General features: G+C 32.8%; 1 protein-coding gene, 3 non-coding genes and 1 pseudogene across 4 annotated transcripts; 3 read left to right on the top strand and 2 right to left on the bottom strand.

Annotated features, from left to right (window-relative positions):
* Nucleotides 1–22,422: 22,422 nt before the first annotated feature.
* LOC110651557 (proline-rich receptor-like protein kinase PERK2) lies at nt 22,423–49,195 on the top strand. The gene is made up of 15 exons (XM_058149568.1): nt 22,423–22,580; nt 22,742–23,257; nt 23,492–23,575; nt 23,863–23,927; nt 24,180–24,262; nt 24,445–24,580; nt 24,847–25,008; nt 42,091–42,163; nt 42,468–42,821; nt 42,987–43,073; nt 43,163–43,233; nt 43,675–43,751; nt 43,871–44,027; nt 48,465–48,623; nt 48,758–49,195. The coding sequence occupies exons 1-15, from the start codon at nt 22,523–22,525 to the stop codon at nt 48,854–48,856; spliced, it is 2,181 nt and encodes a 726-aa protein (XP_058005551.1). The 5' UTR covers nt 22,423–22,522; the 3' UTR covers nt 48,857–49,195.
* Nucleotides 38,552–38,658, top strand: LOC131169550 (small nucleolar RNA R71). Its single transcript, XR_009140483.1, has one exon. It is a non-coding gene; the product is annotated as a small nucleolar RNA R71 (small nucleolar RNA).
* A 920-nt stretch (nt 49,196–50,115) lies between the features above and the next one.
* On the bottom strand, nt 50,116–58,563 carry LOC131183812 (uncharacterized; annotated as a pseudogene).
* Nucleotides 58,564–59,428: 865 nt separating this feature from the next.
* On the top strand, nt 59,429–59,535 carry LOC131170189 (small nucleolar RNA R71). Its single transcript, XR_009141131.1, has one exon. It is a non-coding gene; the product is annotated as a small nucleolar RNA R71 (small nucleolar RNA).
* A 2,882-nt stretch (nt 59,536–62,417) lies between these two features.
* On the bottom strand, nt 62,418–62,524 carry LOC131169773 (small nucleolar RNA R71). The gene has a single exon (XR_009140680.1). It is a non-coding gene; the product is annotated as a small nucleolar RNA R71 (small nucleolar RNA).
* Between the last annotated feature and the right edge of the window lie 9,565 nt (nt 62,525–72,089).

The following is a 72,089-nucleotide window of genomic DNA, read 5'->3' as shown; positions in this document are numbered from 1 at the left end:
ACGGAATTGTGCATAACCTATGCGCCAAGTCATGCAGTTTCGCATAAGTGAACCAGAAACAGCCGAAAACTGCATAAGGGACTGCATAACTTATGCAGTCCACTTATGCAGTCCCACAAAGGTTTCATTAATGAGCTAGCAAAAGATTCCCTCAGAAAATTCCTCCTAGAACACACCATTTTAGGGCTCCATGTTAGAAAATGCTATAAATAGTCCCATTTCCCATTTTAGAAAAGGGAAGGAAGAAGGAGGAAGACAAGGAAGAGGTGTAGGCAGCAGCTGAAGAGTCACTTTCACCTTCCACACCATTTTCAACCAAGATTTGCAGATTTCTTTCTTTCCTTACATTTTTCCTACACTTCTAGTGTTTAGTTTCTTGTTCCTTAGCTTAGATTAAAGCTTTATTTTTATTTAAACTCAATATATCTTGTAAGCATTATGGATAGTGAGTAGTTTTACTTAGATTCTGGAGTAAGGGTTGTAATATTTGAGATATTTTGTGGATTTTGATTGGGTAATCCATATTTTGTGGTCTTAATGAGTTTTATTCATTTCTTGTGTGCTTAATGACATGCTTAGTGTAGGATCCCATTAAGTGATGTTCTTAATCCATGGTTGAGGCACCGAAAGGAGAAGGCCTTGTGATAGATAATCAAGAAATTGGACTTAATTAACTTAGATCTAGAAATAGACTAAGGATTAAGAGGATTCACAGATTAATTAAAGAATCTAATGGGTCTTAATTAACTCTAACTCCACGAAAGTAGGATTAGATTGATTAAGGCACTCTTTGTCTCACTCGAAAGGGTATTCAAAGGATTTAAGAATTAATCTCCTTAAAACCCGTAAGTTTCGCAAGATTGGATAACCAATTTAAAATCCCAAAATAGCTCGAATATGAAATCCCGAACTCCGGAATCGTCTTTTCATAATTGTTAATTTTTAATTGAATTTAATTGCTTGCCATTTTAATTTTGCCATATTTCAACTTGCTTATTTCAAATTGATGCAATTTTAGTTAAATCATTACATAATTGAATAGATTATTAATTTTGCACATATAGATTTTATACTCAAATACCCATCAATTTATTACTTTAATTTCAAGAATAGTTCAATTTAGTCAACTTTTTATATCAAAAATTCAATCATTAACACAACTCCTCGTGGGAACGATATCTTTTCTATATTACTTGTACGACCCGTGCACTTGCGGTTGGGCCACATCAACATCATAAACTAGTAATTACATCATGACTAAATATAATGAACCAAAATACTAGTCTATACATGGGCCCTACCAAAATACAACTATAGAGGTGACTAGTAAACACTGGCAGATCTGATCGGTCTTTGTGTGAGCACTACTACTGCTACTGCTGCGGCTGCTGGGACTGATCTCCAGTACCTACGCGATGGAAAGCCAACGAACTAAGCATAACGCTTAGCGGTGCATAATTTATAATAACAATAATTTAACAATTGAAATAATATCCGCAAATTATAATTTCTGGGTCTTTTACATTTTTATTGCTCTTTGGAAGCAATTAACATTATCGGGATCTTTTATGATTACTTATTGTATTTTAAGTCTTAATTAATTTTTATCAGTGCCCAAGAAACCTATAACAAATTATAAAAGCTGGATGCATGGGTGTATACTGGTTAGACAGCCATATGTCTATCCAGTATACGTCTGTCAGGCACGAGGCCAGCTGTCGGGCACGAGACCCGCTGTCAGGCTTGTAAAGCCAGAAATAAAGTAGGCACAATGGCCAGTAAGTAGGCATATAGCCTGTAGAATAATCATACCAGACATATTTTATCAGTTTATGAAATTTCCTAGTGGGAGTTATGGCCAAATGAACACACGGGCATCAAATGGCATTCTGGGTTCAACTTAACATTTTTCAGATTTCAATTCTTAATTTTGGCTAATATTTTCCCTAGGATGCAATAGTTTCTAGAGCTTGGTCAAAACATAAAAATTGTTGTGCTATATCTTATAAAACTTTTGGCACTAGTTTCACTCAATTTGCAGCTTTGGAGACCAAGTTATGACATTTTTGCCAAAGCTGATCAAGCATACCAAAGGAACAGTATTTTGAACAATTTCTAGGTTGGCAGTTTTAGTGACTCAACTTGTATTAACAATTTGATTTGGTTAAAAGCAAAACTGGGTCAATTGGTCTTCATGAAAAGTGTAGCCCTATATCTAAGCTTTCCATTGATGAAATTTTAGGTCATTTGGACCAGTATAGAGAGAGTTATGACCAAATGAACACGTACTGTTTATTTGGTAATTTTCTAGGTTGGCAGTTTTAGTAACTCAAATTTTGCTAACAATTTGAATTGGTTAAAGGCAAAACTGGGTCAAGCGGTCTTCATGAAAAGTGTAGCCCTATATCTAAGCTTTCCATTGATGAAATTTTAGGTCATTTGGACCAGTATAAAGAGAGTTATGACCAAATGAACACGGACTGTTCATTTGGTCATTTTCTGGGTTGGCAGTGTTTGGTCATCTGAGTTTGGGCAAAGAATTAGTCATGATTTTGGAAAAATTTGGGCATGGTGTCTACATGAAAAATGGGCTATTTTGAGTCTATTTTCACCTCCAATTGGCCTCATACCAATTGGAGTTATACATTTTCAGTTATGAGTCAATAAACCCACTGGACTCATTGAGTCCAAACCTGCAAAAAATTGAACACTCCCAATATCTCAATTCCTTCAACTTCCTTACTTCAATTTGATGCAATACACTTCTATAAGCAACAATCTCAACTCAATAGGTCAATTTCCATATTTACACCAAGTCCTCAAGCATTTACACAAACCTTAGTTTTCAAAGTTTTAACTTTTCACAAACACTACACAATCAAACACTCAAACATTTCAACTCATCACACATTCTCATGGAACCATTTTTCATCACTTAAAAGCAATAAACATCAAGTTCCATGGCTGCCAAAAATTTAAGGGTTCTTTACTCAAGATTTTCTTTTTGTTTTAATGATATTTATGCTTGGCTAAACATGCTTTTCATATTTAATAAAGAGAAGAAGAGGGATTAGTGCACTAACCTTACTTGAGCTTCCCAAACCTCAACTTTCTTGCTTCTTATGAGTATCTATGGCTTCCTTATGGAGTGGGCTAAATTTTTTGTGAAGTGAGCTATGGGTTTTGATGGGTAAATGAGAGAGGAATCAAGCTCCAAGCTTGAGCAAAAATGATGGAAAAGAACAACATGGCAGCCAACTCAAAAAGAGAAAGAGAAGAGGAAGAAGAAGACTTGGTTGGTGGGATTTGTCTTCTGGTGTCTATTTATGTACATATTTTTATTATACCTTATTTTTATTTTATGTCATAAGCCTTTTTAATTTTTTTTTTCTTTTCTTCTTCTTTTCTTTTCCTAATTCAAATTCATAAACTTATAATTTTAATTTATTTTAATTATTTTAATTCTCTCAATTTTTAATTTGATATTTAGGTCAAAATTCACCTCTACGGGTGAAATGACCAAAATACCCTTCATGGTTGTAACGCCCTCACCATAGGTAGTCCGTACAATTTACTGTTCCGACGACTCATATCTGTTCGGACAGTCAAAATGTCTGGAACTACTCCTAAACTATAGTGAGGAGGCATAAATTAATGAAATAAATATTAAAAAAAAATATAGGAAAAATTTTGAGAAATAAAATAAAATTTAAAGAATTTATTAATTGGTATAAAAAAAAATAAAATAAAAATAATCCGATGTGCACCATGAAAGGCATTTTGGTCATTTCACCCCTAGAGGTGAATTTTGACTTAAATGTCAAATTAAAATTTGAAATAGAATAATTAACATAAATTAATTTTATGAATTTGAATTTGAAAAATGAGAAGAGAAAGAAGAAGAAAAGAAAAGAAAAGGAAAGAAAAGAAAAGGAAAGAAAAGAAAAGAAAGGAAATAGATTTATGAAATTAAAAAAAAAAATAAAGTACACATAAATGTATATAAATAGACACAAGAAGACAAAACCCCACCAACCATTCTTCTTCCTCTTCTCTCTTTCTCCTTGCCGTTCCCTTGCTCTCTCCCTCTCTACCATTGTTATCAAGCTTAAAGCTTGATTTCCCAAGCTTTCACTCACCAAAACCCATAGACCCCTTCACAAAAAATTTAGCCCACACCATAAGGAAGCTTTAGATACCCATAAGAAGAAGAAAGATTAAAGTTTGAAGTGGGTCACAAGAGGTTAGTGCACTAATCCCTCTTCTTCTCTTTATTAAACATGAAAAGCATGTTTAGCTAAGCATAAATACCATTAAAACAAAAAGAAAATCTAGAGGAAAGAACCCTTGAATTTTTGGCAGCCATGGAACTTGAAATTTATTGCTTTTAAGTGATGGAAAATGGTTCTATGAGAATGTGTAATTAGTTGAAATGTTTGGGTGTTTGATTGTGTAGTGTTTGTGTAAATTTGAAACTTTGAAAACTAGGGTTTGTGTAAATGTTGAGGACTTTGTGTAAAATGTTGAAATTGATCTATTGGGATGAGATTGTTGCTTATAGAAGTGTATTGCATGCAAATTGAAGTAAGGAAGTTGGAGGAGGTTGAGTTTTGGAAGTGTCAATTTTCTGCAGGTTGTGTTTGTTGAGGGCAGTGTACATTTTAGGCCATAAATAAAATTGTGTGACCCCAATTGGTATGAGGCCAATTGGAGGTGAAACTAGACCCAAAATAGCCCATTTTCCATGAAGAAACCATGCCCAAATTCTGTCCAAAACTTGACCTAAATACTGCCCAAATTCGGATTTCCCTGCAACCCAACCCAGAAAATGACCAAATGAACAGTACGTGTTCATTTGGTCATAACACTCTCTATAGTGGTCCAAATGACCTAAAATTTTAACCATGGAAAGTTTAGACATAGGGCTACACTTTTCATGAAGACCACTTAACCCAGTTTTGCCTTTAACCAATTCAAATTGTTAGCACAATTTGGGTCACTGAAACTGCCAACCCAGAAAATGACCAAATGAACAGTACGTGTTCATTTGGTCATAACTCTCTCTATACTGGTCCAAATGACCTAAAATTTTAACCATGGAAAGTTTAGACATAGGGCTACATTTTTCATGAAGACCACTTAACCCAGTTTTGCCTTTAACCAATTCAAATTGTCAGCACAAGTTGGGTCACTGAAACTGCCAACCCAGAAAATGTCCCAAAATACTATTCCTTTGGTATTTTGACCATAACTTGAGTTCTATAACCCCAAACTCAGTGATTCAAAAACTGAAATTCAAGTTTAAACATAGAGGAGCGATTGTTATGAAGGAATTGTGACTAAATAGACATCCCAACCTAGTCAAATTCCTAGATAAGGATAACACATCAACATGAACCTAAAGAAAGGTTCATGGGAAAAATGCTATTTAGGATAATTAAAATACTCATAAGGAAAATTTAATATTAAAAATGATATGAATATGTAAATTAGGACTAATGTCCTATTAATATGAAATTTATGGTACCAATGAACAGTACTAGATAATAGTAATAGTGAATAGTGCTAAATTAATTAAAAATATTTAATTGCCCATAGTATACCTAGACTTATTTATTTAGTTGGATAAATTGGTATACCAATTAGGGACTACAGATAGCAAGATCGCCACCGAGAAAATCATGAACCGACAATATATGTCCGTATAATTGTTCTACAGGCTATATGCCTACTTTATTTCTCGCTTTACAAGCTCCGACAATGGCCTTGTGCCCGATACCGCCTCGTGCGATGTGACGTATAATCTTTGATAGACATATGGTCGTCTAACCAAAGATACACCGCACATCCAGCTTTTATAATTTGTTATAGGTTTTCTTGGGCAATCAAAAAAAATAATTAAGACTTAAAATACAATAAGTAATCGTAAAAGATCCCAATAATGTTAATTATTTCCAAAGAGCAATAAAAATGTAAAATACCCAGAAATTATGAGTTGCATATATTATTTCAAATTATTAAATTATTGTTATTATAAATTATGCACCACTAAGCGTTATGCTTAGCGCGTTGGTTTTCCATCGCGAGGTACCGAGATCAACATGCAGCGAAGCCGCAAAGAAGAAGACTGAAGAGTACACTGACAGAGCTTTGATCAGATCTGCCATTGTCCAGAGTCACCTCACCGGTCTGTTGTATTTTGGTAGGGCCCATGTATAGACTAGTATTTTGGTTCATTATGTTTAGTCTTGATGTAATTACTAGTTTATGATGTATTTCATTTTGGACTTGTAATTAAACTTTGAGATTGAAATGAAAACTTGTAATTTATTATCTATGAATTTCTATATGAATGCAATAGATAATACTTCATTTTGAGATCTCATAAATAATTGTAAATGATATGATACATGAGAATATGATATGGAAATGTGTAAAATGAATATGAACATGTTAACAGGTGATTAGTGGAATCCGCCAGATGCTAATAAAATAAGGGAGGCTCTGTCCGGGTCTCCACAGAAATAAGATATATATAAAAAAAAAAAAAAATTTCTACTCATAGAATACATGTTTTAAATGACATCAAAAGTTTACAATAGATATGATAAAACAAGATAGGGTGCTCCGGCACCGAATGTGGCACTTCTTGCTCGGCTATGCGGTAGACGGGTAAGGGGCGTCACATTTAGTGGTATCAGAGCAGAGGTTTAGGCGGTCCTAGACCTAAATAGATAGAAAGAAATAGTTGCATCACTTGCATGGGCCTTTAAATAGAGTCGAGGTGACACTAATGCAGATCTGTTCTTTGTCTGTTTTATAGGATCGATGGCATCTGATCCTTCAGAGCACGGACCTCCGAGACCGGTAGAGGAGGAAGTAGAGAGTCGCGCACCTGCTCCTAGTCGGGGGAGAAGTGGTAGTAGAGCAGAGTCATCTCGAGGTACTGTGAGTAGGGCACAACAGGCCTTCTATGAACAGATGACACAGCTGTTTCGTCAGTTCGCCGGAGCCATTCCCCAGCCACAGCCACCTCCACCTCCACAGCCACAGCCACCTCCACCTCCACAGCCACAGCCACAGCCACCTCCACCTCCACAGCCACAGCCACAGCCACCACCACCACCACCACCTGTACAGCCACCTCCACCCCCACAGCCGCAACCTATACACAGATCTCCACTAGAGAGACTGCGAAAGTATGGGGCAATTGATTTCAGAGGTAAGAGGGATGATGATCCAGCCGCAGCAGAGTATTGGCTGGAGAGGACAGAGAGGGTATTGCAGCAGTTGCACTGCACCCCAGAGCAGCGGTTGGAGTGTGCTCTGTCACTACTACAGGAGGATGCATATAGATGGTGGGTGACAGTATCTAGAGTAGTACAGCCTGTACAGATCACCTGGGAGTTCTTTCTGGCTGAATTTAAAAAGAAATACATCAGTCATGTGTACTTGGAGGCCAGAAGAAGAGAATTCCTGGCACTAAGACAGAGGCAGCTGACAGTCTCCGAATATGAGCGAGAATTCGTGAGACTTAGCGAATATGCATTGGAGTTGATGCCGACAGAGGTTCATAAATGCAGAAGATTTGAGGACGGACTGAATGACAACATCAGGTTAATAGTGACATCCCACCACTTCACAGATTTCTCTCTGTTGATAGCATCAGCCCTTGATGTGGAGAGAGTCAGAAATGAAGAGCAGTCCAGAAAGGATAGGCAACGCAAGAGGGGTTCTGGGTCTGGTCAGTCCGGTTCAGCAGACACGGGTAGTAAGAGATCCAAGGAGTCTCAGGGTCAGACTCAAGGTCGGGGCAAGAAACAGAAGTCTCGGTTTGCTCCAAGGAGAGGAGGAGGACAATCTGGTGCATCAGTGGGTAGTTCACCAGGTGCAGCTACACGGGGATCAGCCCCGCCACCTGCTTGTGTACATTGTGGTAGACCCCACAGAGGAGAGTGCAGATTGTTGACAGGTGGATGTTTCAGATGTGGGTCTACGGATCACTTCCTGAAGGATTGTCCACAGAGGAACACTAGTGCTCCCACTGCTCCACCTCAGATGGAGAGGTCTGCCCCAGCAGCACAGAGGGGTAGGAGACCTGTGAGGCCTGATATAGCTGGCACATCACAGAGGCCTACTGCAGAGACAGTCCAGAGGCAGGAGATTAGGGTAGCACCTCGTGCTTATGCCATGAGAGCTCGAGATGAGCCAGAGCCAGCTGATGTCATTAGAGGTACATTTTCTTTTTATGACCTGCTAGTATGTGCATTGATTGATCCGGGTTCCACACATTCATATGTGTGCATCACACCACCAATTGATAGAGGGGTACAAGTAGAGGAGCTAGAGGAGGACATACAAGTCACAAACCCTTTAGGCCATAGTGTCATGGTGAAAAAGGTCTACAAGGGTTGTCCTCTGAAAACACAAGGGTATGAGTTTTTAGCTGACTTGATTGAGCTACCGTTCCATGAGTTCGATGTGATATTAGGTATGGACTGGTTATCACGTCATCAGGCGATGGTAGATTGTCGGCTAAAGAGGATGTCACTACAGACAGTAGATGGGGATGTGATTACAGTTGTGGGTGAAGGAACGGGTTGTCTTTCCACCATCATATCAGCCACAACAGCCAGAAGATTGATAAGAAAGGGCTGTGCGGCTTTCTTAGCACATGTGGTTGATTCCAGGATGACTAGCCCAAGCATGGAGGAGATCTCCATCAGATGTGATTTTCCAGATGTGTTTCCGGAAGAGTTGCCGGGTTTGCCACCCAATAGAGAAGTGGAGTTTGCTATAGAGGTTATGCCGGGTACTGCACCAATGTCCATTGCTCCATATAGGATGGCACCTACTGAACTGAGAGAGTTGAAAGTTCAGTTACAGGAGCTACTAGACAAGGGCTTCATACGCCCTAGTGTGTCACCCTGGGGAGCACCAGTGCTATTTGTGAAGAAGAAGGATGGTACCCTTCGGCTATGTATAGACTACCGGCAATTTGAATAAGGTGACTGAAAAACAAATACCCTTTACCTAGGTAGATGACCTATTTGATCAATTGAGGAGCTGAGTATTCTCCAAGATAGATCTCGGATCGGCTATCACCAGCTGAGAGTGAAGGAGACAGATGTTCCTAAATCGCTTTCAGACCGGTATGGACACTATGAGTTCCTAGTGATGCCATTTGGGCTAACAAATGCACCAAAGAAATTTCATGGACCTAATGAACCGCATCTTTCATCCCTACTTGGATCGGTTTGTTGTGGTCTTTATAGATGATATCTTGGTGTATTCTAAGAACCGGAAGAGCATGATGAACACCTAAGAGTAGTACTACAGACATTGCGGGAAAAACAGTTGTATGCCAAGTTATCCAAGTGTGACTTCGGTTGGATGAGATATCCTTTCTTGGACACATTGTGTCGCAGATGGAATCGTGGTAGATCCAAGGAAGATTGAAGCAATAGTTGAATGGAAGCCTCCCAAAAATGTAAGTCGTAAGCTTTTTGGGGTTAATGGATACTACAGAGATTTGTGAAGGATTTTCCTTATAGCATTCATCGACTAAGTTACTGCATAAGAATGCAAAGTTTGACTGGAATGAAAAATGTCAAACTAGTTTTGAGAAGCTGAAGGCTATGCTTACAGAAGCTCCAGTGTTGACACAGCCAGAGTCAGAGAAAGACTATGTGATCTATAGTGATGCCTCTCACAATGGGCTTGGGTGTGTTCTAATGCAGGAAGGGAAAGTAGTTGCCTATGCTTCTAGACAGCTAAGGCCACATGAAAAGAACTACCCAACTCATGATCTAGAATTAGCGGCAATAATATTTGCATTGAAGATATGGAGGCATTACCTATATGGTGAGAAGTGTTACATCTACACTGATCACAAGAGTCTAAAGTACTTGCCAACTCAGAAGGAACTCAATCTGAGACAGAGGAGATGGATTGAATTCCTTAAAGACTATGACTGTGTGATCGACTACCATCCTGGGAAAGCAAATATAGTGGCTGACGCCCTAAGCAGGAAGTCCATGATGGCTTTGAGAGCATTGAATGCTCGACTGTCTTTAGCACAGGATGGGGTACTTTTGGCTGAGTTGTGTGTAAAGCCAAGTTTGTTACAGCAAATACAAGAGGCACAGTTAAGGGATGAAAAGTTGCTAACTGTTATGGGCAGAACTCAAGAGGGGAAGGAGACTGATTATGAGTTGAAAGGAGATGGGCGCCTATACTATAAAGGCAGAATATGTGTACCAAGAGATGAGGAACTGAAGAAGAATATCTTAAAAGAGGCACACAGTAGCTTCCATGCTATGCACCCAGGAAGTACCAAGATGTACCAAGACCTGAAAACACATTATTGGTGGCCTAGAATGAAGAAAGAGATTGGTGATTTTGTGACTAGATGTTTGACATGCCAACAGGTTAAGGCTGAGCATCAGGTTCCATCAGGGTTGTTGCAACCTATATCCATACCAGAATGGAAATGGGACCGCATTACCATGGATTTTGTGACTGGGCTACCATTGACACAGAGGAAGCATGATACTATATGGGTGATTGTGGATAGATTGACCAAGTCACTCATTTCCTACCGCTAGAACCAAATACTCATTAGAGAGATTTGCGTAAATTTACATAGATGAGATAGTTCGACTACATGGAGTGCCAACATCGATCATATCTGATCGAGACCTGAGATTTACTTCGAGGTTTTGGAAGAGGCTACAGGAGTCTTTAGGCACTCGACTACACTTCAGTACGGCTTTTCATCCACAGACGGATGGACAGTCAGAACGGGTGATTCAGGTAACCCTTAGAACCTAGTAAATTATTATAAATGATAAAAGACTACTAAAAATGACATGAATCACATAATAGGTATTGGAGGATATGTTGAGAAGCTGCATCATTGATTTTGAAGGAAGTTGGGAGAAGTATCTTCCTTTGGTAGAGTTTGCTTACAACAACAGCTACCAAGCCAGTATAAAAATGGCTCCATATGAAGCATTGTATGGGAGGAGATGTAGAACTCCCTTATGCTGGACAGAAATGGGTGAGGAGAAAATAGTGGGCCCAGATTTAGTGAGACAGACAGAGGAAAAAGTAAAACTCATCAGAGACAATTTGAAGGTCGCCTTGGACAGACAGAAGTCATATGCCGACCTGAGGAGAAAGGATATAGAGTATGAGGTTGGCAAGAAGGTGTTTCTAAAGGTATCACCTTGGAAAAAAGTGCTAAGATTTGGTAAAAAGGGTAAGTTGAGCCCTAGGTTTATTGGTCCATACGATGTCATTGAGCGTGTGGGTCCAAAGAGCCTACTGTGCTAGCTTTACCACCGAAATGGACAAGATCCACAGAGTATTCCATGTGTCGATGCTCAGGAGATACAGATCAGATCCTTCACATGTCATTTCAGCAGAGGAGATAATTGTGCAACCTGATTTGACATATGAAGAAGAACCAGTTAGAATCTTGGCACGGGAAGTGAAAGAACTCAGAAATAAGAGGATCCCACTAGTGAAAGTCTTGTGGAGACACCACAACACGGAAGAAGCGACATGGGAGAGCGAGGAGACGATGAGGCAGCAGTTCCCTCAGCTCTTCACATTAGGTAAATTTCGAGGACGAAATTTCTATTAGAGGGGAAGAATTGTAACGCCCTCACCATAGGTAGTCCAGATACCCCATCGTTCGACGACTCATATCTGTTCGGACAGTCAAAATGTCTAGAACTACACCTAAACTATAGTGAGGAGGCATAAATTAAAGAAATAAATATAAAAAAAAAATATAGGAAAAATTTTGAGAAATAAAATAAAATTTAAAGAATTTATTAATTGGTATAAAAAAAATAAAATAAAAATAATCCGATGTGCACCATGAAAGGCATTTTGGTCATTTCACCCCTAGAGGTGAATTTTGACTTAAATGTCAAATTAAAATTTGGAAATAGAATAATTAACATAAATTAATTTTATGAATTTGAATTTGAAAAATGAGAAGAGAAAGAAGAAGAAAAGAAAAGAAAAGGAAAGAAAAGAAAAGGAAAGAAAAGAAAAGAAAGGAAATAGATTTATGAAATTAAAAAAAAATAAAGTACACATAAATGTATATAAATAGACACAAGAAGACAAAACCCCACCAACCATTCTTCTTCCTCTTCTCTCTTTCTCCTTGCCGTTCCCTTGCTCTCTCCCTCTCTACCATTGTTATCAAGCTTAAAGCTTGATTTCCCAAGCTTTCACTCACCAAAACCCATAGACCCCTTCACAAAAAATTTAGCCCACACCATAAGGAAGCTTTAGATACCCATAAGAAGAAGAAAGATTAAAGTTTGAAGTGGGTCACAAGAGGTTAGTGCACTAATCCCTCTTCTTCTCTTTATTAAACATGAAAAGCATGTTTAGCTAAGCATAAATACCATTAAAACAAAAAGAAAATCTAGAGGAAAGAACCCTTGAATTTTTGGCAGCCATGGAACTTGAAATTTATTGCTTTTAAGTGATGGAAAATGGTTCTATGAGAATGTGTAATTAGTTGAAATGTTTGGGTGTTTGATTGTGTAGTGTTTGTGTAAATTTGAAACTTTGAAAACTAGGGTTTGTGTAAATGTTGAGGACTTTGTGTAAAATGTTGAAATTGATCTATTGGGATGAGATTGTTGCTTATAGAAGTGTATTGCATGCAAATTGAAGTAAGGAAGTTGGAGGAGGTTGAGTTTTGGAAGTGTCAATTTTCTGCAGGTTGTGTTTGTTGAGGGCAGTGTACATTTTAGGCCATAAATAAAATTGTGTGACCCCAATTGGTATGAGGCCAATTGGAGGTGAAACTAGACCCAAAATAGCCCATTTTCCATGAAGAAACCATGCCCAAATTCTGTCCAAAACTTGACCTAAATACTGCCCAAATTCGGATTTCCTGCAACCCAACCCAGAAAATGACCAAATGAACAGTACGTGTTCATTTGGTCATAACTCTCTCTATACTGGTCCAAATGACCTAAAATTTTAACCATGGAAAGTTTAGACATAGGGCTACACTTTTCATGAAGACCACTTAACCCAGTTTTGCCTTTAACCAATTCAAATTGTTAGCACAATTTGGGTCACTGAAACTGCCAACCCAGAAAATGACCAAATGAACAGTACGTGTTCATTTGGTCATAACACTCTATACTGGTCCAAATGACCTAAAATTTTAACCATGGAAAGTTTAGACATAGGGCTACACTTTTCATGAAGACCACTTAACCCAGTTTTGCCTTTAACCAATTCAAATTGTTAGCACAAGTTGGGTCACTGAAACTGCCAACCCAGAAAATGTCCCAAAATACTATTCCTTTGGTATTTTGACCATAACTTGAGTTCTATAACCCCAAACTCAGTGATTCAAAAACTGAAATTCAAGTTTAAACATAGAGGAGCGATTGTTATGAAGGAATTGTGACTAAATAGACATCCCAACCTAGTCAAATTCCTAGATAAGGATAACACATCAACATGAACCTAAAGAAAGGTTCATGGGAAAAATGCTATTTAGGATAATTAAAATACTCATAAGGAAAATTTAATATTAAAAATGATATGAATATGTAAATTAGGACTAATGTCCTATTAATATGAAATTTATGGTACCAATGAACAGTACTAGATAATAGTAATAGTGAATAGTGCTAAATTAATTAAAAATATTTAATTGCCCATAGTATACCTAGACTTATTTATTTAGTTGGATAAATTGGTATACCAATTAGGGACTACAGATAGCAGTACTGCCTACCGAGAAAATCATGAACTGACAATATATGTCTGGTATGATTGTTCTACAGGCTATATGCCTACTTTATTTCTGGCTTTACAAGCCCGACAATGGGCCTTGTGCCCGACAACCGCCTCGTGCCCGATGTGACGATATCTTTGGATAGACATATGGCTGTCTAACCAGTATACACCCGTACATCCAGCTTTTATAATTTGTTATAGGTTTTCTTGGGCACTGAAAAAAAAAATAATTAAGACTTAAAATACAATAAGTAATCGTAAAAGATCCCAATAATGTTAATTATTTCCAAAGAGCAATAAAAATGTAAAATACCCAGAAATTATGAGTTGCATATATTATTTCAAATTATTAAATTATTGTTATTATAAATTATGCACCACTAAGCGTTATGCTTAGCGCGTTGGTTTTCCATCGCGTAGGTACTGGAGATCAACCGCAAAGACGCAGCAAAGAAGAAGACTGAAGAGTACACTGACAGAGCTTTGATCAGATCTGCCATTGTCCAGAGTCACCTCACCGGTCTGTTGTATTTTGGTAGGGCCCATGTATAGACTAGTATTTTGGTTCATTATGTTTAGTCTTGATGTAATTACTAGTTTATGATGTATTTCATTTTGGACTTGTAATTAAACTTTGAGATTGAAATGAAAACTTGTAATTTATTATCTATGAATTTCTATATGAATGCAATAGATAATACTTCATTTTGAGATCTCATAAATAATTGTAAATGATATGATACATGAGAATATGATATGGAAATGTGTAAAATGAATATGAACATGTTAACAGGTGATTAGTGGAATCCGCCAGATGCTAATAAAATAAGGGAGGCTCTGTCCGGGTCTCCACAGAAATAAGATATATATATATATATAAAAAAAAAATTTCTACTCATAGAATACATGTTTTAAATGACATCAAAAGTTTACAATAGATATGATAAAACAAGATAGGGTGCTCCGGCACCGAATGTAGCACTTCTTGCTCGGCTATGCGGTAGACGGGTAAGGGGCGTCACAATGGTGCTCATCGGGTTATTTTTATTATTTTATATCAATTAATAAGTTCTCTAAATTTTATTTTATTTTCTCAAAATTTTTTCTACATTTTTTTAATATTTATTTTATTAATTTATGTCTCCTCACTATAGTTTAAGTGTAGTTCCAGACACCCTGATTGTCCGAACAGACATTAGTCGTCAAAACAGTAAAATGTACGGACTACCTTTGGTGAGGGCGTTACATATATATATATATATAATTTTTCTTATATATTATATTTTAAATAAATAATCTTTTATTTTAAAAAAATAAATTTTTAAAATATGAGTTATTAATAAAAAAAATACTCTCTGTCCCATTTCAAATACTTTTTAAGGTTTTTATTTAAAAATTAAAAAAATAATTGAATAGTCTTATTTTTATTAAAAATAATAATACTAATATCTAATTAAAATACCATTATAGTACCTTTAAAATATAAAAATTTGATAAAGAAGAGATAAATGCATGGAGAATAAGAATATATAAAGGTAAAATGAGAAAAAAAAAATATTTTCTTAATATTTTAAAATAATAAAAATGAAACAAAAGAATTTTTAAAGCAACACTTAAAATGGAACCTAGGAAATTTATATTTTGTATAGATTATTAATTAAAATTTATAAAGTTAAGCAAATTTTAATTTACACATTGAGATTATATGATTTACACATTCAAATTTTGTAGTTTTTTTGCTAATTAATTGAAAGTGTCAAATATCGAAATTAATGACAATGTTTTAAACTACCAATATAATTACCCATTCTATAATAAAGAAAATTTTTTCAATTAGCGCATTTAATAAATATCTCTTATTAGTGATAATTTTTTAATTTTTTAATTAAAATTTAAAATTATTACTTTTTCATGCAATTAGAATTTTCTTTTAATTATTTATATTTACCTATTTAGTGGTAATAAAATTATTATATTAATGCCCAAGAAAATTTATTATATTAATAAAATTTCTTTAAAATGTCTTTCGATTGTTTTTAATATCCAATTTTATGTTCATTAATTAATTAATTGAATTTTAACATTTTATATATATCATTTCATTTCAATTATATTCATATTTAACATAAAATTATATTACCAAATATGATAAAATACACATTAACAACATATATATATATATAAAATAAAATATAAAACAGTGAGAATATTTTCTCTTTTATATATTATTTTATAAAAAAGTGAATTAGCTCCTTAGATTTTAATTAATAATCAAGTAATCAAGATGATAATTTTAAAAAATTATTTTTTAATAAAGAAAACATAAAAAAGATATTAAGAAAATTGAATAAAATTATTTGAATAATTTAAAAAAGTAAAAAATTTATATTTAATTTTCACATAGCAAATTTTTTATTTTTATCCATAAATATTTTTTTATGTTTTTAAAATACAAGAACTAACTAATTAATTTTAATAAAATAGAATGACTGAGGGCCTGTTTAGTTTAATTATTGAATACAGCTGATAACTGTTAGCTGATAGCTGGTAACTGATGATAGCTAATTTATGTTAAGTGTTTGGTAAAACTATATTTAGCTGTTGATATGTGAAATGACTAATAAGGGTATGTATATTATATAATTTATTTTATTATTGAAACAAATATAAAATTATAAATTTATTATATTATATTATTTATTTTATTATTAAATTAAATATATAATTATTAAATTAATATATTATATCATTTATTATATTATTAAACTAAATATAAATTATTAATCTATTATATTATATCATTTATTTTATTATTGAAATAAAAAATAATTAATTTTTTAAAAAAATAATTAAATAACTTTAAAAATATAGATAAAATAATAAAGTAATTATTATTATTGATAAATAAAAAACTTATAATTAATTTTAAGTTTTTAGATATAAATAAATATTTTATATTTTATGTTATTAATAAAAAATAACTCTGCCTAAGTAGTTTGCGCTTAGTCGGTCCCAAGCCCGGATAAATGAAGAGGGTTGCAGTAGGTGACAACCAGCGTAAAAATTTCGTCACATCTTATGATATGGATTCAAATGATATAAACGTTGGGGCGTCCTCTACTTACAACGCACTACATTGAAGCCCAGGTGTAGTAAGAAATATGCAAGGGTGTAGGGCGTTTACCTAAAGTGAGACGCCATGCCGGCGCCCGAGTGTGGTGTTAAATGAGCAAGGGTTCCCATATCATGGGCGGGTGTGGGTAAAGAAGTTAGTCCATAGGACATATAGTAGAATAGAACACCAGATAGGCATAGAGAACAATAGAAGATATCATAGAAGGAGATCAATTACGAAGGAACACGATAGGAGGAGAATCAGGGTTGGTACTCAGAATATTGGATCACTTACAGGAAAATTAATAGAACTTATGGATGCCTTGGAAAGGAGAAGGGTGAATATTGTTTGCATTCAAAAGACTAAATAGGTAGGAAAGAAAAGTAAAGAAGTGGGTAATTCAGGGTACAAACTGTGATTTACTAGATAGGAGAGAAATAAGAGCGGTGTGGGCATAATCATAGACAGGACATTGAAAGATGTTGTAATAGCTGTGAAAAGAGTAGGAGATAGAATTATACTAGTAAAGCTAGTACTAGAAGGAGAAATAATAAATGTAGTTAGTGCTTATACCCCACAAATAGGACTAGATAGTGAGAGTAAACAAAGGTTTTGGGAAGATATGGATGATCTAATACAAAGCATACCGAATGAAGAGAATGTTTTCATCAGTAGAGATTTGAATGAACATGTAGGAAGTGATAGGCAAGGCTATGAGAATGTTCATGGAGGTTTTGGATTTGACAACCGAAACGAGGAGAGAAAAAGCATTCTAGATTTTGCTATGGCATATGACCTAATACTAGCAAATACCTACTTTATAAAATGAGAGTCACATTTAGTGACTTTCAAAAGTAGGCAACATAGAAGCCAAATTGATTTTCTCTTGACCAGGAAGATAAATAGAGCTCTATGCAAGGATTTTAAGGTCATTCTGGGAGAGGCTTTAACAAGTCAACATCGATTAGTGGTCTTAGATGTCAAGTTTAGGAATAATTCTAGTAAGGTTAGAAGAAATAGTGTAGCTCGAACAAAGTGGTGGGAGTTCAAATGAGTAAAGCAAGTGAAGTTCAAAAATGAGCTTCTCGAGTCCGAAGCATAGAAGCTGGATATGGAGGCCAATGATATGTGGATACAAATAGTATCAAAGATTAGAGAAGTAGCTAGAAAAGTACTTGGAGAGTCTAGAGGACATCGACCACCCTCAAAAAAGAGATGGTGGTGGAATGAGGAAGTACAAAAGGCAGTGAAGAGAAAGAGAGAATGGTATAAGAAATTACTTAAGTGTGATAATAATGAGGCATATGAACAGTACAAGATAGCAAAGAAAGAAGCAAAAAAGGCAGTTAGTCAATTAAGAGCGCAGGCCTTTGAAAAGTTATATGAGAAACTTGGAACTAAAGAAGGGCAGAAAGATATTTATAGATTAGTAAGGAGGAAAGAAAAGAAATGTCAAGATCTCAATCAAGTTAGGTGCATTAAGGATAAAGATGGAAAAGTGTTAGTGAAAGATGAGGACATTAAAAAAAGATAGAGAAATTATTTTGATGATCTCTTTAATAATAGTCAAAATGGTAATAGTGTGAATATAAACTACAGAGTAATAGAAAAGAATGTTAATTATACTATAAGGATTAGATTTTTAGAAATAAAGAAAGCACTTAATTAAGAGAATGAAAATGGGTAAAGCCTGTGGACCTGATGGAATGCCAATTAAAGTGTAGAAGTGTTTGGGAGATATAAGAGTGGCATGGTTAACTAAATTGTTTAATAAGATTCTAAATTCAAAGAAAATGCCTGATGAATGGAGGAGGAGTATTTTAGTACCTGTTTTTAAAAATAAGGGAGACATACAGAGTTGCTCAAACTATAAGGGAATTAAACTCATGAGCCATACTATGAAGTTGTGGGAGAGAGTTGTGGAATATCGACTACATCATGATACTTCTATCTCTCCTAATCAATTTGGCTTCATGCCTGGTCGTTCAACTATGGAAGTTATCTTTCTCATTAGAACCTTGATGGAGAAATATAGAGATGCAAGGAAAGATTTACACATAGTTTTTATCGATTTGGAGAAGGCTTATGATAGTGTTCCAAGAGATGTCTTATGGAGAGTGTTAGAACAAAAAGGGGTATCTATTAGGTATATACAAGTGTTGAAAGACATGTATGAAGGAGCAACTACTATTGTGCCTACAGTGGGAGGGGACACAAGAGATTTTCCTATCTCAGTTGGATTATACTAAGGTTCAGCTGTAAGCCCTTACCTTTTTTACATTAGTTTTAGATGAATTAACAAAACATATACAAGAGAGTATCCCTTGGTGCATGATGTTTGCAGATGATATAGTTCTGATAGATCAGACGCCTATATCATCCGCAAGAAGGAGTTAATAGAAAGCTAGAGCTTTGGAGAAGTACTATAGAGTCAAATGGCTTTAAGTTAAGTAGAACGAAGACAGAATACATGCATTGCAAGTTCAGTGAAGGCCGAACTGATGATAGGGAAGGAGTTAGTTTGGATGGAGTGATACTGTCCCAAAGTAATCACTTTAAATATCTTGGCTCAGTCCTTCAAGTAGATGGGGGATATGAAAAGGATGCTAGTCATAGGATTAAAGCCGGATGGTTGAAGTGGAGATGTGCCACGGGAGTTTTATGTGATCGCAAGATTCTCAATAAGTTGAAAGGAAAATTTTACCGTACAGCCATACGACCGGCCATGTTATATGGTAGTGAGTGTTGGACACTAAAAGAGTCGTATATGTCTAAAATAAGAGTTGCGGAGATGAGAATGTTAAGGTAGATGAGTGGCCATACTAGACTAGATAAAGTCCGTAATGAGAGTATTAGAGAAAAGGTAGGAGTGGTACCAATTGATGATAAGTTGAGAGAATAGAGATTGAGGTGGTTTGGTCATGTGAAGCGTAGACATACGGAGGCTCCAATTAGACAAGTAGAGCACATTAGGGTAGAGGATAGAAAGAAAAGAAGGGGTAGACCTAAACTGACTTGGAGAAGAGTAGTACAACATGACCTAGAAGTATTACACATTTCTGAGGATTTAACCCAAAATCGTTGAGAGTTGAGAAAGAGAATCCATATAGCTGACCCAAAATTTTTGAGATAAAGGTTTAGTTAAGTTGAGTTGTTATTAATAAAAAATATTTTAACAAAGTTGAAATAAGTTAATTAAAATGTTAAAATTATAAATGAAAAATATAAAAGTATTAATAATATTAATTTTTCGAGCTAAATAAAAAAGGATAATATGGATAAAATAAAAAATAAAATCAAATCAGCTATCAGCTGATGAGAAACAGCTCTAAAAATAGAGCTGATACAAACTGCAGCTGATGGGTACAATATCAGCTACCCATCAGCTATCAACTTTATTTTTTTTTAAACTTATCAAACACTCTAGTTCACCTATTTGGAGTGTCTATCAGCTATCAGCTGCACCCAATAGGTGAATCAAATACCCCCTAAATAATAGTGTTTTTTTAAATATATAGATTAATTAATTAGTTTTAATAAAATAAATTAATTAAATAATAATTTAAGTGGTATTAAAATGATTGATTAACAAAAAATTTTATGGACATACTAAAGAATTTAACGAAAATAAAATAAAAAATTAAATTATAAAATTTTTAAAAGTATAAATTAAATAATTAATTTTATTAAAATAAAAAAATAAAATAATAATAATTTTTCCAATAAGATTCGATTCTTACGAGGTACATCTTTTGATTTATTTTTTTGTTGAAATATCTCTTGATAATATGTATATATAATAATATTAACAAAATAAAATATTTATGAATTATTTTCATGTTCATCTGGTCTGTATAATTTCCAACCTTGCTTGCTTTGTTTATGTTATCCAGTGGTTGAATAGCCATCGGGGCTATGATTATGACTTCATATTTTAATTGGATCGCAATAAAAAAAATAATTTTCTTAATTAATTACGTTGCAATAAAAGATATAATCATTCTTAAAAAAAAATCCTCCATTTACTCTAATGTAAATTGCATCAATTGTTTCTAAATTTAAGGATCGTTTCATTTTTATTTCAAAATTTTAATTTATTACAATAAAATCTTTCAATTTTAATTATATTTTAAAAAAGTCCTCCTAATCTACAACGACATATTAACGAGCAAAAAAAAAATCACTTTACCAAGCTCTTAGGAAATTATTATTTTACCCTCTTTCTCTCTTATTTTTATGTTTAAATTAATTAAAAACTAATTATCATTAAAATTATTTTATTTTTAATAAAATTAATATTTATTAAATTTATTAATAAAGTTATTCATTAATTTATATTTTATTTATTATTTTTATTATTAATTTAAATTTTATTAAACTTTAATTAAGTTTATCAATAAACAATTATATTTACCTCTTAAATTTTAGAATGCTATCTTCTAGATTTTGTTTCAACTACATAATTTAATTCAGGTGTCAATCAATTTACTTGTTCTCTTTAATTTTGAAAAATAATTTTTTAAAATATAATTTGAATTAAACAATTAAATTTAAGTCTCAATATATTGAGTTCATTAATAATTAAATAATTACAACCAATTAAATAATTTTAGAAATCAAACAGTAATTTTGCATTATTAAAAATGCAAAATTACTGAATACTCTCCCCAGTTCTTTTCCTTTCCCCCCCGCCCTCTCTCTTACGTGATCCCTCCCCTTGATGTTGGTTGTCAAAGCTTCTTCCTCTCCCCACCCTCATCGACAATGTGGACACCACCAAGACCTGCCAACCAGCTCTTTCCACCTCCCAGCAAACACAATGACGCCGACAATGTGTGATTTGGCAACCAAACATAGGAGATCCAAGAGACCCATTTTCGCAACCTGAATTCCAATCTAGAGAGGGCACAGACGAAAGAGTATCAAGCGAAACAAGATTCTAGGCTTTCCAAGCTGAGGGTAGAAGAACTAGAACAAGAGATTGATGATAACGCTAGTGTTGCAGCAAAGACAAAAGTTAAGGTTGTAAAGCGAGGCATGCAACCATAGTTTCAAAACTCAAATTTGTTAATGATCAATTGGAGAACACTAAAAGAGCCATTGGACACTTGCCATCCACTGGAGTGAGATGCTCGCCAAAAACTAAGATGACAAGAAGAGGGCATGAATAGAGAACAGGAGTGTGGTTCTGTCCAAAATTAGGGAGAATTGGTCATGTAATTGAATGGGAAAGGGTCTAGATTATTCTTCTCTCTTTTCTTTTTTTTTTTTTTAATATTATTATAATAATATTTAAAATAATTCTATATATTTTATTTGATAATAATAATAATAATTAATAAAAAATAATAAGGGTTAATGAATTATATATATAATAATTGAAATAAATATATATATATATAACTAATAATTGTACTAATTAATAAAATAAAATAATTTTATTAATAATTAACTATTAATTTATTTAATTATATAAATGAGAGGACTCTCTCTCCCCCCACTCCCTCTCTCCTTCTTGATTAAAATACGTGAAGAAACCTCTCTAGCCACCACACTGTTACCGACCTTTGTTGTAGTGGACATGGTAGCAAAACTGTAGCGACTCTGCAACTTTTGATGGGTTCCTGCTTCAGCAAGCCCATTACCGAGGCAGATCGCCGCACTAACACTACAGGTTTTTTATTTTTTTGGGGGTATCTGGGTTTCATGAAGGAATCATTTCATTTTTTGTTAGAAGGTGTTTTGATGTTTGTTGGATAGGAACAAATCAGCACTGTACTCTTTCTCAATTTTTTTTCTCCTCTTTCTAATTGTGCCGCGTTATAATTTGGTCAGATGATAGATCTGAGTTGCCTGCACCGGTGCTACCTCACCAGTCAACGGGTATAAATCCGATTAAATCTAGCTCATCTTCTGATAAGGAGAATCAAATTCATGCACCTGCACAGCTATCTCACCAGTCACCGGTTATAGATCCAATTGAATCTAGCTCATCTTCGGATGAGGAGGAGAATCAAAGTCATGCATCAGCCTCTGAGAATGCTCAAAGATATGAGATGAAGCAATATGGTTTTAGACAACTAGCAGAGGCAACTGACTTTTTCTCCAATAACTGCCTCCTTGGCGAGGGTGGTTTTGGTCAAGTCTTTCAGGCAACCATAGATGGTGAAGTGGTTGCTATCAAGAAACTTAAAAAAATAAAGCTGGAAGATAAATTGGAGGAGAGTGAGTACCTAAGCTGTGTGAGTCACCCAAATATTGTTAAGATGATTGGTTACTGCAGTAATGGAGCTGATAAATTGCTTATTTTAGAGTTTGTTCCCAATAATACCTTGACACATCATTTACATGGTGAGTGCTTTTTCAGATATTCATATCTAGGCAGCTTTAAATATACATATAGATCTTACAAATTAGGTTTCTTTGTAAATATACATATATACGTATACATGACTCGTTAGTCTTATACAACTCACACACAACATGTCCCTATCCTTACACATATAGGCACACAAAAATCCAGAACCAAGAAATTTATAATATAAATTTTTAATCTTAATTGAGTTCGGTTTATATTTTTAATAGAAGAAAACAATATTTTGGGGTGGTCAACGAGAATGAAAATTGCCATACACTCTGCAAAAGGGTTGCAATATCTACATGAACGCTGTAAGTCATTCCATTGCTTTCTAGACTATAATTAGCTATTGAGACTCTAATTTCCAAGGGGCTTTGGCTCTTAAGGTTCTTGTGTTCCTTTTCTAGCTTAGGTGTTGTTTTTATCTTTGTACAGGTTGTTTTCTCAGCTCTGTATTTCCCTTTTCCAGGTTTTCCTAGTTTTTCTAATTAATAATCTTTCCTGCTTGTATATATGTATAATGAGGCTTAATGTATTTTTCTTTTTTTAAAATTTATTTACTGTTAGAGTTTTTACTTTCTACGTATATATTGTTCAGGTAAAATTATACATCGGGACATCAAAGCAGATAATATTCTTCTTGATAATAATTTTGAACCAAAGGTAATACAATTTTAGCATTTAAACACTAAGTTAAATACCAAAATTTTCTTGTAAGATATTGAAAAAATTGTGTGATTTCATTAATTTGATATTTGGATGTAAGTTAATTTTATTATTTTAGGTTGTTTTTATATTAAATAAATTTGTTATATTAGGTTGCACAAACTCGAAAAAAATTTATTATATTAGGTTATTTTTGTATTAAATTATATGGAAGAAAAATCCACTAATTTACATGAATTATTCTTTCAGGTTGCCGATTTTTCTCTATCCAATTTTTTGCCAAATACTGGTAATGTTAGCCACATTACCAGTACATTGAGAGGAACTAATGTGTAAGTTTTTTTTAATATTATTAATTAAGTTGTTGAGCATAATTACATGACTGTTAGAATCTACTTTTAAATAGTTAAATATAGAAAATAAAGAGGAAAAAACAAACTATTTTGAGGGCTTATATCTAGTGAAGATTTTCAACTTTTAGGAAAAAAAATTTTAATTTAGCTTTTAATTGCAGTTATGTAGATCCAGAGTTCGGTGATATTCAAAGAGTATCGGAAAAGTCAGATGTTTATTCTTTTGGCGTCGTACTTTTAGAATTAATTACGGGAAAAAAACCTTCTGATAAACAAGGCAATACCATTATTAATTGGGTATGACACTAATTCATATGTGTATGTGTGAAATAGACGCTAATTCGTATATAAACAAATACATTTGTGAGATAAAGATGACACTAACTCATATAATATGCAATTTTAATATATAATTTTTTTTATTATATTAAGGAAATCATATATTGCTTTTACATTAAACTATCATTTGCAGGAAAAAAAAAATAATTGTAATGATAATAAAAGAGTAAAGTTTTGTTTTGATAAAAAAAATTAATAAATACTCTTCACTTATCAACATTCAGGCTAAGGAGCGAATTGGACAAGTATTGGACAATCATAAGTATTCCGATCTCGTGGATTCCAGATTGCAAGGAGCGTACAACAAGGAGGAGATGGGAAGAATGATTTGTTGCGCTGCAGCTTCAATATATAAACCTTCCCGCTCTCGACCAATAATCAAACAGGTAAAATAATTATATGCTTATGAATTTGATAAAATTTCATTTTATATTTAGTTTTTATTTTGTTTATAATAATAAAGAAATTTTTATTCAATTGTATTTAAAATCGCAAATTTACAATTTTAAATTTCAATGAATATTTAATAATAATAACAATAATAATTCATATATACACACTTGAAGAAAGACAATCAAAATTATCAAAAGAAATTAATTATTATACACTTTTATATGTGCATATGTCAAATTAATTTATTTTTCAACATATTTAATTTAATTTCAATTATTTATAATTATAACATTAAAATTGCACTATATTTTAGTTAGTCTTATTAAATTTCTAATTTTATTATAGGATTTCTATAATCTTAAACTTTTAATTATATTATTAATCATTTTCTAAACAATTGCAAACACACCTTTTAATTTAATTGTTCTTGCTTACCTAATTTAAAAATAATACCTTAATCGAATCACCTGAAAAATTTATATATGTATTGGCTTTATTATTTTTTCTTCATTATTTAATTTTATCAAACTAGTGTGTGTATATATGAGGAGATAATGAAATTTTGTCTTAAAATTAAATAGTGAGAAAAGTGTGGATTCAAATTTTACCCTTTTCAAATTAAAAGTATTTAAATCACATATATATATATATATATATAAGGTGAAGCTTCAAAATTAATTTACAAGAGTATACCACATAAACTACTAAAATTGCTTTAAAAATTACCACGTGGCACAGTCTTTTTATTATTTTTATTTTTTTATATAAAAAATTAGCTTACTATATTAAATATCAATTTTTTAGACTTTTTCAAATTTCAACTGCTAAAAAAAATTATATAAATTTCTTTTTTACAATATCTTTTAAAAATTTGGAAATTTTTAAGTTTATAATTTCAAGCATTAAAAAATTTATTATCACTAATAATTAAATTATTGATGATGATAATAGGATAGACTCTAATAAGCAAATTAATAAATCTTTCCTTTAGTGAAGATATGTTTTTAAATATATTGGAAAAAAATATTAGTTTTTATTATTAACTAAATAAGGAGATATTAGTTTTTAACTAAATATTAGTTTTTATGGACATGATTTTTTCAATAATTTTTTTTTAAAGAAACCATAAAAAGTCTAATTAGTTAAAAAAAAAACCTTTTTTTTTCTGTAACTTGAAATTAAAATATGCATGTATGATCCATAAAATTGTTATGGAAGCTTTTTTTTAAGAAATTTTTTTATTTAATAAATTGCATTTTTTATTTATTAATTTCTTATTTTAGATAATTACTTTTTATAAAATTTTATATTTAATTGAAGTTAAATATAATAGGACTAAAAATTTTAAATTCATATAAGCTCTAAAATTAAAAATTTTAAATTTATATAAACATTAAAATTAATTTAAATAATAAAAATATTATTGTAATTAATTCGAAGAATGAATAGCATTTTTTGCAAAGTTAATGTCCCTCTTTCCACATTTATATGTAATATAGGATTTAATTTATTTTAATTCTTTGGCTTCCTAAATATTTTCAAAAATTTTTAATGAGTATAATAAATTTTGATTTTTTATTTGTCTCTTTAAATATTTATAGAAATATTAAATAAGTATAGTAAAATTTTATTTTTCATTATTGACTCTTAATAATTTATAATTTATATATTCTGATTTAAATTAAAACATTAAAATTACTTGATTATCATTAAATAAATACAAAATTTCAATTAAAAATTAATTATTCAAACTTTTAAATTTATAAATTAAAATTTGATTGATAGTTATTATTTGAAAAATTATATTCAAGCAAATTTAATAATTTCCTATCACTCACACACACATATGAAAGCTAAGGACTATAAAATGATTAACAAAAAAATTGACATTTTTCTTAATCATTAATTGACATGTGGTATTTAAAAAAAATAATTTTATTGAAAATTTCATTTTTTTTTGAAATTATAAACATAATTATTGGTATAAGATAATTCTTAATTTAATAAATTTATCTTAAAATATAAAATTATTTAAACTTGAAATATAAAATAAAATGAAAGAGAATATATTTAATATAAATATAATTTCAGTTTATATATATATATATGATTAAAAAGTAGAAAATGGATTAATTAAAATTAAAATTAAAAAATTAATTAAATTGATTAGTTTTAAATAATTTATTATATCAATTTTTTTTTATAAAATTGACAGTTAATTAAAATCGATATATATATTAATCTATTAGATGGCATAATGGCATAATTAAAAAAAAAATAGGTATTCTATTTAAAATAATTAGTTAATCGAGATAATCTGTAAATATAATTATCTGTAATCATAAGATTTTGTCATTTATAAATCAAATTAACTCAGATATTGCTAACAAATCTTTTCATGTCATCTGTATTTATATCAGATACATAATAGAGAAATACAACCAATCATATGCTCATACAAAATTCACTACAACCAGCTTCTTATAATTTGCCTTCATCATTAATTGACATGTGGTATTTTTTTAAAAATAATTATTTTATTTTAAATTTTATTTCAAATTATCTTTTTTTAAATTATAAATGAAATTATTAGTATTAAATAATTCTTAATTTAATGATTTTATCTTAAAATATATAATTATTTAAATTTGAAATATAAGATAAAATGAAAGAGAATATATTTAATATAAATATAATTTCAGTTTGTATATATATGATTAAAAATTTTAAAAATTGATTAATTAAAATTAAAAAAAATTAATTAAATTGATTAATTTTAAATAATTTATTATATCATTTTATTTTACAAAATTGCTAGTTTATATATATATATATATATATATTAGATGACATAATGGCATAATTAAAAATAAGAATTTTATTTAAAATAATTAGTTAATCTAAATAATAAGGTAATCTAAGTATAACTATATGTAACCATAAGGCTAATAAATCTTATCATGTCATCTTAGTTACATAATAGAGAAATACAATCGAATCATACACGCCTACAAAATTCTCTATAACCAGTTTCTTATGATTTGTGTAATTAAAAGATGTCTCCTTGGTGTACTTCTACAAATATGCCTATACTTTCATGAATCTCCATGACATCCTAAACAAAAATGATTTGCCCTAGTGGATGTACAGTGAAAAAATGATTTTTGCTCAATATTTTGGCTCGAAGATACCTCCATTATTATTCATGAGCATCAAGTTCAGCACCCAATTCTATGCTGTAGCTATTTGTTAGTCTTCATTCTTAACTATTTTCTTTTGTTTATTCTCTATTTATCTTATTTTCTCCACCTGAAAAAACCTTTTACACGATGAACCAGTAAAAACATTAACACAAAGTCATAGATGACAAAAATCTTTGAGAGGAGTGGTCGTTGATAATTTAAATTTTGTAGATAAAGGGCCAACACCAACACATACCAATTTTTGCTATTCATATTAAAACGGTTTCGGTTTCATTGTTATTTTTTCGTTTAATTAATAATTATATATTTTTTAATCATTTATACGGTAAATATATTATATTCTTATATTTTAATCACAGAGAAAAATATTTAATCATTTAAGATTTGAAAATTTAATTTGATTTAGATAAATATGTAATTATTTAAAATTTTAATTAATAAAATTTAAATTGCAATTATTATATTTAATAAAATAATATAATTTTAGAACAATAAAATATAAAAAAATATTAAATTATGTTACTAAAATAAAATAATAAATAATTGCACAACACTAATACTCTTTCAATTAGGCCCCTAATACTCTTTCACTTTATTCCAAAACACTACATTACACTTAATAATAATAATAATAATAATAATAATAATAATAATAATAATAATAATAATAATAATAATAATAATAATAATAATAATAATAATAATAATAATAATAATAATAATAATAATAATAATAATAATAGTAGTAGCAGTACTAGTAAATATTTAGTTGATTATTAATAAAACCTACAATGTAAATAAAATCCTCTTTACAACTTAAAATAATATTTAAGAAATTTATATAGGCAAATGATCTCATAATAATTCAATTATTTAAAGCAAACATTTAATTTCATCGCATAAGAGATGATTTAAATTATAAATAAAATGAAAGCACATAAAAAATTTAACTGCTTTGTAAAATATATTATAAAATTCTACTTAATATTTCTTTAAAACATTCATGGGATAAATTGATAATATTAATTTAAATTCTCACTTAATAACGGTATTAATAAAACAATATTAGTATAATATTAAAAATTATATTTTTATTTTTAAGAAAAAAAATTCAAGTTGTTACAAAATTCTTGTAAAATTTTAGATTCTAAATTGGAAGTTTAAGATTTCATTTGTTTCATGAAAAATATTTTAAATATTTTCTGCATTTTATAATATTTGGGGCACTTAAGAAAATGAATCAATGGAAAATATTTTCCTGATTAAAGGAAAAACAAAATTTTTCTTAAGGAAAATGACTTCATATTTTCAAAAGAGAAAGTTATTTTTCATTTTTTATATTTTTATAATCTTATTAAAATGTAAAAATACTTATATATATATGGCATAAACACATACCATTAATTTAATATTATAACTAAATAATAGAAAATATTTTCATGAAAAATATTCCATCAAAAACATTTTTCATATTCAAATTATTTTTCGTAAAACAAACGGAGTCTTAAGTTAAAGAAGTTGGTAAACTAATTAGACAATTTTATTCTTCTTCAAAAAAAAAAGTTAAAAACAAATTTTAATTTGATGGATAAGAGAGAGATTAAGAAATACATTGCCTTATTAGTGGGCTCAACAAATAAGATGAGAATCAACAGGAGCATTTGTGCAATTTGGGAAGAGTACTGACCAATATTAATTCATTTAATTTGAATTTATATAAGTGATCAAATTATTTTACACATCAAAATGACTAGCTAAGTTAATATTATAAGCAACAATCTCCCTCAAGTGTAACCACATGATGTGGCCCAACCGCAAGTGCACGGGCCGTACAAGTAATGTAGAAAAGTTATCGTTCCCACGAGGAGTTGAGTTAATGATTGAATTTTTTATATAAAAATTCTAACTAATTTGAACTATTTTTGAAGTTAAAGTAATAAATTGATAGCTATTGAAGTGTGAATTCTATGTGTGTGAGATTAATAGTCTATTCAACGATGTATTAATTAAACTAAAATTGCATCAAATTAAAATAAGCAAGTTGAAATATGGCAAAATTTAAAATGGCAAGTAATTAAATTCAATTAGAAATTAATAATGATAAAAAGGCGATTCCGGAGTTCGGAGGTTCATATTCAAGCTATTTTGGGATTTTTAAATTGGTTATCCAATCTTGTGGAACTTACGGGTTTTAAGGATATTAATTCTTAAATCCTTTGAATACCCTTTCGAGTGGGACAAAGAGTGCCTTGATCAATCTAATCCTACTTTCGTGGAGTTAGAGTTAATTAAGACCCATTAAGTTCTTTAATTAATCTGTAAATCCTCTTAATCCTTAGTCTATTTCTAGATCTAAGTTAATTAAGTTCAATTTCTTGATTATCTATCACAAGGCTTTCTCCTTTCGGTGCCTCAACCATGGATTAAGAACATCACTTAATGGGATCCTACACTAAGCATGTCATTAAGCACATAAGAAATGAATAAAACTCATTAAGACCATAAAATATGGATTACCCAATCAAAATCCACAAAATATCTCAAATATTACATCCCTTACTCCAGAATCAAAGAAAAATTACTCACTATCCATAATATTTACAAGATATTCTGAGTTAATATGGAAATAAAGCTTTAATCTAAGCTAAGAAACAAGAAACCCAATACTAGAAAGGTAGGAAAAATGCAAGAAAAGAAAGAAATCTCCAAATCTGGTTGGAAATGGTGTGGGAGACGATTTTTGACCCTTCAGCTGCTGCCCTCTCCTTTTTCTTTTCTTCCTTTTCTTTCCTCCTTTCTAAAATGGGATAAGGGGCTATTTATAACTTTTTCTGACAAGGAGCCCTAAAATGGTGTGTTTGAGGTGTGATTTTCTGAGGGAATCTTCTGCCAGCTCATCAATGAAGTCTTTGTGGGATCAGATAAGTGGATCGCATAAGTTATGCAAGACCTTATGCGCTTTCTGATTCTGGCTCTCTTATGCGAAACTGCATGACCAAGCGCATAAGTTATGCACAATTCCGTGAGGTTGCATAAGGGAGGCACGAATCTGCATAAGCTATGCACTCTCCTTATGCAGATTTCGGCAGGTAGTGGGGACAGTTTCTTCTCCTTATGCAGAACTGCATAACTTATGCGGCAAGTTATGCACAATTTGGCCAATGCATATTTCAACTTTGAAACTTGTTTTTGACATCTTTGGCTGTAGAAATCACTCCTCAATGGCAAAATTTCTTTTTAGTCCTTCAAAAACACCATTTTTTTTACAAAACAAAGTAAAAATTACAAATTAATCCAAAATTAACAATTATGAAAAACTAACTAAATAACTAATGAAATTAGCTAAAAGTGACTAATAATCAAATAAAATGGCTATGAAATTAAACCTAAATGACTATGCAAAATGTATGCATCAAATACCCCCAAACTCAAGCTTTTGCTTGTTCTCAAGCAAACTTTAAAATGTAATGCAATTTTTAGGGGTGCCTTATCCAAAGAGCTATGAAAATCACCTATTAGAGTAACTTAACACACCTTTAGCCATACCAACAATCCATATACCCATCCTTCAAAATGCAAAGAATTTAATGCTTATCCAAGCTTTCACCGCTTAGCCATCAAGTCAATTATCATTAAAAATTCCCAAACCAACCAATCAAAAGAGAGAGTCATGCTCAAAAGGAATTCTAGGACAATCAATAGTCAAAGTGTCTCTATATAGAATGATGGAATTAAATGAATGAATGGATAATTTTCCAATCCCATAGGCAAATTCCCTACTCCTATCTCCACTAATGTAGCAAGTACTATCAAGAGTCAAAGGTCTTTTTAGGGATGTAATGGGGCCATGGGGTTCAAAATGAGGCTAAGAAGAAAAATGGGTAAAAAGGATTCAAAGCATGAGAATATTTTTAATCTTGACAACATAAGGTACACTTCTTATTTTATTTAATTTTTTTCTCTTTTTCTCCTTTTTTTTTATATATATTTGGAGGAGAGAAATACGCAATGAGAATTGTCAAGTGCTAGCATAATTTACAAAACACATAAAAATGGAGGGACATTTTGATACTTTAAACTTGTATCTTGCATTTTCTTTTGATGATTGTCCCTAAAAATGCCACCCCCAAACTCATTCCTTTTAATACTTTGGGTGGATTTCTTTCAATTTGAATGACAATAATGAAAATCACATATACTAGCACTTTTACAAGATGACAAGCATTTCTTCTCCCTTTTATTGTATTTTTATTCTTTTCTTTTTTTTTATGTACCTAATATTATAAATAATTATTCTCATGAAAAGGGTTGGAGTGTTTGGTTCATTGGCTAGGTAGCAATAAGGGTTTCAAGAAAAATTAGGAATAAAAAAGGCTCAAAGGGGTTTGCAAGGGTCAATTTTAATTAGGAAAAGGGCCAAAGGTTTAAAATGAGAAGGTTTAAATCAAAGAATGCCTAATCATCTCTCTTTTCAAGTACAAGCTGGTATTATCAAAACTCAAAGCAAAGAGTAATTACCAGGAATTGTGAAATTTAAAAGCAAAAAGAAAGAGTTACCTGGTATAGAGCAGATGAGAATTCAAGAGATAATGGTGATGCATAAGAAGCTGCACAGGTTATGCAGAATAAAATGCTGTACAGAACAGGTGCATAAGGAGGGTGCATAAGCTGTGCAGTTCTGCATGACTTGCATAGGGGACTGCATAGGCTATGCAGAACATTTGCATAAGGGGATTCACTGCCTGTGCAGTATATTCAAAAGCTGCTGCATGATGATATAGCAAGGAAAAATATGCAAACACCAGTAGAAGCATGCAAATATATACAGTGTATGGACAAGTATGCACAAAAGGGCAGTAAAGGCAATGAAAGTCAATGAAAAACTAATGGAATAGCCATCCAATAGAACTTCAAGAAAAACAGAATTCAAGGTAAACTAAAATTGTTTCAACATATCCACAAAGAAAAACTCCTAGAAGTTTGAACAAAAGCAAAATAAAAACTAATATAATTCTATTGTCTTGCCCTTGTCCAAAGATGCTGCTAAAGGACTGGTTGGAGCTGGCTGCTGTCGAAGTGATGGTTCTGGAGGAGGTGATGGAGGTGGAGGTGGCATGCCTAGAAAAACCATGAGCTGCTTCATCATCTCTTTTAATTCTTTCTGCTTATCTCTAGTTTCCATGACAAAATCAAAGAGTTGATCGTGACGATCCTTGAGGGTATCAAGACCAGTTTCGAGCTTCCTATCCACAAAATATATATCATCACTAAGCCTTTCAAAATAGGTGAATAAGGCTTTAGTGTTGAAGGGAGGAGGTGCTGTGGATGAAGAGGGTCCAGCTGCAGAAGGTGTAGGCTGTGCAGAATCTGCTGGGATGTCCTGTGCAGACTGAGTGGGTGGTGTAGGTTCAGCAGAATGCTGTTGGATTGGTGGGACAGATTGTACCTCTGGTTGTGCAGTGGGTCTTGTGTCTGCTGCTGGTTGTGCAGTGTTAGAAGGTGGCAAACTGAATCCAGTTTTGGATAGGTGTGTAGCATCAAAATATAGAGTGTCTGAAAGTGCTGGTAGTGGATGCTCTTCCGGATTAAAACCAAAATGCTTGGCTATAACAGTTATGAGCCCACCCATGACTATGTCACCTATGGATTTGGTGGCAATATGTAACACATGCTCACAAAAGAAGTAACCAGGCGAAACTTTGACTTTGTGAAAAGCACACCATAACATGAACAATTCAGATTTTCCAACAGCACCAGAACTAGTTCCTCTGCCCAAGATAGTGCTAACAATAAGCCTATGGATAAATCTAAGTGCAGGGTCTAGTATTTGAGAGGTCTTGGATCTACCAACAGAAAAACTCTGAGGTTGGTTTGTGATAATCCTCCAAAACTGAGCAGCATTCCAAACACCTTTATTTGCTACCTCTACCCCTGTATATGGTACCCTAAATAGTCCATCAATTGCAAACCCAAAAATGCTATGAAATTGGTCTAATGAGAGCTCTCTATTTTGCCCCAAACACCTAAACTTCATAGTTGGTTTGTAGTCTATCTCATGAAATTTCAGAGTAGCAGAGAATGAGGAAATAAATTCTAAAACTAGAGCTGGATAAATTACTTCTTGCTTATGCACAAATTCCATCCAACCCAAACCATCAAGGTAGGCAACAACATTATCAAATAGACCAACTGATTGGAGGGCCTCTGCAGAAATGTACCTTGTGGGTTGCACCTTTCTGTCCTTAAGTCTCTTAAAGGTTGCTTTGTGAGTTGCATCAGGAAGGGGCCAAGGTAGTTTAGATACCTGTGTTGTTGCTGAAGTTTGCTGTTTGCTAGAAGAGGGTGATTTGGCTTGTGGGGTAGAGGTAGAAACGCCAACCCCATGTCGTTTGGAGGCTGAGGTTTTGGGGTTTTTGGGTGGAGGCTCTGATAATGGAGTGGTAGGTGGTTCTTTGCGTTTTGTGAGAGGAGGTGCAGAAGCCATGGGTCGGGTGGATTTCGACCTGATTTTCCTCTTATAAGTGGCTGTGGGAGGTGGTGGAGGGGTTTGTTGTGGAGGCAAATCGGGGTTGGTGCCAAGGGCGAGACTTGGAGAGGGGAGGTTTGAGGGGAATGAGGAGGCGATTCCATGGGGTTATCGATGGTGAGAATGGAGGAGATGATGGAGAAAGTAAAAGAGGCAGAGGGAAGTTAGGGCAAAAGCGTGGCAAAAAGAGTAGTGGAGAGGAAGAGGAAGGGTAATGCCGGGATAAATGGATGTGGGGGGGAAGGCGTGAACAGAAAAGACGGGAAGTGGAGGTGGGAAAGTGGGTGCCGAAAAAAAAAAAATTTTGATTTGAACATGACATGTGTAAAACTGCATAAGGGGAGAATGGGTGTGCATAAGTTATGCACTCTCTTATGCAGGTTTCGGTGGAAGATAAAGAGTGTGAAAAATTGATTATGCAAAAGTGCATAGCTTATGCGCTGACTTATGCAAGTTTCGGCTAATAATGGAAGTGTAGGAAATGTGGTCATGCAGAAGTGCATAAGCCGTGCACTCTCCTTATGCAAGTCTCGGCAAATTTTGGAATTCAGAAAAATTGGTCATGCGGAAGTGCATAACTTATGCACTCCCTTATGCAAGTCTCGGCAGAAAGAGAAAATGCAGGAAAGTTGGTCATGCGGAAGTGCATAACTTATGCACTCCCTTATGCAAGTCTCGGCAGGAAGAGAAAATGCAGGATTTGAAGTCATGCAAAAGTGCATAAGTCATGCACACTCTTATGCAAGTTTCGGCAGATATGAAATTTGACAAAAATGTGGCTATGCAGAATTGCATAAGCTATGCACTTCCTTATGCAGTTTGCAACAGAGATGAAAAATGGCAAGAATTGTGTTTATGCAGGATTGCATAAGCTATGCACATCCTTATGCAGCTTTTAGCAAGATGAGAAAATGGCAAAATTTGTGATCTAAAAGCTGCATAAGCTATGCAGTTACTTATGCACAATTCAACAAGATTGAGATTACAATTGAAAATGAATTGCAAATTTGAAAAATGCCCTAGAATGAAGAAATATAATTCTATGAAGCATAAGTCATGAGAAATTATCGCCAAAAACACATCAATATATACAAAATCCATCAAAATTGCATCATACAAGCTTGTAGAAGTGAGTTCTGCATAAGAGGCATTTGTGAATTATGCCATTTCAACTCAAACTCTGCAAATCAACATTTAGCACATTAAAACTCAATAAAATCTGCATAAAGTTGCATTTATTCACAAATGAGAATGGACTTTCCAAGTTATGCCAAGGAAATGCAGTATGTCCACCTTGAATCTCACAACCCAAATAAGCTCAAAACTTCAAAAATGACCCACTTACCATCATATTAACATGATAAGCACAAATACTTAAAAGTTACACACCCAACCTCAACAAAGAAACATATGCCATGTGCTGCAGACCCCTCTTTGCTGAAAATTGCATTTTTCTGCATAAACTTAGAAGCAAATCTGCACAGGTTATGCAGTAAGAATAAATCAATCTTGAGAGAGTTGAAGGACAAAATTTCATATTAAGAGTCACTCCCCAGCAGTGCAACAACCTTCATCCATTGAAATACATCTACAAAGGACAAGATTCAACAATGTCAAAAATTGAATTTGGGGAGATTTAAAATAAAAACAAAAGTAATGCAAATAAAAGTAAATCAACAAAAGCAAAATAAAAGAACTTGGGGTGCCTCCCAAGAGCGCTAATTTATAGTCCTTAGCTAGACTCTTTTCATGTTTCATGGTGGCTGAAATTGGAATTTATTGCCTCTGTTTCCAATAGGTTCTTCAATGAATCTATATTTCATTTTCTTTCCATCACATGAGAAGAACCTTGTTGCTTTGTCTAAAAATCCGACCATTTCTTTCTTGACAACCTTTGGTGCATCTTTTTCTTTGAGAGATGGTTGCTTTACTTCACTTTTCTCCACTTGCTCAACTTGAAAGATTGGTGCCATAGGACAAGGTGGATTACTATTCAAATGTTGTGCAAATGCAGCCTCTTTTGGATTTTCATCATTGATACTCCCTTCATGGATAAGACAACTTTCAAGAGAAGCCTTCAGATAGCTCTTTCTAAAGTGCTCTTTTACTAACTCATCAACTATATCAATTCTCAAACAAGAGTCTACATCTTCATGTTGCTTCTTCTTATCATTGCCAATGTTGAAGACTAAATGATCCTTTCCGACTCTAAGAGTAAGCTTTTCACCTTTCACATCAATCAAAGCACCAGCTGTAGCTAGGAAAGGCCTCCCCAAAATGATTGGGATATTAGAATCCTCTTCCATGTCCAAGATGACAAAGTCAACAGGTATATAGAACTTCCCAACCTTCAGAGGCACATTCTCTAAAATTCCTTTAGGATACTTAATTGATCTATCAGCTAACTGAAGAGAAATGTGGGTTGGCTTAAGATCTCCCATATTGAGCTTCTCATAGATGGAGAGGGGCATAAGGCTCACACTAGCCCCTAAATCACATAAAGCTTTTATAGAACATGATTCCCCAATGTGGCATGGAATTGAAAAACTCCCTGGATCCTTGAGCTTTGGAGGAAGTTTCCTTTGGAGGATAGCACTGCATTCCTCAGTTAAGGCTACAGTCTCATAATCTTCAAGTCTCCTCTTATTTGAGAGAATTTCTTTTAGAAACTTAGCATAAGAAGGCATTTGGGAAAGAGCATCAATAAAAGGCACATTTATATATAGCTTCTTCAAAACCTCTAAGAACTTCCCAAATTGCTTATCAAGCTTGGCTTTTTGAAATCTCTGTGGAAAGGGAAGCTGTGGCTTGTAAGGCTCTGGAGGTATGTATTTCTCTTCTTTCTCTTTTCTTGCACTCTCTTTCTTTTCACTCTCTTGTTTTTCATTTTCATCAACATCTTCCTCATTTTCTCTCTTCTCACTTTTTTCACTCTTCTCATTATGCACTATTTTACCACTTCTCAGTGTAATGGCATGACATTGCTCTCTTGGGTTTTCTGGTTGACTTGGAAGTTTTCCAAAAGACTTGGTACCTGAGGAAGATGCTTGTTGTGCAATCTGATTTTCCAACATTCTGTTATGTGTTTGCATCTGTTCTAGCCTTGCTTTCATCTCTCTCATCTCCTCATCATGCTTAGTTTGGTTAGCAAGAATCTGTTGTAATAAAGCTTCTGTGGTGGAACTTTGTTCTTGCTGTTTTGGTGGAGGTGCAGGATTCATGTTTCTCTGCTGAAAATTAGGCAATGGTTGCCTATTTTGCTGATATGGAATTTCTTGTTGCTGTTGTGATTGAAAATTCTGATTTGGAACTTGATTTTGCTGATTTCCCCATGAAAAGTTGGGATGATTCCTCCAAGTTGGATTATAAGTTTGAGAGTAAGGATTCCCCATTTGTTTGTTTCCATAATTACCAACATATGCAGCTTGCTCTCCATAGTCTATTCCACAGCTGGTAATTCCTTCTGCATAAGCAACTTATTGTGAACTTCCAGATGATGATGATGAACTAACCAACATACTTAAATCTTCCATCTTCTTAGCCAAAACATTTGTAAATGCATCAAACTTTGCATTAATCATGTTGAATGGATCAAGGTCATACATTCCAGCAGCTTGCCTCTTTTGAGTTAGAGCTGGTCCTCTTGGACTACTCCAAAGATGAGTATTATTTGCAATTTTCTCCAATAGCTCATAAGCTTCATCTTCATGCTTCATAATAAATTCTCCTCCTGTTTGAGCATCAATAATCCCTCTAATTGCAGGAGTGACATTTGTGTAAAAATTTTGGTTTATCATCCATTTTGGAATGGCATGATGTGGGCATTGTCTCTCTAATTCCTTCCATCTCATCCATGATTCATAAAGAGTTTCATCTTCTCTTGGTCTAAAAGCTGTCATTTGATTCCTCAATTCTTGAGTTTTTCCAGGTGGAAAATATTGTCCAAGAAATGCATCAGTGAGTTGCTCCCAATTTGTAATGGAGTTGTGAGGTAAAGAATCAAGCCAATTCAATGCTCTATCATTCAAAGAGAATGGGAATAGCTTCAATCTTGCTGCATCATCAGACACTCCAGGTTGTTTTTGCATATCACAAATCATAGCAAACTTCTTTAGATGTGTGTGTGGATTTCAGAAGGATGTCCCCCAAATTGAGAATTTTGAATCATTTGAAGAACTCCAAAATCCATCTTGTAGCTATTTGCATCAATTCTTGGTCTTGCTATGCTCTCTCTCAAATCATCAAAACAAGGAAAAGCATGATCCATCATACTTCCCCTAGGCACATTAGCATTTACAACTTTTTCACCTTGGGCTACATTTTCATTGTTTCGATCATTTCCAACATTACCACCACCAATTCTAATTCTTTCATCAGCCATGTCTCCTTCAATTTCAGCTGCTCTCAGTGCTTCTTTTCTTCTTCTGGTTTCTTTCTTGTTAGCTTTACAAAATTTCTCAATTTCAGGATCAAACAATAAGGATGTGTAACTTGTGCTTCTAGCTCTTCTCATAAAAGATTAAAAGTACTTGAAAAAGAACAAACAAGCACAAAATGAAAAGATAACAAAGATAAAACTATAAACAACTAAAATAATCAAGAATTCAATCTTAAACAAACAACTCCCCGGCAACGGCGCCAAAAACTTGATGTGGCCCAACCGCAAGTGCACGGGTCGTACAAGTAATATAGAAAAGTTATCGTTCCCACGAGGAGTTGAGTTAATGATTGAATTTTTGATATAAAAATTCTAACTAATTTGGACTATTTTTAAAGTTAAAGTAATAAATTGATAGCTATTGAATTGTGAATTCTATGTGCGTGAGATTAATAGTCTATTCAACGATGTATTAATTAAACTAAAATTGCATCAAATTAAAATAAGCAAGTTGAAATATGGCAAAATTTAAAATGGCAAGTAATTAAATTCAATTAGAAATTAACAATGATAAAAAGGCGATTCCGGAGTTCGGGGGTTCATATTCAAGCTATTTTGGGATTTTTAAATTGGTTATCCAATCTTGTGGAACTTACGAGTTTTAAGGAGATTAATTCTTAAATCCTTTGAATACCCTTTCGAGTGGGACAAAGAGTGCCTTAATCAATCTAATCCTACTTTCGTGGAGTTAGAGTTAATTAAGACCCATTAAGTTCTTTAATTAATCTGTAAATCCTCTTAATCCTTAGTCTATTTCTAGATCTAAGTTAATTAAGTCCAATTTCTTGATTATCTATCACAAGGCTTTCTCTTTTCGGTGCCTCAACCATGGATTAAGATCATCACTGAATGGGATCCTACACTAAGCATGTCATTAAGCACACAAGAAATGAATAAAACTCATTAAGACCACAAAATATGGATTACCCAATCAAAATCTACAAAATATCTCAAATATTACATCCCTTACTCCAGAATCAAAGAAAAACTACTCACTATCCATAATATTTACATATTTACAAGATATTCTGAGTTAATATGGAAATAAAGCTTTAATCTAAGCTAAGAAACAAGAAACCCAATACTAGAAAGGTAGGAAAAATGCAAGAAAAGAAAGAAATCTCCAAATCTGGTTGGAAATGGTGTGGGAGACGATTTTTGACCCTTCAGCTGCTGCCCTCTCCTTTTTCTTTTCTTCCTTTTCTTTCCTCCTTTCTAAAATGGGATAAGGGGCTATTTATAACTTTTTCTGACAAGGAGCTCTAAAATGGTGTGTTTGAGGTGTGATTTTCTGAGGGAATCTTCTGCCAGCTCATCAATGAAGTCTTTGTGGGACTGCATAAGTGGACTGCATAAGTTATGCAGTCCCTTATGCAGTTTTCGGCTGGTTTCTGGCTCTCTTATGCGAAACTGCATGACCAAGCGCATAAGTTATGCACAATTCCGTGAGGTTGCATAAGGGAGGCACGAATCTGCATAAGCTATGCACTCTCCTTATGCAGATTTCGGCAGGTAGTGGGGACAGTTTCTTCTCCTTATGCAGAACTGCATAACTTATGCGGCAAGTTATGCACAATTTGGCCAATGCATATTTCAACTTTGAAACTTGTTTTTGACATCTTTGGCTATAGAAATCACTCCTCAATGGCAAAATTTCTTTTTAGTCCTTCAAAAACACCATTTTTCCTACAAAACAAAGTAAAAATTACAAATTAATCCAAAATTGGCAATTATGAAAAACTAACTAAATAACTAATGAAATTAGCTAAAAGTGACTAATAATCAAATAAAATGGCTATGAAATTAAACCTAAATGACTATGCAAAATGTATGCATCACCACATGGTTATCACTTGACAATTATATTTAACTCAATATGGATCTAGTTATACAGTCGACTGAAATCCATAACTCAAACCAGACTTTAATATCATATTAACCTTGGAGAGACTACTAATTAAATTATATTTAATTCATTTTAATATAAATTTATATAAATAATTGAATAACTTTGCATATCAAAATGATTAGTCAATTTAATATTATAATTCAATTACTTATATCTATCATTTTATTCCTATTTACTCTCGATGTATAACTTAGATTTCCAACAGTAACTTGATTAATAATTTGTGGCCACCCCCAAAATTTTTCTTAATTAAATATATTATAGTTAACATTATTTTAGAATTAGGGACATATAAATTATCCTCCCCATTTTTTTAAATTAAATTTAAAAATAATATTATTAATAATAAAAATAATAACAATGACAATAAATTTATGAAATTTAGATATTATTATGCTAAAAAAAATACTATAGAAGTGATCAAAATAATAAAAACTAAATATTATAAAATGTGAATATTTATTTAAAATACTCTATAAATAAAAAAATGTTAAAAATAAAGATATAAAAAAAAGACAATGGAATATGACGAGAAAAAAAAAAATAAAGCCTTTAAGCTTCATGTCTCATTTTTGTATTCTGATATCTTTACATTGATTTATTATTTTACTTAAAAATTTTGTGCTAGATTGAGTGTATGGAGTGAATTTGTTACCATATATTAATAAAATATATTATCTATAAAAAAAATCGAAAACAATTATTTTTTACAAAAATACAACTTATAAATTTTATCAATTATAATAATTATATAATTATTTAAATTTTGGCTCCCCTCTACGCTTAATCTTGTATCCGTCCCTGGCCAACGTATAGAATTAAGAAAGTTAGGGATATGTAAAAAAAAAAAAAAAAGAAAAATGATTTACGATCATTGATAATTAATTCGTTATTTAAAAATATATAAATAATTAAAATATTATTATTCATGATGGCCGCTGAAAATGGGGTGCGTGTGTGTATATATATATAATCTTTTAAGATTATTAAGTCATGCAGATAATTAAAGTTCTTCAAAGACGTATGTCTCCCCAGAAGATAATGGATGAGAAAGACATCTTTACTCTGCAAGGTACTATATATAAAATTTTCTTATGACATACCTTTTTCTTATTTATTTTCCTTGGAGATAAATTATGTGTGGTTACTGAATTATTTTTCACTTAATCTTAATTGATTATGAATTTTCAATTATAAAATTTTTATTTATTATAGTGATATTAGTTCGATTTAGAATGTTAGTGTTTTTTAATTTAATCAAATCAAAATAAATCGATGATTAGTAATCAACCCATGATTTAATTGGCCTGTAAATCAACTAGAACTCCATCTTTATGCATGTATATATTTTATATTTACTTCTTCATCACATACAGGACGGGCTACTACTAGTCTAGAATCTGTAATTAGCATTGAGAGGACACGAACTACTGCGCCGATAATCTTTACTTATAGAGAACTAGCAGATGCAACCAATTATTTCTCCAACCACAACCTCCTTGGCGACGGTGGTTTGGGTCTAGTTTATAAGGGAAAGCTTTCAAATGGTGAAGTCGTTGCAATCAAGAAGCTTAGAGAGTGGAAAAGTGACTTTGAGGCAGAGATCCAGATCATTCACCGCACCAGTCACAGAAATCTAGTCAAGCTGATCGGATATTGCTTTGAAGAAGCCAATATGCTGCTTGTTTCTGAGTTTGTTCACAACAAATCCTTGAGATCTCATTTACATGGTGAGTACTGACCTATGTCTAGCCTGCAAAGAAATTGCATGACATATGAATTGATAGATATTATGGAGCAGATTAATTAGAATTGTTCAAGCCTTAACACCCTCTCCCCTTTTTACGTATCCAAATAGAAAAGGAAAATCATGTACAAAATTTCATTGATTGTAGGGAGAAACAAAAAGACAATGGATTGGTCAATCAGAATGAAAATTGCCATAGGTGTTGCAAAAGGATTAGCATATTTGCACGAAGCTTGTAAGTAATAAGCAAAATTCTCTTTTCATGTTTAAGGTATTGGCATAGTCACTGAATTTTGCTTTACCTTTATGATATATGTATTTTAGGTACTCCTAAGATCTTACACAGGAATATCAATATGGACAATATCCTTCTTGATTATGATTTTGAACCAAAGGTATGATTTATGTAACTTACCTTAGTTTTAACTTGCATTCAGGCCAACCTATTGACTGACTTAGTCAACTAGTGAAACCATAATTTAAGTTAAATAAAATTATCCTTTTGAAAGTTGCATGCATTAAAATTAAGTCTTACACACGTCAAAAAAATTAAGTCCTGCTTGAATGCATTCACCAATTTTATGCATTCAAGATAAATCATTTTGGAGTATTTTTCAACAGAATCCAATCCTTATTGTTAAGATAGAGGAGTTTTTTTTTTTTTTTGAAAAGATATTAATTAAATTAATTATGTTGAGTTTTTTAAAATGTTTTTATTAAGTTTAAACTCATTAATTTCAATTTGAAATATAAAATTAATTAAATTGAGCTTGGTTGTCTTTTGATTGTTATGCTATTTGACAGTAATTGTACTATTATCCTTCCTTTCCTTTCAGATATCAGATTTTGGACTTGTCAAAGAATTGCCCTATTTTTCCACCCGTATTTCCTTCGATACACTGGGATCCGCGGCGTAAGACATATAAATGTTTTGTTTTTGTTAGCGAAGCATGATTACATCTCCATAGATTTCCATTATTTAGGAAAATTTATCGAATAGGTTCTTCTCATGCATTCTTTCTCCATGTGCAGCTACTTTGCTCCAGAGTATGTCGGTGATGGGAAATTCACTGGGAAATTCACTGACAAATCCGATGTGTTTTCCTTTGGAGTGGTACTTCTGGGGTTGATCACCGGGAAACCACCTGTGGTAAAGGAAGTCGGCATTAATATTCTATCGAGTATGCAGGTATGTGCATATATAGTTATATATATATATTATCTCACATTAGTTAGAGATAAGATATTGAGCTAAATATATATGCGGATGTATTATTAAAAATGAGAGCCAATTGACTTTTTTTTTTTTTTTACTCTTAAATTTAAGCGTTAAACCATTTTTTGATAGAAAACATATTTTTGTAATAAAAAATTAATTAACTCCTTTTTTATTGAAAATTTAATATTTATATATTTATTTAAATCAACTTTTAATAAATTTAATTATTATATCTTTTTAAATAAATTAAAATTAAATATTGAACTCATTAAACTTGACCCAGTTTTTTATGAAACTTTTCTATATATATATATATATATATATAAAGTAATTTTCCTAAAAATAAATGCTTATTAGAAACGTAATTGTGACGAATTTTTATCTTAGTATTTTACTCACATTTTTTTCTCAAAAATTATATTAATTTTATATCTAATTTACTCGCTCACCTTTTACCAAACCTAGCACATATGTGAGTAAATCTCACATTTATGTGAGTGAATAAGCAATGTATTTAATATATATATATATATATATATATATATATATATAATAGAAAGGTATTCTTATGGTATTGCTACGTGACATTTCATTTCATAGTATTGTCATGTGACATCGTCTCTTATATTATCATGTGGCATGGTCTATTATATTATTACGTGGCTTTCTCTATTAAATTTTCTCTATTTTTAATTAATTATTTATTTAATTACTTTAAATTATTATTAAATTATTAATTCACTAATTGTATATGTAACTTATAAATTATTTAATAGTTACCCTTTTAATACTATAATAAGTAGTCATTTTATATATATATAAATTATTTATTTTTATTGTGAAATCTTTATTTAAAGTTTGAAAGATAAAAGATAATAAAAATAAAATACATAATAATTAATAAAAATTTAAGATATTATATATATTTATATATTAAATATATATATAAATTAAAATTATTAATAGTCTCGTGCATTAGCATAAGTAATTTTTTTAATATATATATATATATATATATATATATATATATATATATATATATATATATATATATATATATATATATATATAAAGGGAGGGAAAGAGCAAGAAAAAAATTTTAACCGACCAAAATTAATTATTTTCTTCATTAAATTTTACTATTAGATTTTTGTACTTATTGTATGTAGGGAAAATTAATTGACTTAATAATTATGATATTTGTTAAATTTAAAAGCTAAAAGTCAACGTTTATTAAAAGAATCAATTGAATAACCACGTCAAATTATAAAATGTATTTTAAATAATTTTTTAAACTAAAAAATAACGATTTAAAAAAATCATATATTCGAATATAGTAAAAATAATTATCAAAATATTATTATTTTTTATTTGAATTCCTTATGTTTTAAAATGATTTTGGTGAATTGGTGATCTTTTTGTGGAAATTAAGAAAATTTACTATTTTTTAAACAAAATTAGGAAAAAAAGAAAAACTTTAATGTATTGACTAATGAAATATGGCTTTCACTAATAGAATATATCATTAACCTATTAATGGCTCACAATTTTAAATGTACTAGCTTTTTCTCAAAATGTGTATTGCATGTTTTCGGTATTTATTGTATATATTCGTAATTTTAATATTTTTATATAAAACTTTTTATTAATTTTTTATATAATATAACAATATTATTATTATTATTATTATTATTATTATTATTATTATTATTATTATTATAATATAATAAATTTTCATTTTTCACAACATGTATGTTGTTTGTACATTTATAATTTTTAGATTACGTTAATAAAAATGAAAGTATATTAATAAAAATAAAAAAAAATTATAGAAGTATATTTATTATGCAAAATTTAATATTATAATATATAATTAGTTTTTTATAAATATATAAATTTAATTATTTATTATGTTATTAATTTATATATTTTCTTATTAAATTTCTTCAATAATGAAGTATTGAATTTATAAAAAATAATTAGCTTTTAAAATTTTATAATTTTTACAAAACATATATAATTAATGTAAAACATTTAAACCTTTTTCAATCCTATTTAATAATTTATAGGTATAATAGTAAAATAAATTTAATTTGGCATAGTTTCATATAATGTTAAAATTTTTTATTTTTGGTTATTTTCAATTTGATTTTTAATTTTATTTACTAAAATTAATTTTGAACACTCATATCAATAAATATTAATATTATTAATTTTTATTTGATATATAATATTTTACATAATTTCGTACTTTCTTATAACATAGAGAAAAACTTTAAAATAAGTTGACAAATTATTAATAGAAATAAATTAATAACTAAAAATTTCTTTTTAAATAAAAAATAAAAATCTATTTCAATAGAATAAAAAATACTAATATTAGTACATTATTATTATTAATTTGAATGATTATAGTGAAAAAATATGTAAACAATTATTCGGTTTATAGTAAAATATTTTATCAAACTAATTTATAATGTATTTTTAAATTAAATTTTTATAATTATTTTTCTAAAAATAAACTTCAAATTTTAATAAAGGAAGTTGTTAAATTAAAAAAATAAAAATTATATTAAATAATGTAATGCTTATATTCATATTAGACTTTTTTGATACCAAATATTAATTTATATTTATATTTAAATATAAATTTATTAAATTAAAATAATAATTCTATATTCAAAATATAATTTTTAATTCTTCTATACATATTCTGTATTTGCCAAGTTAAGACACGATTATAGTATTAAAAAGTTATTACATATTATAATTAAATAATTTTTTTTATAAATCAACAAATATTAATTTTTTTATAATATTTTTTCATTGTTACATATATATATATATATATATATATATATATATATATATATATATATATATATATATATATATATATATATATATATATTGTCAATAAATGTATTAACTTATATATTAATGCAAATATTAAGAATTTTAGAAATATATTTATAATTAAAAATATAAATTTATTTTATATGCTTATAAGAAATTAAATTAAAAGAAAATTTTAAAAATTAATAAAAAAATTCATATGTTTGGCTAAAAAGATTAGTTTTTTTCTTGTTCTTTTATTTAAATTTAATTATTATTGTATTAAAATAATGTTCCATGAATACGTATAATTAAGATAGAGATAACAATTCATTAAGATTCATTTAAAAAGTTTTTCATATAAATAAAATACTTTCTATTTTTATAAATAATATAAATCATGAAAGTATTTTTGTAAAATTTTATTTTAAATTATATTATAATAAAAATCTAATTAAGTTGAATTTAAATACAAGTAGGATTAAAAATTTTAAATTTATATAAACTATAAAATTATATAAATAATTAAATTTTAAATTATAAAAATTTTAAATTTATATAAACTCTAAAATTAAATGAAATAACAAAAAATATAATTGTAAATACTATCAATAATAAAGGGCAATTTAGATAAAATTAATGTTCTCCTTCACATATTTTTATATTATTATATAGATTAGGACTTAATTTAAAAAAAAACTTTTCGAACTTATAATTGTAAAAAATGATTTACTTTTAGAACATTAATTTGTACAGAGAAAATATTTTGATACTAATTAAATGTATAAATATACATAAAATATGTAATTCAGTGAATATCTTAACAATATTTATATAAACATATAAATAAAATTATCACATATTATAAATTTAAATTATGTAATATATGCGCTTTTAAAAAGCTAGTTTTATAAAATATGGTAGCATAGATCTCCTCACAGAAATTTTATTTTAGAATATTATTTTATATAAATAATTTATTTTCGATACTTATAGTAAGGGAGTCTAATTTAATTACTAATGCCTCCTCAACATATTGATTCTTCTCGGTAAATTACTTTCATAACAATTCAAATATTATTAAATGTGTGTTTAGAAAGTTTAAGAAATAAAAAAAAATTATTGTAATTAATTTTTTTTTATCAATTTTCATGTTTAAAAAGTTTATAATTACTATAATTCAATTTTTTAAATTAAAAAATAAATCATCTAAAAAAAGGATTCATGCCAAAAGTCACATGATTATGTAAAAATTTGATTATTTAAGGAAATTCATTATTAAATACTAGAATATTCTTATTTAAGTTATATTTATTTCTCTATAAATAATTGATATATATATATATATATATATATATCAATTATTTCAAACAATAAAATTTAAACGAATTTTATGATTTTCAAAAGTTTTTCAAACACATAAATTTTCTTACAAACTCATTTGAATTAAATTCTTTTAATAAAATTCAGTTAAATTCTATCATAAGAATCATTCTAAATCAGAAGTAAGGAAATGGGAGATTTTGGAGAAGGAAATAGCTATCACTAATACTTCTATTTTTCAAATTTCAGGTAGTGCCTCAACTCAAACAAGCATTGGACACTCATAATTATAAAGATATTATTGATGTCAAATTACAAGCTTATGATACAAATGAAATTATTAGAATGATTTATAGTGCTGCGGCTTGTGTGTACAAACCTGCAATGTATCGTCCAAAAATGAGCCAGGTTTGCAAATCCAAGAGCTCTGCTAAATTAACACATTAATTTGTTTGTAAGTTAATAATCATTCCTGTCCATACCAATAAAGTAATATTTATAGGTTTAAGCACTAATTCTGGCGCCATTGTTGTTCGATGCAGATTGTTGAAATCTTACAGGGAAAATTAGCATTGGAAAGTATTTGGCTAAACAGTGACAACAGTTTCCTTAAGAATGGGGCACCTTATCTACCGTTTTAGCCGTGGGAATCTTAGATTTAGGATCCACATCGTCATCAATTCTTACGTTGCTCCTGTATCTTCAAATTTGGGTTATCAACCATCAAAACTGGGAATTTATCTCGCCCGCCTCCTTTGATTTAAATTGGTTTTTATATATATATTTTTTTGTTATTTGTTTGTGGGTTTGAGTTGTGATCATTATAACTCCACTCTTTCTCTTTATTTGGGATTTTTGTTAGGAACTTCGAGTATGTTTCTTCGTGGCTTGATCTTTGTGGTTTGATTGTGATTATCTTACTTTCCGTTTCAATGTGGCTTTCATTTTCTGTGTCTCTATGCTATTTGGTTTTGGTTTCAGTTGTGATTTTGAATTGTCGGCTTGTTTGGTTGGAGAGAAAGCACGGCCCAAGTCCGGCGATGTCCACCCGTAGTTTCATGTACCTTAATTAAGAAATTAAGAATGATGATGAAACAGCAGAAATACAAATTTTGATGATTTTTGGGTCACCAGTACTGGGGAAAAAAAATTGGGACAAAAATGCCCATCCATTCTTTTTATACTAACAAATATTAGAGATAAATGTTTTGACAAACAAAATTTGCTGGACTAGAAAAGCCCGTGAAGGGCAACTCCCCTTCAATTACAAGAGCTGAAGAACCCGAGAAGATGATGCATTTCCCAATTGTGGTTTCGCACATCACATAAGCGTTCATCAGCAGTTTCTAGCAAACCCTCATTCTCATCGTTGTATGACCAGACAGCAGTTATTATGCCTTGTGGAACCAGCTGGTTATTCTTTGGCGCCACTCTTCCTCGCTGTATTCTTTTTTGCTTTCCTCAAAGCTTTTCTCTTCTCCTCTCTACAGCAGTTTTAAGTAATTAGTTTCTAATTCCAAAAAGAATATTTGTTCACCCTATATAAATAAGAGGGAAAGTTGAGAGAATTGTAATGACTCATCAACATTATTTTGCTTCGCACTGAAACATGGTGAACCTTCAGATGATATATGAATGAACCATGTTCAGCAGAGAACAACCGTACATTGATTCAATCATTCCCACTATTTTTTCTATGACAAAGTACTATGCAAGCTGTAAACTACGTGCAACAGATAACACGTGGTCTTTCTGATGAACAGAAAGAAGATTGGAACAATTGAAGAGAGACACGTTTACCTGGCTTTCGATATTTCCTCTCTGGATGGAAAATTTCTTTTCTTCCTGTTCTTGACAGGGGAAGGGGATTCCACATTTCCATTATCAGAAACACCATTAGTTAACTTAGGCGCTCGTCTTTTTTCATAGCACTCTTTTTCTTCAAAGGCTGTGCAGTTTTCTTTTCACTATTGCTCTGATTTGGTCCAGAAGCTTCGTCAACTGATTCTGAATGTTCAGATGATGCAGCAGTAGGTATTGAATTGCTCATTTTCTTCAGCTGCAAAAGGTCAAACAGAAATGCAAGGTCAAAACAACACTAAACCCCAGTTTAGAAGAAATGAATTTTACAAAATCTTGTAGAATTTTATCAGCATTGCATAATTGTCATGTTTGGAAACCAAAGAATTATCATTTGGAATTTTAAATATTTAATTTGATTCATGGAACTTGAATATACTCAAAGTATATTCTAAAAATTGATAAAATTTGCTAATGAGACTCACACACGAAATTTTGAAAGCAATGAATATTAAATTTATAGGAAATTCTTGCCCAGAATCGGTCTATCGTATACCCACTCATTTATTAAACACATGAATCATACATGTTTATACATGTTTGTGCTTGGGTTCATGGTAGACTGATATAGGCAAGAAAAATCATAAATTTAATTATTTATTTGCATCACACACAACATTCAATTGAATCGAGTTGAATTATATTTCTAGGTACTAAACCAAAACATATAAACAAAAGAATTCAATACCACATCAATTATATGTGGAAAAATGAAATGAATATCCCATTCCATTTCATCTGCATGGACTGGAAAGGTCCAAAACATCTTTTGAACTTCAAGTTGGGTCTCCAACATCTCCAAATTAATTGGCAAATAATGTTGAACTTGAAGTGAGCTATCTAAATGTTTTAATGAGGTGATGAACATCCTTCTCTCAAAAAGGAGATTGGTGTCTCCATAGAAAGAGTTGTATGGACAATGTGAGACGCGAGAAGCTCTTAATTAATCCTCCTAAAATATAGGTTAAATATTGAGTCACGAATCTGATATGGTTTCTTGAAAGGCAATACGCATTCATACCAATTAATATTACCAACTTAATAAAAAAATGTAAATATAATATTAAATGCTTAACAAAATTTTCATGATGTAGCTATATTAGAAGTAATATCCTGACAATCGTTTGAGAACAAAGGAATCCTCTCCATCAATATGTCGACACACCTGAAAACGAAAGGAATTATTACATTGCGTTGCTTTAGGAACTGAAACCTGAATTAGTTACAGGTACAACAAATGACAGAATTGTTGAAGTCAACACTAATTTAATTCCAAGATTTCATCACATGGTTAAAATCTACCAATATCTTTGAATTAGGTTTTTTTTTTTTTTTTTTAGACTCTCTTGGATTTTCATTAAATGCAATGGGACCTTTATGTGCCTATAAACAGGGAAGCTCCTTCATTGTTTGGGCATGGGAAGTGAAGTGAGATGAGAGATAGAATTTCCATCCAAAGGAGAGTGGAGAAAATAGTAAAGTATGAGAGTGTTGTATTCAAGGCATTAATATAATTCAAAGTATGCTCTGTACTTGCCACATTGATCGATCTTGTACATCATAAATTATTATACTTCTACTATTATTTTATTAAAATTAATAAAAGTTTATTTAGAGTGTGTATTTTTTTTTATCCCCAAAAATCTACCTAAATTCCCTAATAATTAGTATTAGAGCAGGAGGTCAGGGACCATTATATGCCAGAAGAAAGTGCGCAGTTTGAGACTGTGAAGTTGGAGTCAAGGACAAAACTTACTTGGCTTGTTGGGTATAATTTATATGTATATTGCACTATTAATTGCATGTCTAGAAAAATTTATCTAAGGAGATTGGAATTTAAGTAGACCATTGTGACCCTCCAATCTTTCCTAGGAATTTTCCTAGTGTAATTTTTTGGTACAATTGTTCATATACTATTTTCAACACTGCCAAGTTACTATGGTAGATCTAGCTAGTTCATCTAGTTTGATCGAGAAGCTCAACCACAACAACTATAGTACATGAGCATTCGCATGCAGTACTAATTGTTGGGGCAAGATTTATGGAGTATCGTTAAGGGAAGTGATATTACAATACCAATTGATGATGAGGAGGCTAGAAAGTGGAGAATTAAAGCTGGAAAAGCTATGTACACATTCTCAATCACAGTGGAGGATGAGTTATTGCATCACATTAAAATGCCAAAGTACCGAAGGAAGCATAAGACACTCTAGCAGAATTGTTCACACAAACAAATGAAGCAAAATTGTAGTGACTTGAGAATGAACTCAAGTTGGTCTCGCAAGCTAACATGACAATTAGCCAGTACTTTACCAAAGTGAAGTCCATCTGCACCAACATTTCAAAGCTTGATCCGAAGAACGAGATTGATGACTTAAGAGTAAGAAGAATTATCATTCATTGTCTAAGACCAGAATATGCTGCTCTGGTTATTACCACTTGAGGATGAGCCAAAGAACTGACTTTAACAGAGTTGGAGAATTTGTTAGCCAATCAAGAGGCTTTAAACAAGCAGATGTCTGGAGTTACAATCAAAGATGAGGAGAAAGCCCTTTTTGGCAATAGGAAGAAGAATTTTAAAGAAAAGTTCAATAACGGAGAAGATAAGCAAAGGAAAAAGCAAGGAGATTGGCAAAAAGGTCATTAAAATTGAAGCTCTCAAAAAAGGGAAGCAAAATGGGGCACTCACATTAATAATAAATGAGAAGACAAAAGGAACTATAAAAAGAATGACGAATGCTACAATTGTGGCAAGAAAGGTCATTTTGCTTGGGATTTTAGCATAAGAAGGAAGAAGGCAATGTTGTTGCATCAACTTCAAATGGCAGTGAAGTAGAATGGGACTTGCAAGCCTCTATTACAGTTGAAGAAGAAGTAGACTTGTGTTAACCGTTAGAAGCTAAAGAGGAAGTGGCTCTTGCAACTGCTTGCAATGAAGTAGTAAACCATAAGGATAATTAGATCGTTGATTCTGGGTGTTCTAATCATATGATTGGAGACATTAACAAGCTTTCAGATATGATGGAGTATAAGGGAAGTAGAGTTGTGGTGATCAATAACAATTCAAAGTTACCAATTACCCACATAAGCAATACCGTAGTTGTACCTAGGTTCAACTCATAATAAGTATGACTACAAAGTGTTTATCATGTGCCTAGTATGAAGAAGAATCTGTTAATAGTATCACAATTATAGCCTCCTGCAATGTTGTAATGTTCAGACCAGATAATGTTTGAAAGCTACAAGTGAGATAATCATGGAAGGCAAATAGCTCAAGACAGTCTATGTGATGACCGTTCAAACTGCATATGTTGATAAGATAAGAAAGAATGAGATGGCTAATTTGTGGCATGCTCGGCTGGAACATGGTAGTTATCAGAAATTAAAGGTGATGATGAAGAAGTTAATGCTGACAGAACTTCCTCAACTAGAAGTTCGAGAGGACATTTTATGTGCTGGATGTCACTATGGTAAGTCACACCAACTACCATATGAAGAGTCCAAATTCAGAGCCAAGGTACCAGTGGAGCTAATTCACTTAGACGTGCTTGGTCCAATTAAACAATCATCAGTAAGTGGTTTCCGATACATGATAACCTTTATTGATGATTTCTCAAGATATATCTAGGTAGATTTTCTCAAGATATATCTGGGTAGATTTTCTCAAAGAAAAGTCAGAATCTTTAAGCAAATTCAAAGAGTTTAAAGAGAAAGTTGAAAAAGAATTGGATTAGAGCATATGATGTTTGCGTGCAGATAGTGGAGGAGAATACACATCAACAGAGTTTGTGCAATTCTTGGAACAATGTAAGATACGGCGACAACTGACTTGTCCAAGCACACCATAGCAGAATTGATGTGAACCTTCAAGTAATTGGTAACTTGAAAACCCACATTCAAAAATTAAATGAACAATATGGAAAACGCCAAATCAAGATGTATGAATTTGATTCTTTGAACCAGCACAATTAGATTGTTATGTAATTCAAAGAAAATATAAGAAATGGGATTCTTGACCTAATTCATATGGAGAATGAATAAACCAAGAATATTATGCACATTAAACCTTGCAAGATAGAAATCTAAGCAAGTTAATGAGCTTCACAAGAACAAAGGCAACAGCCAATTTACTCACTAAAGGAGCAGAAACAATCTTTCATTAATATTCAAAGTGTGTCCTCCACTCTCTCATTACACTTGTATTTATAGTCTCTTGGCTCCAAAGCTAAAGACAAAAATATCCCTACTTTAATAACAGCTGTAAGGAGCTTTAAGTCCAAACAAAAATTAATCTATCAAAAGTCTAAAAACTCCTTACAAAAAGTAAATTTAATACAGCAACAAATAAGGGCATTTAAGTCCAAAAGAGAGGTGGTTATAAAACAAGGAATATTCTTTCAAAAAGGTGCCAGCAGATGCATGTACATAGGTTGGATCTGGTACATGTATGTCCACAGTTTATTCCATGTAACCTAATGCTCCACATGACACCTGGTCACTTCCAAGCTTAATTTCCACCAAATTTAATCCTTTATAATTTTCTTCGTGCCATTCCAGCTTATAATCATTGCTCCTTAAGATTTCACAAATTAAATTCTGAAGTGATTTAGCTCTAGCTCTAGGAATTGGACCTTGGATGAAATCCTTTGGCGTGGATGTAGCTTGATTCTCATCATTCCCATCCGCTTCAAAAGGATTCGTCCTCGAATCTGTTCCTGCATCAACACAAGGAGATAAATCAGCAACATTGAAGGTGGCACTGACATTATACTCACCGGGTAGGTTTATTTTGTAGGCATTATCATTAATTTTGGTCAGCACTTGAAAAGGTCCATCACATCTTGGTTGTAATTTTGATTTCCTTCGAGAGGGAAACCTTTCTTTGCGCAAGTGAACCCATACCCAATCTCCAGGTTGAAATGTAACTTTCTTCCTTCCTTTGTTGGCTTGACTAGCATATTTCTCATTTTTCTTTTCAATTTGAAGCTTGGCTTGTTCATGGATTTTCTTCACCAATTCTGCTTTTCTTTTTCCATCTAAATTAGTAAGCTCGTTCATAGGCAAAGGTAAAAGATGCAAAGGAGTTGAAGGATTGAAACCATACACAATTTCAAATGGAGAATAGAAAGTAGAAGAATGCACATTTCTATTGTATGCAAATTCAACAAGTGGAATGCAATCTTTCCATGACTTCAAATTTTGCTTAACCACAGCACGCAAAAGAGTAGTTAGTGTCCTATTTACTACTTCAGTTTGACCATCGGTTTGTGGGTGACAAGTGGTGGAAAATAATAACTTGGTGCCCAATTTTCCCCACAAAACCTTCCAAAAGTGACTGAGGAATTTAACATCCCTATCACTAACTAAACTCTTAGGTATGCCATGCAACCTAACAATATCTCTAAAGAATAAATTTGCAACATTTTTAGCATCATCAGTTTTATGGCATGGAATAAAATGTGCTATTTTTTAAAACCTGTCAACAACAACAAAAATTGAATCATGGCCTTGTTTAGACCTAGGTAATCCCAACACAAAATCCATAGACAAATGAACCCAAGGATCACTAGGGGTAGGCAAAGGTGTATACAAACCTTGTGGCAAAACTCTAGATTTAGCCTTAGCACACACAACGCACCTAACACATACTCTTTCAACATCTCTTTTCATATTCAGTCAATAAAAATGTTCCTTCAACACATCTAAAGTTTTGGCAACACCAAAATGACCCATTAATCCACCAGCATGAGACTCATTCACAAGTAATTCACGCATGGAACTCTTAGGCACACACAATCTATTTTCTCTAAACAAATATCCATCATGCCTATAAAACTTCTCAAAAGCATTCTTTTCACAAGCTGCATACACTCTAGCAAAGTCATTATCTTCAACATATAATTCTTTCACATATTCGAATCCCAATAACTTTGCATCAAGAAGGGCAAGAAGGTTATACCTTCGAGATAAGGCATCAGCAACCACATTTTCTTTCCCATGTTTGTATTGAATCACATATGGGAAGGTCTCAAGGAACTCAACCCATTTTGCATGACGCCTACTCCTTGATATGCTTCAATGACTCATGATCTGTGTGGATGACAAATTGCTTTGGCCAAAGGTAATGTTGCCATGTTTCCAAGGCACGTACCAATGCATACAACTCTTTGTCATATGTAGAATAGTTCAAAGCTAGCTGCTCCATTAAGCTTCTCACTAAAGTATGCTATTGGTATCTTATCCTGTATTAAAACGGCTCCAATACCTACTCCTGATGCGTCACACTCAATCTCAAAAGTCTTAGAAAAATCAGGTAAAGCCAACACAGGAGCGGAACATAACACGTCTTTAATTTTGTGAAAAGCATCATCTTGTTTCTGTTCCCAAACAAAATTAACATTCTTTTTGACAAGATCATTCAATGGTGCTGCAATGGTACTGAAATTCTTAATAAATCTTCTATAGAAACTAGCTAGTCCATGGAAACTACGTACTTCAGATGCAAACTTTGGAATGGGCCAGTCTTTAATAGCTTTAATTGTTTTCATCATCAACTTCAACACCATTAGCACTAATGACAAATCCTAAAAAGACAACCTTTTCCATGCAAAATGAACATTTCTTCAAGTAGCATATAATTTTTCCTTTCTTAACACATCGAATACAGCTCTTAAATGATGCATATGTTCATTCATGTCTCTACTGTAAACCAATATACCATCAAAATAAACAACAACAAATCTTCCAATAAAAGCACGCAGTACATGATTCATCAATCTCATAAAAGTACTAGGAGCATTAGTTAGCCCAAAAGGCATTACTAACCACTCATATAGTCCATGCTTTGTTTTAAATGCAGTCTTCCATTCATCACCTACTTTCATGCGAATTTGATGATATCCGCTTTTCAAGTCAATTTTGGTAAACACACAAGCACCACAAAGTTCATCCAACATATCATCCAATCCTAGGTATAGGGTGGCAATACTTTAGATGCTAATTGAGAAATCATATCTTGTTGACTTTGATGGCTCACAAGTAGAGTCTCAATCATAGCTTCTAATCTAGTTGTCTTGTCTGGTTGTGCTTATACTTGCTCTCTTTTAATTCTTTCTTTTTGCTACAAGTGTCAATTTACCCAATCTTCATGAATGACCTACAAAAGATAAACAAATGTCACTTTTGAGTTTAATGAGGGTAAAAACTAAAATGAGATGAAATAGAAAATTAATAAACTATAAAAGGATACGCTTGGGTTGCCTCCCAAGAAGCGCTTGTTTAAGGTCTTAAGCTTGACCTTCTTTTCAAAGCTCATGGTGGTTGGAATTGGAAAATATTACCTCCCTTCACAACAGGTGCTGAAATGAATTTATACTTCAACTTTTTTCCATTATATGTGAAAATACCTGTTGCTTTGTTCAGAATCCCAACTATATCTTGAAGAATATTCTTACAAACTTTAGATGAATCTCCTCTTTTGAGTGATTTTGATGGAGGCTTGAGCTTAACTTTTGAAGCTTCATTGTTAATCAAATGAGATGGTGAAGCTGACTTTTTCTTTCGCACTTTATGCTGATTGCATTGCATTGGAATAGCTTGATTTTCCTCTAGTTTAGTAACTTCAGTTTCAGCATCATGCTCTATAACATCTACCCTATAACAAGAATTCATCACAGTTGGTTCCTTGGAATGTTGGAATAAATTAAACTCTATTTCCTCCTCCCCCACTGTCAACTTCAATTTCCCATTCTTTACATCTATATTAGCTCCTGCAGTGGCTAAAAATGGCCTTCCAAGTATGATGGGCGTTCTTACATCCTCCTCCATCTCTAGTACAATGAAATCCACTGGAATGAAAAACTTCCCAACTTTTAATGGTACATTCTCTAAAATCCCAACTGGATACTTTATAGATCTCACCAATTCGCAAAGAAATAGTTGTGGGCTTTAGATCTCCAACCTTTAACTTCTCACATATGGAAAGTGGCATCAAGCTAACACTAGCCCCCAAGTCACATAATGCTCTCTCAATACTCGTTTCTCCAATGTGACATGGTATGGAAAAACTTCCAGGATCTTTCAGCTTAGGTGGGAGCTTGTTCTGCAATATAGCACTGCACTCCTCAGTAAGTGCAACAGTTTCATAATCTTCTAACCTTCTTTTATTTGATAAAATCTCTCTCAAAAACTTAGCATAAGAAGGCATTTGAGAAATGACATCGGTGAATGGAATGTTGATATACAACTTCTTCAAAACTTCAAGGAATTTCCCAAACTGCTTATCTAATTGTGCTTTCTGAAACCTCTGAGGAAAGGGCAATGGTGGCTTGTACGGTGCAGGAGGCACATATTTCTCTTCTATTTTCTTTTTATCTTCTTTCTCTTCATTTTCTTCCTTACTAGCTTTAGCTTTAGTTGAAGTGGATTCACTCTCACACTCATCTTTCTTTTCTTTCAACTTTACTTCAATTTCGTGTTCTTCCCCCATTACCTTTCCACTTCTTAAAGTAACAGCATTGCACTGCTCCCTTGAATTTTTTGGCTGGCTAGGGAGCTTCCCAAATGCTTTGTTATTTGATGAGCTAGCTTGTTGAGCTATTTGATTCTCTAACATCTTGTTGTGTGTTGCCATTTGATCTACTTTAGATGCTAACTGAGAAATCATATCTTGTTGACTTTGATGGCTCACAAGTAGAGTCTCAATCATAGCTTCTAATCTAGCTGTCTTGTCTGGTTGTGCTTGTTGTGGTAGAGGTGGAGCAGGTGCATTTTGAGGTTTAGGAATTCCAGGAGGAGGACCTCTATTCTGCTGAAAATTCTGATGTTGTTGATACCCAGAAGGTTGTTGAAAATTCTGATGTTGTCCTTGTCTACCTCCCATTGAGAAATTGGGGTGGTTTCTCCATGCTGGATCATAAGTTGCAGAAAATGGGTTACCACCTGGTCTTTGATTGTAGTTCCCCACATAATCCTCTTGCTCACTTGAAAAATCTTGATTAAGTGCAGAAAAATCTGCTGCACAATTGATATTTGCAGCTCCAACTTCTACTGAATTACTAGAACCTCCAGCTGAAGAATCTACTTTCATGCTTAGCTTGTCCATCTTCCTTGTCAAAGCATCAAACTTAGCATTAATCATATTCATGGCATCAAGCTCGAACATACCAGCTGGTTTCTTGATCTCATTCCTCTCACAACTCCATTGGTAGTTGTTATAAGCAATTTTATCAAGAGCAGAAAAAGCTTCATCTTCAGATTTCTCCATAAGATCACCTCCAGAAGATGCATCAATTGTACTTCTAATAGCTGGTGAAACTCCATTGTAAAAGTGTTGAACAAGCATCCACTTAGGAATCCCATGATGTGGACATCTCCTTTGCAAATCCTTGTACCTCTCCCATGCTTCATACAAGCTCTCATCATCTCTAGGTTTGAAAGAAGTCAGCTCATTTCTTAGCTTAGCTGTCTTGCTTAGTGGAAAATATTGAGCTAAAAATGCTTGAGAAAGTTCATCCCATTTTGTGATAGAACCCGGCGGCAATGAATGTAACCACTCTCTAGCTCGGTCCTTCAGAGAAAAAGGAAATAATCTGAGTCGAATTGCATCATCAGAAACTCCATTTATCTTCAATATATCATTGATCTCAAGAAAGTGTGCTAGATGCACATGTGGACTTTCACCTGGATTTCCTCCAAATTGTGATTTTTGTACCATTTGACAGAGTGCAGGCTTCAGTTCAAAATTATTAGCTTCTACTCTTGGTCTTGAGATACTTGGCATGAAATCCCCAATGTTAGGATAGGCATGATCCTTCACAGAGTAGTTGTTATTGTTGTTTGCCATTTCTTCTTGTAATTGCTCTTGCTCTTGTCCTCTTTCTTGTTGTTGTTGAGCTTTAATTTCAGTTTTTCTCCTTTTAGATTCTGCTCTTAATGCTTTTGCTGTCTTTTCTATTTCTGGATCAAAGAATAAATTGATTTCTTTATTTTTTGTTGATGCACACATTTTGCATAGTCATTTAGGTCTAATTTCATAATCATTTTATTTGGTTATTAGTCATTTTTTAGCTAATTTCATTAGTTAATTAGTTAGTTTTTCATAGTTGTCAATTTTGCACTAATTTGTAATTTTTACTTTGTTTTGTAGGAAAAATGGTGTTTTTGAAGGACTAAAGAGAATTTTGCCATTGAGGAGTGTCTTCTACAGCAAAAAGATGCCAAAAACAAGTTTTCAAGCTGAAATATGCATTGACCAAATCAGGCATAACTTGCCGCATAAGCTATGCAGATTCGCATAAGGAGGAAGATCATCGTTCTAGAACCAAATTAAATGTGCATAAGGAGACTGCATAGCTTATGCACATTCTCACCTCCCTTATGCACATTCACGAATTTGTGCATAACCTATGCACTAAGTCATGCAGCTTCGCATAAGTGATCCAGAATCAGTTAAATCGCATAAGGGATCAGATAACTTATGCACCCACTTATGCAAATCCATAAAGAGTTCATTAATGAGTCAAGTAAGATTCCCTTAATGTATTCCTCCTAGAACATACTATTTTAGGGCTCCATGTCAGAAAAATGATATAAATAGTCCCATTTTCTCATTTTAGAAAAAAAAAAAGGAGCAAAGGAAGAAAGGAGGAGGCTAAGCAGAATTTGAGGAGTCATTTCACCTTCCACACCATTTTCAACTAAGATTTGCAGATTTCTTTCTTTCTTTACACTTTTCTACATTTCTAGTGTTTAATTACTTACTTCTTAGCTTAGATTAAAGCTTTATTTCCATTTAAACTCATCATATCTTGTAAGCATTATGGATAGTGAGTAGTTTACTTTTGATTCTGGAGTAAGGGTTGTAATATTTGAGATATTTTGAGGATTTTGATTGGGTAATCCATATTTTGTGGTCTTAATGAGTTTTATTCATTTCTTGTATGCTTAATGACATGCTTAATGTAGGATCCCATTGAGTAATGTTCTTAATCCATGGTTGAAGCAATCAAAGGAGAAGGCCTTGTGATAGATAATCGTGAAATTGGACTTAATTAACTTAGACCTAGAAATAGGCTAAGGATTAAGAGGATTCATAGATTAATTAAAGAACTTAATTGGTCTTAATTAATTCTAACTCCACGAAAGTAGGATTAGTTTGATTAAGGCACTCTTTGTCTCACTCGAAAGGGAATTCAAAGGATTTAAGAATTAATCTCCTTAAAACCCATTAGTTTCACAAGATTGGATAACCAATTTAAATCCCAAAATAGCTCGAATATGAAATCCCGAACTCCTAATCGCTTTTACCATTGTTAATTTCTAATCGAATTTAATCATTTGCCAATTTAAATATTGCCATATTTGAACTTGCTTATTTCTATTTGATGCAATTTTAGTTTAATTAATACATTGTTGAATAGAATATTAATTTTGCACAATTAGATTTCACACTCCATTACCCATTAATTCATCATTTTAATCTCATAAATACTTCAATTTAGTCAACTTTTATATCGAAAATTCAATCATTAACACAACTCCTCGTGGGATCGATATTTTTCTATACTACTTGTACGACCCGTGCACTTGCGGTTGGGACGCATCAAGTTTTTGGCGCCGGTGCCGGGGAGTTGTTTGTTTAAGATTGAATTCTTGATTATTTTAGTTGTTTTTTTTAGTTTTATCTCTGTTATCTTTTCATTTTGTGTTTGTTTGTTCTTTTTCAGGTACTCTTAATCTTTTATGAGAAGAGCTAGAAGCACAAGTGATACATCCTTATTATTCAATCCTGAAATTGAGAAATTTTGTAAGGCCAACAAGAAAGAAACCAGAAAAAGGAAAGAAGCTGTGAGAGAGATTGAAATTGAAGCAGACATGGCTGATGAAAGAGTTAGAATTGGTGTTGGTAATGCTGGAAATGATCAAAATAATGAAAATGCAGCCCATGGTGAAGAAGTTGTTAATGCAAATGTGCCTAGGGGAAGTATGATGGATCATGCTTTTCCTCGTTTTGATGACTTGAGAGAGAGCATAGCAAGACCAAGAATTGATGCAAATAGTTACAAGATGGATTTTGGAGTTCTTCAAATGATCCAAAACTCTCAATTTGGAGGACATCCTTCTGAAAATCCACACACACACCTGAAGAAGTTTGCTATGATTTGCGACATGCAAAAACAACCTGGAGTATCTGATGATGCAGCAAGATTGAAGCTATTCCCATTCTCTTTGAAAGATAGAGCATTGGATTGGCTTGATTCTTTACCTTACAACTCCATTACAAATTGGGAGCAACTAACTGATGCATTTCTTGCACAATATTTTCCACCTGGAAAAACTCAAGAGCTGAGGAATCAAATGACATCTTTCGCATCAAGAGAAGATGAAACTCTCTATGAATCATGGATGAGATGGAAGGAATTGGAAAGATTATGCCCACATCATGCCATTCCAAAATGGATGATAAATCGAATTTCTACACAAATGTCACTCCCGCAATCAGAGGAATTATTGATGCTCAAACAGAGGAGAATTTATTATAAAGCATGAAGATGAAGCTTATGAGTTATTAGAGAAAATTGCAAAGAATACTCATCTTTGGAGTAGTCCAAGAGGACCAGCCCAACTCGTAAAAGGCAAGTCACTGGAATGTATGATCTTGATCCATTCAACATGATTAATGCAAAGTTTGATGCACTTACAAATGTCCTTGCTAAGAAGATGGAAGATTTGAGTATGTTGGTTAGTTCAACATCATCACCGAAGTTCACAACAAGTGGCTTATGCAGAGGAAACTACCAATGTGGAGTAGATTATGGAGAACAAGCGGCATATGTTGGTAATTATGGAAACAAGCAAATGGGGAATCCTTATTCTCAAACTTACAATCCAAATTGGAGGAATCATCCCAACTTTTCATGGGGCAATCAAGAAAATCAAGTTCAAAATCGAATTTTCAACCACAACAAAGAAAGTCAAGTTCCATATCAGCAAAATAGGCAACCATTGCCTAATTTTCAAAGAAAAATATGAACCCTCCACCAAAACAAAGAAGAACGAAATTCCACCATCAAGCTTTATTGCAATGCATTCTTGCCAACCAAAATAAGCATGATGAGGAGATGAGAGAGGTGAAAGCAAGGTGGAACAAATGCAAACACACAATGTATCGCCGGAAAACCAGATTGCACAACAAGCATCTTCCTCAAGTGCCAAATCTTTTGGAAAGCTTCCAAGTCAACCAGACAATCCAAGAGAGCATTGTCAAGCTATTACTTTAAGAAGTGGTAAAGTTATAAAAGATGAGAAGAGTGAAAACAGTGAGAAGAGAGAAAATGAAAAAGGAACCGATGAGAGTGAAAACAAGAGAGTAAGGAGAAATTTGAAGAAAAATAAGAGAACTAGATACCTCCTGAGCCCTACAAGCCACAACTTCCCTTTCCACAAAGATTTCACAAAGCCACGCTTGATAGGCAATTTGGGAAGTTCTTAGAGGTTTTGAAGAAACTTTACATAAATGTGCCTTTGTTGATGCTCTTTCACAAATGCCCTCTTATGCAAAATTCTTGAAAGAAATTCTCTCAAATAAGAGAAAACTTGAAGATGATGAAACTGTAGCTTTGATGTAAGAATGTAGTGCTATCCTCCAAAGGAAACTTCCTCCAAAGCTTAAGGATCCAGGAGTTTTTCAATTCCATGCAACAATGGAGAGTCTTGATCAACAAAAGCTCTATTTGATTTAGCGGACAGCGTTCGCCTGATTCCCGTTTCTATCTATGAAAAGCTCAACATGGGAGATCTAAAGCCAACCCACATTTCTCTTCAGTTAGCTGACAGAACAATCAAGTATCCTGAAGGGATTTTGGAGAATGTGCCCCTGAAGGTTGGAAAGTTCTATATACCTGTTGACTTTGTCATCTTGGACATGGAGGAAGATTCTAATATTCCAATTATCTTGGGGAGACCCTTTCTAGCTACAAGCAGAGCATTGATTGATGTGAAAGGAGAAAAGCTTACTCTTAGAGTTGGTGAAGAGCAGTTAATTTTCAATATCAATAACACTATGAAAAAGCATCATTCTGAAGCTGATACTTGCTTGAGAGTTGATATTATTGATGAGCTGGTTGAAGAACACTTCAGAAAGAAATATCCAGAAGATCCACTTGAAAATTGTTTGGTTCATGGAGGAGGCATAGACTATGACAACCCTCATGTAGCTGCATATACTCAACACTTAGAGGGAAGTCCACCATTCATTTCTGCTCCAGTTTTTCAACTCACACAAAAGGAAAAAGGAATTTAAGCAATCATCATTCAAGGAAGAAGATGCACCTAAGGTAGAACTTAAGCAACTTCCTTCTCACTGTATGAATTTCTTGGCACTAATAACACTTATCCAAAGAATTGTAAATGCAAACTTGAGTACTTTAGAGGTCGATAAGTGTTAAGAGTGTTGAGAAAATTTAGGATAGTTTTGGGATACACCATAGATGACATTAAGGGAATAAGCCCACACTTTTGCATGCATAGAATCATTTTGGAAGAAAATTGTAAACCATCTATTGAACATCAAAGGAGGTTGAACCCAAATATGAAAGAAGTTGTTAAAAAGGAAATTTTGAAGTTGCTTGATGCAGGGATCATATATCCCATCTCGCATAAGATTGGGTGAGCCCAAGACATGTTGTCCCAAAAAAGGGTGGAATGACAGTGGTCAAAAATGAAAATAATGAATTAATTCCCACTAGAACGGTGACTAGTTGGCGAATGTGCATAGATTACAGAAAATTAAATGTTGCCACTAGAAAAGATCATTTTCCACTTCCCTTCATTGATCAAATGTTGGAAAGACTAGCTAGGCATTCTTACTTTTGCTATTTAGATGGATATTCGTGTTTTTTCAAATCCCTATCCATCCAAATGATCAAGAGAAAACCACTTTTACTTGTCCATATGGAACCTTTGCTTATAGAAGGATGCCATTTGGGTTGTGTAATGCACCAGCCACTTTTCAGAGGTGCATGATGGCAATCTTCTCGATTTCATTGAAGACATAATGGAGGTTTTTATGGACGATTTTTCTGCTTATGGATCTTCTTTTGATATATGCTTGGCTAACCTTTCTAAAATTTTGCAAATGATGTGCGACATCGACCTTGTGTTAAATCGGGAAAAGTGTCATTTCATGGTTCAGAAGGGATAGTGCTTGGACATTTGGTGTCTAACAGAGGAATAGAGGTTGATAAAGCCAAAGTTGAAGTGATAGAGAAGATGGCTCCTCCTACCAATGTCAAGGGAATTCGAAGTTTCCTAGGACACGCCAGGTTCTACAGACGCTTTATTAAGGATTTTTCTAAAATAGCTAAACCTTTGTCTAATTTGTTAAGTAATGACACACCATTTGAATTTGACCAAGAGTGTTTGGATGCCTTTTGCAGGTTGAAGCAAGCTCATCATCGCACCAATCATGCAACCACCGATTGGAGCCTACCTTTTGAAATTATGTGTGATGCTAGCAACTATGCAATTGGGGGCGTGCTTGGTCAAAGAAAGGACAAAAAGGCTTATGCTATTTATTATGCTAGTAGAACACTGGATGAGGCTCAAACAAATTATGCAACAACTGAAAAGGAATTTTTGGCAATTGTCTTTGCATTGGAAAAGTTCAGACCTTACATTATTGACTCAAAGGTGGTTATATTTTCAGATCATGCAGCCATCAGGTATTTGCTCCGTAAAAAGGAGGCCAAACCAAGGCTCATTAGGTGGATTCTGATGCTACAAGAGTTTGATTTGGAGATTAGAGATAAGAAGGAGCCGAAAATGTAGTTGCCGATAATCTTAGTAGGTTGAAATTGGATGGTGAAGAATTGGATGAAATCCCTATTGATGAGTTTTTCTTGGATGAACAACTTTTCTCTCTTGTTGCTAAACTACCTTGGTATGCAGACTTTGTGAATTATCTATCTTGTGGAATATTACCTCTAGGTATGACATGGCAACAAAAGAAAAGTTCTTGCATGAAGTGAAGTTTTATAGATGGGATGATCCTTTACTCTTTAGGAGATGTTGTGATGGTCTAATTAGAAGATGTATTCTCAAGAGGAAATCCAGAGTATTTTGCATCATTGCCATGCTTCGATTATGGAGGACATTTTGGCATCTCTAAGACAAACTAGTAAAATTTTGCAAGCTGGTTTCTTTTGGCCAAATCTTTTAAGGATGTGAGGAAATTTGTGTTGGATTGTGATAAATGTCAAAGGAGTGGAAATTTGTCAAAAGAGATCAAATGCCCCTAAATAATATTCTTGAAGTGGAATTATTTGATGTTTGGGGAATAGATTTTATGGGGCCATTCCTCCTTCATATGGTAATAGATACATCTTAGTTGGGGTTGACTATGTGTCAAAGTGGGTGGAAGCTATTGCAACTCCAACTAATGATGCTAGAGTGGTAGTAAAATTTTTGAAAAATTTGTCTTGAGCAGATTTGGAGCTCCTAGGGCTATAATTAGTGATGGGGTTCCCATTTTTGTAATAAGCAATTTGAGAGCTTAATGAGGAAGTATGGTGTAGTGCACAAGATAGCTACCCCATACCATCCTCAAACTTCGTGACAAGTTGAAATTTCTAACAGAGAGCTCAAGCATATTTTGGAGAAAACAAAGGAACAATTCTAGGAAAGATTGGTCTATCAAACTAGATGATGCTTTATGGGCATATAGGATCGCCTACAAAACCCCTATAGGAACTACTCCCTTTAGGTTGGTGTATGGTAAGTCTTGTCATTTACCCGTGGAGCTAGAACATAGAGCATATTGGGCCATTCAGACCTTGAATTTTGATCTTAAGCAAGTGGTGAGAAAAGGTTGTTACAACTTAATGAGCTTGAGGAATTGAGGATGGATGCCTATGAAAGTGCCCGTATTTACAAAGAAAGAACTAAAGTTTGGCATGATAAGCATCCGAGGAAAAAGGAATTCAAAGAAGGTGATTCAGCTTTGTTGTTCAACTCAAGATTGAAATTGTTCCTGAAAACTCAAGTCAAGGTGGACTGGTCCATATAGAATTTCTAAGGTTTTTCCTTATGGAGCAATAGAAATTTGGAGTGAAAACTGGGAATTTTAAGGTCAATGGGCATAGATTGAAGCATTACATAACCGAGACCCAATACTAGGAGCAAGTCGTTACAAGCTCTCCAATCCTCACCTCTTTTCAAAGGAAATTCATGAAAAGTCCAATAAGGACTATAATTAGCCCTCTTGGGAGGCATCCCAAGTCCTTTTATTTTGCTTTTGTTGATTTACTTTCATTTTCATTAATTTTGTTTTTATCTTAAATCTCCCAAATTCAATTTTTGACATTGTTAAATTTTGTCTCTTGTAGATGTAATTCAATGAAGAAGGGTCAGAACTATTGGGGAAGTAATTTAACTTGACAAATTTAGTCCTTCAAAAGAACTGATAAGCTTTTGTCGCATAATCTGTGCAGAGCCGCAATCTAGTTCATGCAGAGGAAATGTACATTCTGCAGCAAAAGGGGTGTCTCAGAGCAAAATGGCTCATGTTTTGATGAAGTTGGATGTATATCAATGGAGAAAGGTTGGTGAATCAATAAATTGCTATCCGTTTATGCAAAGCAGAACAATAAAATCTGCAGCAGATTACATGTGTTTTTGGTGAGGTTGGGTGGGTAATTTTCTAATATTTGTGCTTATAATGATATTATGGTGGTAAGTGAGTCATTTTTGCAGTTTTGAGCTTCTTTGGGTTGTAGGATACAAGGTAGAAATGCTGCATTTTCTTGGCGAATCTTGGAGAGTTCATTTCTCATTTGTGGTTAGATGCAACTTCATGCAAATTTTATGGAGTTTTATGTGCCAAATGTTGATTTGCAGAATTTGAGTCAAAATGGCATAGCTCTCAAAGGTCTTTTATGTAGGATCCATTTTTACATGCTTGTGTGATGCACTTTTGATGAACTTTGAATATATTGATGTGTTTTTGATGAAAATTTCTCATGGTTTGTGCTTCATAGAATTATATTTCATCATTCCAGGGTATCTTTCACACTTGCAATCCATGTTCTATTGCAATCTTAATTTTGTTGAATTTGTGCATAAGCAACTGCATAGCTTATGCAATCCTGCATGACCAAAATTCTTGCCATTTTTCACCTTTATTGCAAGTGCATAAGGAGAGTGCATAGCTTATGCAACCCTGCATAACCTCATTTTGTCAAATTTCATATCTGTCAAAACTTGCATAAGGTGAGTGCATGACTTATGCACAATTGCATAACTTCAAATCCTTCATTTTCTCTCTCTGCCAAAGTTTGCATAAGGAAGGTGCATAAGCTATGCACTTCTGCATAACCAAAATTCCAAAGCTCCACTCGCTAGGTTGCATAAGCAGAGTGCATAACCTATGCACTTCGCATGACCAAAACCCGTAAAAATCATTCTTGCCGAGGTGCATAAGGAAGGTGCATAAGTTATGCACCTCGCATAACCAAGATCTCCAAAAATCAATTCAAATTAAGAGTGCATAAGCAGAGTGCATAACCTATGCACTCCTGCATAACCAGAAAACAGAAAATCCCAAAAGTTGCCGAGACCTGCATAAGCAATGTGCATAGCCTATGCACTTCTGCATAACCAAAATTCTGAATTTCAAAACCTACCGCAGAGTGCATAAGCAGAGTGCATAGCTTATGCACTTCTGCATGACCACCAACCAAAATTCAAAAAAATTGCCGCAGAGTGCATAAGCAGAGTGCATAGCTTATGCACATCTGCATGACCCAAGTTTCTGAAAAACAATTCTTGCCGAGAGATGCATAAGGGGAGTGCATAACTTATGCACTCCCGCATGACTTCGCTCCTCACCATTTCAGGGTCACCGAAACATGCATAAGGACAGTGCATAACCTATGCACTTGTGCATAAGCACTTCTCTGAAAATTAAATCCTTTTGAAACATGTACAAAAGAGTGCACAGGTTATGCATAAATCATTTTCCCTTATGCGCCTTCCTCAAACCCGATTCACATTCATTTTCGAAAAAAATTCCCACCACCTCCACTTCCCAACTCTTCACCCCCACGACCGCCCTTCATCCTCCATTTCTTCCGGCATTCTCGCCGTCTCTCTCCCATCTTCTCCACCAGCGCTCTAATCACGAAACCCTAAATCCCCCTACATTTCCATCTCTTCTCCAATCGACCATGGATTCCCCTCCACATTCCCGCCCCGCCTCTCCTCTTGAAGTCACTCCATTGTCTTCGATACATCCCCCTTCCAATCCTCCACCACAAACGACACCACCACCACCTCCATCAACAACATACAAACGCAAAATCCGATCCAAACTGCGGCGACCCATGTCCTCTCGCTCCTCCTCCGTCCAAACGCAAAGACCCACCCACCCCATTTTCTGAACCACCTCCTAAAAAGCCAAAAGCTCCAGCCTCTACACCTTCTTCCAAAGAAAAGGACAGCCAAAGAACCCCATTTGTATCAAAGCTACCCCGGCCTCTCCTCGATACAATTCAAAAGTCGCTTTCAAAAGACTCAAAGATAGAAGGGTACAACCTACTAGGTATATATCCGCTGATGCTCTACAATCTCTGGGTTTATTTGAGAATGTAGTTGCATTTCTTGACGGTATGGGTTGGAGAGAATTTGTTCATAAGCAAGAGGTAGTTTATCCTATTCTAGTTTTGGAGTTTATTTCTTCATTCTCTGCTACCCTCAACTTGCATGATGTAGACCATAAGCCAATTATGACATTTAGATGCTTGGGGCAAAATAGAGAGTGTCATTGGATCAATTTCATAGCATTTTTGGTTTTGCAATTGATGGGTTCTTTAGAGTACCACATACCGGAGTAGAGGTAGCCAATAAGGGCATCCGAATCCTACCCAATTTTGGAGAATCATAACAAACCAACCCCAAACCTTCTCTCAGGTAGGTCCAAAACATCCCAAATCCTTGACCTCGCACTTAGGTTTATTCATAGGTTGATGGCTAGCACCATATTGGGCGCGTAGGGACTAGTTCTCGTGTCAGGCAAATCTGAACTTTTATGTTATGGTGTGCATTTCACAAAGTTAAGGTGTCTCTGTGTTACTTCTTTTGCGAACATGTGTCGATATTGCCACCAAATCCATTGGTGACATTGTTTTGGGTGGACTCATCACTGCCATAGCTAAGCATTTTGGCTTTAATCTCGCAGAGCACTCAATCCCAAAGACTTGAGGACACTTCCTATTTTGATATCAAGCACACTTAACCAAAACAGGTTCCATTTATCATATTTTGATGATATCGCCACCTCGCAGCAGAACCGAGCCTATTGCACAAACTAAACCCAACCTTTCACACCACCCCACAAAGACCCTACTACCCCTACCCCACCCCTCACCTACTCAGACACTCCAGCCTACTTTCACCCATTCCTCCTACAAATTGAACCTACCTCATCCACAAAGACTCTCCTCCATTCAACACTAAAGCCTTATTCACCTACCTCGACAAAGCTTAGTGATGATATCTACTTTGTGGATAGGAAGCTTGACAGGGTCTTGATACACTAAAGGATCGCCATGAGCAACTATTTGACCTTGTCATGGAAACCAGGGACAAACAGAAGAATCAAGGAAATGGTGAAGCAACTCATGATCTTCCGGGCATGCCACCCCACCTCCATCACCTCCTCCTCGCACCATCATTTCGACAATGCTACAGCAGCTACCAAATTTCTTAGCAACATCCTTGGACAAAGGAAAAACAATAGACATAGATTAGTGTTTAGTTTACTTTTGTTCAATCTTGTAGGACCTTTTCTTTGTAAATATGTTCAAACATTTATACTTTGTTTTGGATTTTGTTGATTTGCTCAATTAGTTTCTTCTAAATTCTGCTTTCCTTTGAAGTTTTATTGAATAGCTATTACATTCGTCTTCTTTGATTTTTATTGCACTTATTGCCTTTTTGTACATATTTGCCCATACTGCCTATATTTCCATACTTTTATCGCTGGTTGTACATTTCCCTTGCCAATTCCCTATGCAAAGCAGCTTTTTGTATACACTGCATACTATGAATTTCTCATGCATAACCTTTGCATAGCTCTGCAACCCTTTCGCTACTTCGCAGAATCGCATGTGTTGTATTTCCTTATGCAACTGTCCCGCATAGCCTATGCAACATCTATTGCTTCTTATGCAAAGATCGCATGGCTTATGCACCTTACCTATGCACATGTTCTGATAAAGACTTAACTCGCATAACCTCGTGCAACTTCTTATGCATCCCTTTAACTTGAATTCTCATACTGTAACTCTTTCTTTTTGTTCTTATTTTTACAATTCCTGGTCAATATTATTTGCTTTGAGTTTTGGATATCTATCGCTTGAGACATTGAGGACAATGTCTAATTTTGAGTTTGGGGTGCACATTTTGATTTTTAGCTTTATTTTTCACATTTTGAGTATAAGAGCATCTCATCCCATTTCATTTAGATATATTGTAAATATTTTACATATACATCCATACATACATATTCATTACACATTTACACACACATTATACATCACTTAGAAATTGTACAAATTGCATACAAATAGACTTCCTCCATTTAGTTCATGCATTACTCATTTTAGGAATCATACACCATGCATTAAAATCTTTTGCCAAATCCCTTGAGTATTGAAAATGTGCCTATGAAAGTGATTTGACTCACCTTTTAGTTGGGTTTGTGGATTGAAAGTTTCCTAAAAGGTGCAAGGTTTTGAAGTGTCTATCTCTTGCCTATATCTTCTTAGCCAAAAAGCCACCCAATTAGTCATTTGGAGGTGGAAGTGTTTAGAGGGAATTATTGGATATAAGGTAGTCAAATGATGTCTCACCAATCCTAGAACAAATTTTCTAAACCTTTCAAGGCGAAATACCAGCTTGTACTTGAAAAGAGAGATGATTAGGCATTCTTTGATTTAAACCTTCTCATTTTAAACC

This window comes from Hevea brasiliensis, chromosome 1 (assembly GCF_030052815.1).
Source record: "Hevea brasiliensis isolate MT/VB/25A 57/8 chromosome 1, ASM3005281v1, whole genome shotgun sequence".
In the NCBI taxonomy this organism is placed as follows: domain Eukaryota; kingdom Viridiplantae; phylum Streptophyta; class Magnoliopsida; order Malpighiales; family Euphorbiaceae; genus Hevea; species Hevea brasiliensis.
This window is presented reverse-complemented; position numbering and strand designations above follow the sequence as displayed.

Coding starts and splice junctions, on each gene's coding strand:
- LOC110651557 (XM_058149568.1), top strand. CDS start 22,523: ATGGGTTCCTGCTTCAGCAAGCCCATTACCGAGGCAGATCGCCGCACT. Junction 25,009..42,090: donor CTCGACCAATAATCAAACAG/GTAAAATAATTA, acceptor TAAGTCATGCAG/ATAATTAAAGTTCTTCAAAG. Junction 42,164..42,467: donor AGACATCTTTACTCTGCAAG/GTACTATATATA, acceptor CATCACATACAG/GACGGGCTACTACTAGTCTA.